We start from the raw sequence: 71,301 nt of genomic DNA on the forward strand, positions 1-71,301 counted from the left end.
TCCAAAAGGCTGTAACTAGAAAAATACTAACTTAACTCCACAGTATAAACCCAAACTCTCCATAAACAGAACGCAGGATGGTGACTCTGAAAATGAATCATTCTTTTTGTTGCCTGAAGGTGGCAATAATGATACTGTACTCACAAAGCATTTCATGACAGTTTTACTTTTAGAACCTTTGTGAATTTTCAAAGCATTAAAAAAATTTTATAGAATTGCATTTGTACTGTTAACTTTTTATGGCACTATTCATTTTCCATTAACCCCAGAGAGGACAGAATGAGAGTCTCCTGCATCCTACAGCTGCCTCTCTACAGTTTTCTATGAGAAATTTTATGAAGCAAAGCAAAACTAAGACTGTACTGTTTCTGTGATTTTTTTAAAAACTACACTCTCCTACCTCATAATCAAAGCTACATGTAATACACAGAATGTAGAAGGCTATCAGTGCAAAAACCCAAAAAACCCAAACAAAATAAACAAACCCTAAACCAGAAAACCAAAACCAACCCAACCATCCTTTGAAAGCCAACCATGAACCATATGGGGCCAGGGTGTGTTCTGCATCCACAGAAAACTAAACAGAAATGCTTCCCTACATCGCACAGGAAGAAGGATACTGAAAAGAAGTACAGCTATAGTCTCAGCTCCACAATATTCCTGAGAGTACAGTGATATTACATTATGTGCAACCCAAGCAAACTACAACCAATAATAAAGAGAAGTAGAGCTGTACAAAGCTGAAATACTTGGAATACTACTGCTAGGTAAGATGATCTGCAGAGTAACAGTTTTAAGTCTTGCTGAATACACTACAGTATTTAGATTAAGTCTAGTGTTATACCATTTTTCATGTAAGTTATTTGGACTTTTCAGGACTGCAGGGTACAAGTGAAATTTTTAACACTAGCTACTGATGTTAGAAATTAAAATTCAAGTTACTTTACTATTAGTGTTTCTGATGGCAGGAATTCAAATAAGCATATGGTTAATAAAGGCTTGCAATGAGTCAACAGACAAAGAGGGATTAGGAAGAAGTCAGCAGTACAGTTAAGCATGAAGTGTAAGCATCTCAGGGTTTTGTACCTTAAATAAAAAAGCATTCTCTCTCCATCTTCACATACTCAACTTCTTGCAAAACACAAACTATCACAAACATACCTTAAAGCTTTTGCTTGCAAAACAATTCTTTAGATCTAGGTGACAATCTAACTCAGTAGGACATAAATATCAGTTAAAAAAAAGGCAATCATTTGAAGAATCACAAACAACAACAAAAGTTACTAATCCTGGCAGCATAAAACAATACAGGTTTTAGTAGCTATACAAAAAACTTTTTTTTAATCTGTAAAAATACACCTTTGAGTACAGCTTTAACATGAAGCAGTAAAGACCATCCACTCTTACAGCTCTGTTTTGCTATGTTCCACATTACATTATTAAAAGAAAAAGAGCTAACTTTGCAAGAAAAGTATACTTGTGATGTTACCCAATGTACATTTAATATGGCCTACTTCAGCCTTCCTTACCAGCAAGACAGAAACTCCTAACTCCACAGCATATCAAGTTTGAGATACTCAACTAACTAAATGGTCTCTGGAACTACTACAACATTAAACTACCTAACATAACAGCTAATATACCTATTAACTCCCTTTTTAACACTTTCTAAAGCAAATTTAGAAAACAAAAAACCACCCCAGCATTTTACTAAACTTCCTTACTATCTCTTCAAAATAGACATAACCATGTCAGGGCCTTAAATGGATTAATAAATTTCAACGGCCCTGACCAGCGCCACCTGGTGCATCCTGCCACACCCCTGCCTAGAGCCCAGGAGCTCCATTTGAGCTCAGCCCAGGACTCACTGTCCTTACCTGAATTATACTGTAAAAGTGTTAAGTTTTTAGCTTAGTCATAGCTAGGTCCCTGTCTAGGTGTAAATACTCCCTTGATCTGGACCTTTGCCTGAGGACTGATTTCCACCTTGACCTTGGCTCATCAGAAAGGACCTACCTGGTAATCTACTAGGCTGTGTCAGACCCTGCCTCACCAACTGGCACTTTTATCTTGATCTCAGATCTGGCTCATGACTGTGAACTTGCCTAATGTCTGCCCTACTCAGGTACTCTGGAGTGGGTTTCACTGGCAAAGCTCCTGCCCTGCTGCCTGTACATGCTCAGCTCCTGGGTTCCCTCTCTGAGGCAATAGCAGCCCTTGCTGCTCTCTGATCCACAAAGCTGAGCTCTTCAAACTGCTAATGTTGCACCTCCTTCCCCCCCCCCCCGCCCCAGCTTGGAATGGTAAAATCAATAAGTGACTTGGAGTGATGGTTCAAACTGTTAAAATGGAATTAAATTGCACTCTGAAGATTTCTAAACCATAACTATTTTTACTAAAAAAAAAACCAAACCTTGAAGAAAAGTTAATTATTTGAATAATCAAAAGTAAAGAAACTTTGCTAAAATACCCTTCACTGACCATCCAATTGTTCTAAATGGAGGCCTATTTATTTAATCATACACACCTCAAACACAAATGGTTATTTGCTTGCAAAGAGTAGTAGTCAGGTAGGTAGAGGCCTTTTTATTATGTTATTAAAGTAGCTTAGTTAGGCTCACTTTTCATACCTGAAAAGGCTTAAATTATATGTGGTAATAAAGTTCTAAAAATATTTTTCACTGTCTACGTAACACATCACAAGTGGAAGTTCAATTTGCTACAGGTTATATTTATATCTGTTTTTTTGACATTGATAACAATCCAAGTTTAAAGCAGTAATTTAATTTTTTATAATAAAAAATTTCAATGAAATAAAAAAAAGGCAGCAGCAGGAAAAAGTCTCTTTTCTTTAAATGTTCCTAAGCACTTAAAGTAAAAAAAACCCAAAAGCTCTTTTCACTAGAACAATATTTTATACATTAAAGAAGTTCTACATACCTGATAGTGACTTATTGTTATCAGTGTATATTGAAAAAAGGAGTCTTCATGCTTCAAACAATATAGAAGTCAACCGTTTGCATAGTTTCATTTTTGGTACAAATTGTTTCAACATTAATGAAAGTATCTAAAAGCAGTTTCTTTGGGAAAAATCAGCCTATAAATCAGAAAAGTGGGCTTAGAAACTCTATTAATTAGCATCTTTCTCTGCATAATGTTGGTTTTGGCATGTTTTTAATGAACAAAGCACTCCTTCATTACTATTAATTTTAATGTTACCTTGCTTTGCTGCCACATAAAGACCTATATAAGTTAGAGAAATGCTAGTTACACTTCATTGGACCAGGTAACCCAGTTCAAAATAATTAGTGCATAAATAAAAATAAAAAGTTGAGGTTCAAGATGTTAAGTAATTAAAAGTATCACATGCTTTGGCTTCAGAGAACAGGTGACACTACAAGTAAGCTAGTCATTACTGCTATAATATATACTGTTACAGTAATTCACAATTTTTAAAATAAAATTTAGTAATTTAATGCTTTATATTTGTGACTATCAGTTCAGTCAAAATTCTGTATTCTGTCAATGATTATCTATAGGACAAAATCAAGTTGCTTTAGGGTTTAATAGGCTGTGTAAGCAATAGGTCACAGATTTGTTGTTTTAGTATTCTTAGTAGAAGTGTGCCAGAGGATCTCTTAGTCTTACTACCCTTTCATTTTCCTTGGTACAGCTGCAAAAATAACTAAGATTGGTCATATGTTATTATGCATGCAGTGTTTTATCTGAATACATTAGTGCATCTGCCATCAAAATTGGGAGAAAAACAATTTAGGAACAGAGTTTTGTAATTTCTTCTTTACTCATGCACCTCCATGTGGCTGAGTGCCTCAAAAACCAAGTTCCAGGATCAGGGCCTAGGTTCAGATTCAGTATTTGTAATTGAAAACACTTTTGTGTTTGGTTGGAAATCTTTAGTGATTTAAAAAATGACATGAGGTGAGACACAGCCAGAGAGAGTCTTGGTCTCGACACCAGAGATTAACCAGGTGCAAACCTATTCAATTTATCAGTGGGTGTGTGTACGCAGCATTATTTCTTGGTATTCTATATATGTATTTCCACAGGTAAGTATGTGGCATGTGTGTATAAACTAGCGGGACTAACACCTGTCTGCAAGTCCACGGCGAGCCGTCACTCTGTCCTGAGGAGACTGCTCATCTTTTAAAAGGCTACCGCAAGGAAGGCCGCTGTGAGCAAGCCGCGGGGGGGGGGGCGGCGCGTCACACAACAGGACGGAGATGGCGGCTCAGTGCCCGCCACTCGCTGAGGGGCGCCCGCGAGGCCGCCGTTGCCGCAGCAACGGGACCACGCGCGCCCGACCTCGAACCCCTCCCTCTCCCTCACGCAGCGGCGCGAGGCGGCCCTCGAGGCTCGTACCTCGCTGCGATTGGATCGTTGAGCATCGGGGGCGGGGCCTGACCGCCCCCCGCCCCCCCGCCCCTTGCCCGAGCACGTCCGGGTCAGTCGGTGTTTGCGAGGGGAAGTACGCGTGAGGCGGCCGTTGCGTGCTGGCGGCTCGGCGGACAGCGGCGTCGCCATCATGTCGCGGGGGTCTATTGAGATCCCTCTGCGGGACACCGATGAGGCGAGTCGGGGGCTGGGAGGCGGCGGCGGCGCCTGGTCCCGTGGAGGGCAAGGGAGAGGCGCGCTGTACGATGCGCTCCGGGGCGCGGGCGTTTGTTGCTTCCTCTCGTAGTTTTGTCCCGGACTGGAGGGGGAGTGTCGCCCCCTTCCTTGCGCGGAATGAGTTGCCGGCGTTACAGGTGTATCGTTTTGCGGAAAGACACCCGAACCTGCCCTCGCCGGTGCCCCTCGGTGAACGGTGCCTGCCCGCTGCTAGCTGTCACCTCCCTGCCCTTGCCCAGAGTCTTGCTGGGGACGAGAGCCGCTGGGGACAGCCCCGCACTCTGCCCGGGTTCCTTTGGCTGCTTAGAGCTCCGCAGGGCTCTGAGGAGGGGGCAGCCTCTTCTCCCACAACATGCGCTTCGCGCGTACGCAGCCCTCGGCAGCGAAGACCCTGTTGGGAACAGCAACCAGTTCTTACTTTGTACTTGTGTACGGTGGCCTCGTCCAGCTAAATTCTCTCCTTAGCTCATTAGACATGGTTTTTCTGACTGCACTGATTTGTAGACAGCATGTAAGTTCCTAAATCAGCATATAGACACAGGTAGGGCAATTAGTCTATTCTGTAAAGTTATTTCAGTGGGGGTTTAGGAATTTATTTAACTTTTCCTTTATTTAAGGTAGGCAGTGACAAGCCAAGGTTAGAAAGATTTAAGACAAGTATTTGGAAATGTATAGGGTATTATAAAATTTTAAATTGAATCATTCTATGGCAGATACTAAATTAACACCTTAGCTTAGTAAGGTATTGAAGCATACTGCTAATAGTTTGCAAAAAGCTTTTTGTGAACCATGTGTCCGTACTCTAACAAATTTCCATACAACTGCCATTGTGTTTTTAAGTCTCACAAAGGTACTTTGCTCCCTGTAGGTTACACATAAGAGGGCTTTTTTTCTCTGTGACAGAAATTTCTGTTGGAGGTGTTGCTGTTGAAGTTACGGCTAAGACTACTTGGATCCTGAAGTTTTGGATTAATCACTAAGGATTGCTATAAAATACATTTTATTTTAGTGCCATTTTTTGCTTCTGTATTTATTTGCTCTGTTGGTAATATTTATTTCTCATTAATAACTATTTTAGTTTGTAGATGAGGGTTGCCCAAATTTAAAAACATTATTATCTGTCAAATAGGAGGTACTGTGCAAGACAAACTCAAACAAAGATAACACCAGTAGCAGAAATACTTCCATTGGTGCTCTCATAAGTTTTGCATAATCAAAACTCTAAAGTCCTTATAAACTGGATTGCTCCAATCCAGTCTTTGGAGAAAAAGTCCCTGCATTAGTAATCGGGACACATCCCTGGGTACAACAACTGCAGCTCTTTTTCGCTGTAAAACTAAATTGTAAGGTAGATGACCACTATTAAAGGCAGCATGACTAAGTAGCAAGTGAACTAACAGGCAGTTAAATTCTGTTTGCAAACATCCCCACTTTGGGAATATCTGTTCCTTTTTCTTCATTTTCCATATCAGAAGAGTAGATCAATATGGCAAAAATAGTACTTGCAAATTAATGCATGCATGGTGAAAAGTTGTTGGTGTGTTTTGCTCATTGTGACTGGTTGTCAATATTCAGAATTTTAGTCTATTCTTTATAATGTTTGCCACTTCAATAATTTCTTAATTTCCTTGGACATAAAGATGACTTTGCAAAATTTCAGGGCTCTGAGATAAGTCTGAGGTATTGGTTCTCTAACACCTGATAACTTGGAAGATTTTGTCTGTATCCTAGATCTTTGTATTACCTGTAGGAGAAGTTTTAGAAATACAGCAGTGTGCAGTCAAGTTGGCTGTTAGCTGAACTGTAAAAATTCTGAGCTCGAAGGCTATGGTGAAAGAAGTTGAATTAACTTCTCTCATTATTCTCCCTGACTAGTATCCCAAATATTGGGCTGTATTTTCTCTGATATTTGTGAGAGAGCATCACTCTTGTGCTGTACAGAATAAAATACATGTTTGCTTCTTTGTCCATGACCTTGTTTAAACACAATTATTTATATTTTGTGCTCTGAAATGTCCAGCTTGCTTTTTGAGCTCAGTTATGGATAACATTGTTAATGCTTTGTGAAAAGAACATCTGTATTGTCTGTCTCTAGGTTATTGAGCTTGACTTCGATCAGTTACCTGAGGGTGATGAAGTTATAAGTATACTGAAACAGGAGCACACTCAGCTGCACATATGGATTGCTTTAGCGGTTCGTATATATACAAGTTGTATATTTAAATATTATATTCAAATAATTGTATAACAATTTCCACTTCCTTACTTTTATGACTAGGGATAACTGAATTCCAAACAGGAACTTAATTGGGTTATTTGGTCACTGATTCTAGGCCAGATGTTTCTGATTTGACATGCATATTAAGAACTTAACTTCACCTTTTTTCATGAAACAGTGCTGCTTGAGGCCTGCTTTCTATTTTTTTTTTCTCTCATCCATAGTTTTTCTGTTTCGTGCCTTTGATTATGCAGGTCATAAAAAAGGAGGGGGTAGTATCCATACTATGGAAAGTATGGGGAAATGTGCAAAATGTCAAAGAATTTCAGAGGAAACCCAGTTGATTCTTCAATTATAAATAGCTATAAAACTTATGTTTTAGTGTAAAAATACTAAGCTGGGATGATGGTAGAAAAATATTTGGCAGTATTGGAATGCCGTTGTCTGATTATCCCTACGCTTATCTCTGTGTTCTGGAGAAAGAATCTTTGTGACACCTAAAGTATCAACTTGAAATGTTACTTGCTCACTGGGGTAGTATGGTCTGTTAAAACTGTATGTTTTATAGCTGGAATACTACAAACAAGGAAAAACAGAAGACTTTGTGAAGCTCTTGGAAGCTGCGCGCATAGATGGTAACTTGGACTACAGGGACCATGAAAAAGATCAGATGACATGTCTGGATACTCTGGCAGCATACTATGTACAGCAGGCTCGAAAGGAGAAGAACAAAGATAACAAGAAGGAGCTCATTACACAAGCTACCTTGTTGTATACTATGGCTGACAAAATTATCATGTATGATCAGGTAAAAACAAAATCTGTTTAAAAATCCGTATTTGTAAATTATTTAATTATTCTTAATTTGTAGCTTACTTTCAACATAGGTTTTCTGTGTCAATTCAAAAAGTGATTCTAAAGAAAACAAGTATTGATTCACTAAAGGGAAGATAGAAGGTGCTCAGGCTTTAAAGTCTGTTAGTGTAGTACGTGTAACTAAAACTTGTGTCTGAAATGTGTGCGGTGTCACCAGGAATAATTACTGGGACACCTGGTGGTTCTATGTCAGTCAACTTTTGGGGGTTGGGAAGGAAGGATTGGTTGTTACTCTCTTGCTTGATAATACGTGAAATTTAGACATGGATGGTAAAGACCCTTTGACTTTTTTCGTCCTGATGTCAGTGAAGTAGATTAATCATAGAAAGCATTATAACATAGCCAGTTAATCTTTCATGTAGTCTTATCTTCATATCTTACAAAGATAAATGTAGTGGAAATTTTTTTCCTTATCTAGAATCACTTGTTGGGAAGAGCCTGCTTTTGTCTGCTTGAAGGTGATAAGATGGACCAAGCTGATGCACAATTCCATTTTGTACTCAACCAGTCTCCAAATAATATTCCTGCCCTTCTCGGTATGAGTTTATGGGTATTTGTATAAAAAAACCTGGCTTCTCCAGTTGAGTTTTGTAATTAATTATGTCCTTAAGAAGAGGGTGGGTATGTGACTAGAGAGAAAGAATGAGATAAAGAAGTGTGCACTTGTGACCAGAAACCCATGACAGAGATCACTTTAAGCTTGGGAAGTATAAGTAGGTGAAAAAGCTAGGAAAAAGTATAATGCTAGCTAAAGTCTTCTGAGACCTGTGGGCACACATCACATCCAGCTACTTACATTTTCTTGATGAAGCCGTGTACTCTGTCAAAGATGAAGATACCAGTAGTGAGGGGTCAGCAGGCTGTAACACTTGTATTTTAATTTGTTCACTAATTAATCTGGCCTTAGCAAGTGTCTTTCTTCTGGACCAGGAAAGAATTAAGTTTCTGCAGAAAACCATGAAAATATAAACATAATATGTTCCCGTGTTTGATTGATTTCTTTCATACACTTGATGTCATCAAAGATGATAAGAGTTGTAGTTGTCTGAATTTTCTGTTAGTTTTTAATTGCAACTTTTGAAGATTGGCACAGCATGAGTTTACCAAATAATACCTAGGAGCTGCTGATTTGTAACTGCTTTGTTTGTATTTCTGATTTGTTCATAATTGGTATGTTATAACAGGCAAAGCGTGCATTTCTTTCAACAAGAAAGATTACAGAGGAGCCCTTGCCTACTACAAGAAAGCATTGCGTACCAATCCAGGTTGCCCAGGTAAGACAGAAAGTATTTGCTAGTGGAAGTATTTGCTGTGCTTGCAAACTAACCCAAGTCTTCCTAATTCAAATAACTAAGGATTTCTTTGTGATTTATATCTGTCAAAAAAACTCCACCCCTCATTATAGAGGAGTTCAAGTATTTGTTGACTTGGTGTTCCTTAATTGTTAGAGAAGGAAATAATGTTTAGGAAAATACTTTTCATTTTTTCTAATTATTACCTTTTGAAGAACTATTAGAAAATAAGAAGTTTCATGTAAGAGAAGTTAAAATTGTGAGGGGAGGGGGAGATTGTTAAAGACTGTTGCAGAACCTATCTGTTGTGAGCCATAACCTGTCTGAAAAAGAGTTTATTACAAAGTTGATGTGTATTCTGTAGTCTGGTTTAGCAAAGGAATTGTTGTTGTGAAAGTGAATTTAGAAATGCAAGCCTTACATCTAAGCAAACGTCTTTGTTTCACTCCCCTTTTTCACACACACACATAGATTTGAAATTACTGTATATAAATGCCTCTGTATTCTGAGTTCACAGGCAGTCTGAAAGGGCAATATGATGTGAATTCTCTGTATTAGCTTATTTGTACATGATCATGGAAGTGAGAGGATGATAAACAGCATTTTATTAGCAGTGAATCACTTCATCATTTGAGGAGAAATGTCTAGCTAACTGTTGTATTTGTCTGTGTTTTCTGAAGGCCTACTAGTCTCAGGTGAACTTACTCTGCGTAAGAAATTTCCAGCACTTTCATCTGGCAATTTTTAAATACCTTTTTCTGTTATTTTTTAAATACATCTCCATAAAAATAATTTTTTTATTTGTTCAATATCAGTGTCTTTTGGAGATGTTGACGAATGTCCTGGGGTGTGTGAAGAAATAAAGTCTTACTAATATGTTAAAGTTAGTTTTTCTGCCAAGTGTGGGAGGCCACTTTTAAAAACAGCAAATCATTAGATGGCTTAGGGGTTTTAAAGAAATATTAAAGGTACTGCTTTCACAGTAATTGCTGTCCAGAATGTAAAAAAGTCATAAAGTTGAAATTTTGGAATTCTGAATGATGTTATCTTGTCCTGTAGCTGAGGTTCGATTAGGTATGGGCCACTGCTTCGTGAAACTGAACAAGTTGGAGAAAGCTCGCTTAGCGTTCAGCAGGGCTCTGGAGCTAAATTCAAAATGCGTAGGGGCTTTGGTTGGACTGGCTGTTTTGGAGCTCAATAATAAAGAGGTGAGTCTGACTTAACAAGAGTCCATATGCAGTTTACTTTCTTCTTTTCTGAAAAAGCAAACTTTTTATCTTTTGAAATGTAGTCCAGTTTTTAAACGGGGTGATAACTTCTGTGGTTAAATCATTTTAAGTCTGTGTCACTAATGAATGATGCTATAGATATGTACTTGTGATGTGAGCAGCACATTCTGAATAACTATCGCTAAAAACCTTCAACTCTTGCTTGTAGAGGTGTTAAGTACAGATAAACAATGCTAGGTTAACTACTTTAATTAAAATAATAAAAATCCCTGGTGAGATGTGTGAGTGCATGTCCAATCACTTAAAAAAACCCAACAAACCCCATAAGTGCTGATTTCAAGATCTTACTTTAATGAGCAATGCTTATGATATGTATAATAGCCAGCCTTACTTAGTAATTTGCGACTCTATGAAGGTTAGCTAAATCAGTACTCAGGATGCTCTGAAAGTCCTCAAATACCTGGAGATACTGCTTGCAATGGCAGCTCTGTTCCAGATCATAAGGTATTTTTTTTGCAAGAGCATCATGCTGACAGGAAGGTCAAGGTAAAAGACACAGTCCCAGGAGATTAGTCCTGGGCTTTAAAGCACATAAGCTTTCAAACAAGCGTTGAAGTTGTATTCTGGCTACCTTGGCATGCATGCCACATGGTAAACCAAAGAGTGGGCAAGAAAAAATTTTAACTAGGCTGATGAAATTACAATAAAGTCATGATCCTACCTCTCTAGATGCTGTATCACTAGAAAAATATATATGCTCCTGCAGCTTAATTGGGATCACGAGATCCGAGATGGTTAATCCATGCTAAGGAAGTTACCAGTGGAGGATAGAGCCTTTCAGTGTTTTTAAAAAAAAGAAAAAAATTACGTTGTATGTTGTGAATATTTAGCGTTATGTGATCTGTAGAACATGTGGCCTCCTAGAAAGATCTTTTGTTGGCACAGAATTTCTGAAAATGACCTAGTTGTACTATGTCATGGGGAAGAGAAACTGGTAAGACTTCCGTGAAGACTTCTGAAAAGTGTTGGCACATGAGTTTTCTTTCCTAAAACTACAGAGACTACCAAAAATATTTTAAAGTCAAATTTTAGTACATAAATCCATGGGCGAGAAACTAATGAAACCTGCTGTCTTTCCTTTTTCTTCCTGAAGGTCTTTTGACTAAGGTAAAGGGATGAGCCCACTCACACTAAGCTTCAAAAAGCTGTGATTAAAAGCTGACCCACTCAAATACGTGTTGTGTTTTTATTAAGAAATGTATCATCTGTGCCTTACTTCATACTGTTTCCACAATTCATGCTGCAAAGTTAGTATAACATCAAAGAGTTATTGTGGGGGAGGGAGAACACTTTCTCTGGGGAAAAGATTCTCTCTGAGCTGCAGACTACTAATTGATGTCTTTTCTGTGCTTAGATATTTCTAACGTTTCTCCCCCATTGAAGATGTTACGGTGTCAAACCAGGGTTGAGATAGTTATGCTGTGTTCTCATTGAGGTCTATCTTATCTCTGGCTTTCTTTAATGAAAGTGCTTAGGAGCTTTGAGACCTCTAATGATCTACTGGTTTTGACTGAAATTGGACTTGAGACTTAAATTATTGGAGAACTCAGACGTACATAGTGTGATTATAAAACCTCTTTGTCTTTGAAAATTAAACCAAGAATGATTCAGTATCTCCTAATCAAGGTATATTGTTATACTATATTTGGAAAGGTAGTGCCTTTTCAAACGGAAATTATGTTTTTAGCTGCCTGTTGGACTTCATCTTGTGTCTCAACCTCATAAAACCTAATCTGTTCAATAAGATAGCTTTCTGCTGATAATAATTGTAAAGTAAAGCACAGTTGTTAAATTTTTGGTGTTTCTGTCCAGAAATAAATACAGGTTTAAGTTGACATGCTTGTGATATAAATCTTACGGGTGTCCCAAATAAATAGCAATTATTTTATCAGTTATGGATTTAAACTTGTAGATAAGTCAAATTTGTACCCATGGAAAGCTTTCTTTAAACTGTAGAAAAGAGTAAGTTGATAAAATAGTATCACTATGTAAACATGGCAAACTTCTCACATTTTTGTAATTTGAACTTAAGTTCTAGTAGTTCTTAATTCAACATCTGAAGTTCTTGTTTAGAATTTGAACATGAAGATATTTTCATTTTGCTATTGGACAAATTGTGTAAAAGGTTGAAATCTAACCGAAACAGGAACTGGGTACATTCAACAGCAGAAGGAAGGCTATCAGGGTGTGAATGTGAAATGTCAGACACACCAACTCTATGTATTTTTTTTTTTTTTTTTTCCTCTAACAAGTCATGTTCTGCTTTTTTTCCATCCCTGTGGTGGCTGCATTTACCCTTTTCCATCTGTATGCTGCACGGAGAAAAGCTAGTAGCTGAATTTACCTTCTTCTGTGAGCCTAGCAAGGATTTTGTCAGAGTTCCTTCAGCAGCCTAGACTGAAGAATAGTTTTGAAGGTGTTAATAAGATACAGCTGTTGAAATGCTGCTGATACCTGTCAATGTTTCATTTAGGCTGATTCCATCAAGAATGGTGTTCAACTCCTCTCTAGGGCTTACACAATTGATCCCAGTAATCCAATGGTGTTGAATCACTTGGCTAATCATTTCTTCTTCAAGAAGGTAAGAAGTCTATGGAATTTTACAGTTAAATACTTGATAACCTCTGAACAGCAAGGATTCTGGTGTTAGAATGATTCTCATTTAATTGGGCTAAGTGGTGCCTAATATGGAACCGTTAATCTAGATGGGCAGGTATAAAGTTTTTGATTCAAATTTTGTATAAACTTTTCTCAACAAAGCCAAGAAAAGGGACGCTTATTTCTTAGGTCAAGGTCACCTTTGTGTCCCGAAGGGTTGGGGTTTTTTATCCCCTTCTCCCTCCTCCATTCCAAGCTTTAAAATATGAAATAGCAGAAAGAACAGTAACCACTAAAACTGAATCTGTTGTTATTAATTTTGTCAGTGCTATGGCTTAAGCTTTCTTGTATTTGCCAGCTATCCTTGTTTAGATAATAAATCACTCGATCATTAATAAAGCGAAGGCTTTCAAATTTCATTTCAATTCCCTTTTTTCAGGACTATGGTAAAGTACAACACTTGGCTCTTCATGCTTTCCATAATACAGAAGTTGAAGCAATGCAGGCAGAGAGTTGTTATCAGCTGGCTAGGTCTTTTCATGTACAGGTAGGACAGTTTTTAAAAGCTCCCTTTGGGATTACGCTTAAAAATCTGTGTTATAAAAGTTTGTACAAAGCTTACCTGTGAAAACACTACGTGCTCTTTATTTACTTCTATTTAATTAGGAAGATTATGATCAAGCTTTCCAGTATTATTACCAGGCCACACAGTTTGCCTCATCTTCATTTGTACTTCCATTTTTTGGATTGGGTCAAATGTACATTTATCGAGGGGACAAAGAGAATGCATCACAATGCTTTGAAAAAGTTTTGAAAGCCTATCCTAACAATTATGAGACTATGAAAATTCTTGGATCTCTTTACGCGGCTTCAGAAGACCAAGAGAAACGGGATATTGCAAAGGTGAGTGTTTTGCCTCTGCCAGCATCAATTTTTTACATACAAGACTAGAACTTGAAAACCAGACTTGAAATCAGACTGTACCTTAAGGTGCATAAAACTCAGGGTTACTTGGCTGAATAATTACTTGGTGTAGAATATTTAATATTGGCTGTCATGAGAGATCCTCTTAACCCTGAAGAGTTGCAGCTCTTGGACAGAACCGAGACTCCTACTTGGTCTCTGGCTAGAGCAAGTCCAGGAATTTTGAGGAGCCCCGGCCTCACGTTTGTATTTGATAATACTAGAAGGGCAGAATTCTTCCCATATGTGTTCAAATTCTCTGAGGATGGCAAGTTAGCAAGTGATTTCCTGAAGACAGCACGTTAGCTAGTGATTTCCAGGAAACGCTTGTCTTAACATTGTCCTTCCAGATAAGCTATGTGTGGTTTTGTTTGGGGTTTTTTGTTTTGTTTTGTTTTTTAATGAAAGGCTTTTTTAATCTAATGTTGGGTAAATGCAAAAAATGTTAGACATCACTTTTCTAGCTTCTCATGTTGGTGTGATAGTTTCTGCTTCTCTAAGACTCTAAGCTGGTGTTGCGTCCTACAGAAAAATAAAAAAATGAAGGAAGGAAACTAATGCAGCTTTTTGTAATAGAGTTGTGCAGATGTTTAGGATGTTTTGTTTTGTGTTATCATGTATCTTCCTAATGTGAAGGTTAATACCATAATTTTTTTTTTTTAACAATTCGTATGTCCACTAAGAGGTATCACTATTTTCTGCTGTCTTTCAGGGACATCTAAAGAAAGTCACAGAACAATATCCTGATGATGTAGAGGCATGGATTGAGCTAGCCCAAATTCTAGAACAGACTGATATACAGGTATTATTAATATACACTTGGTGAATTAAGTGTGTGCTTTTCATAAGAGCATGTAAAGCTCATTCTCTTATTTCTTTCGTCCAATTTTTCTTTCTTTGTAAAGGGTGCACTGTCAGCCTATGGTACAGCCACACGTATTCTGCAAGAGAAAGTACAGGCTGATGTCCCACCAGAGATTTTGAATAATGTGGGTGCTCTGCACTTCAGGCTGGGAAACCTAGGAGAAGCGAAGGTATGTAATTACCCAAAGTTTGAACTGAGTTTCTTGATCACCCAGAAATTTTCCTGTAAGAATATTCTGGAGTGCTTTATTCCTTTTTTCTTTTTATACTTCAGAAATATTTTCTGGCATCACTGGATCGTGCAAAAGCAGAAGCTGAACATGATGAGCATTATTACAATGCTATCTCTGTAACAACATCCTATAATCTTGCCAGACTATATGAGGCGATGTGTGAATTTCATGAAGCGGAAAAGCTGTATAAAAACATTTTAAGAGAACATCCTAATTACGTTGATTGTAAGAAACATTTGGTATTTAAGTTCCATGGTCCTCCTTATAATACCAGAATCTTCCTATTACAGTGTCTTCTGGTCTTCTTATATCTGTCTTCACTTCTTTTTGTAGTAGGTTTGGGGCCTGTTTACCTACCTGCTATTTTCCCTAACTTTTTGGGTTTGGGTTTTGGTTTGTTTTTTTTTTGGAAGTCCTGCTTCATCCTTATAGTCCAATCTCCAGCTTTAAGCCTTCTAATTATTGGTAAATCATACCGTACTCCAAAAATATAGCAAAATTAGCTTACCTAGACTTGCATGGCTTTGCTCACTTGCTGCCCACTCCTACCAAAGCCTTAGCATCTCAGTACTCGGGTGCAGTCAGGGCTATCTACTGGATATGGCCATGCTCTTCAACTCTACCTATGTGGGTGGATATAGAAAACCTTTGGGTTTTTTCTCCTCACTCTGCTCTGCCTCTTGCCTCTAAGTAGCAGACCTGTGATATTTGCTGCAAAGGCGAGGTGGTAGCACTTGCTCAGCAAGCTGCAGCACACAGCATGCTACAGCCTAATCTATAGACATTTCCCTGCTTGTTTTCCATTGTCACCTGCTAACTGGTACTCTTCCCAACGCTTACAGAGACAGGAGAGCTGTTTAAAGTGGAGGGAGGAGAATTACGTACCTGATAACATCCTTCTTTCTCTGAGGTCTCTCAATCATCTTTAATTTATGAAACCAATTTAAAAAATTTAGATTAACTGTTAGAAATGTGCAATTTCTGTATCACCATTGTGGATGTGAACATTCGTCTTCACATGGTGTGTCTCATTCTGAATAAAATATGAAAGAAGTCTTAATGTTTGCTGTCCTTAGCAGATCAAGAAAAAGATTGCTTTTGAAATTCATGCATGGCCAGTATTTTCTTCGTTTGAGATTACTTTAGCCTGTTTCCTCATATTTTTTTTTTAATTTTCATTTCCTATTTTTGTTTTTAGGCTACTTGCGCTTGGGAGCTATGGCTAGGGATAAAGGAAATTTTTATGAGGCTTCTGATTGGTTTAAGGAAGCACTTCAGATAAATCAGGTTTGTAACTCTTTAAATGTTTAAAATTAAAACACTTGAGATACTAACTTAAAATTTTATTTTCCTTTTGTTGCATTTTCGTTTGCTGATATAAACTAGAGGAAGAAGAGAGAACTACTGTAATCAGCTTTCTGTGTGTTTTGTTGTTTTTTTTTTTTATATGGAGTTCTAGTTAAGAAAAATAGTATTTTATACTTGGAAAAAGTAATCTTGCAAGGTTAAAAAATGCTTTTGCAACTTACAGTGAGTTTTTATTTAGGACCATCCAGATGCTTGGTCGCTGATTGGCAATCTTCATTTGGCTAAACAAGAGTGGGGTCCAGGGCAGAAGAAATTTGAAAGAATATTGAAACAGCCCTCCACACAAAATGATACTTATTCCATGCTGGCTCTTGGCAATGTCTGGCTGCAGACTCTGCATCAACCCACGAGAGACAGAGAAAAGGTAATGGGCGACTGTCTGCCCTGGGTCTGGCTTATATAATTTTTGTATGCTCTTAGCTACTCAGAGCCTTTTCTTGATGCCTATTTGGTATGTTATAGACCATAAAACTTCTGGGTAGATTTACTAATCACTTATTTCTCTAATGGGGTATCAATTGGGATACTTCTTTCTGCAGGAGAAGCGTCATCAAGACCGTGCATTGGCGATCTACAAGCAAGTACTCAGAAACGATCCAAAGAATTTGTATGCTGCTAATGGCATAGGTGAATATTAGACTCTAATTTTCCTTCAGAGGTGATGATATTCTTAGTTTCATGCTCTAACATAGAATTGTTTTTTGCAGGGCCTGAACACTGTAGTGGAGCACAGGAAAGAATAGCTTTCATATGGCAGCTATGTCACTTAGTTTTTAATGGGGAACTTTATTCAGGCAATATTTTGTTTTCTTTGCTAGGAGCACATAGTACATGAACCTGGAAGCTTACGCTGTACATATTACTTTCCCCTTAGGAGCTGTCTTGGCACATAAAGGATATTTCCGTGAAGCTCGTGATGTTTTTGCCCAAGTGAGAGAGGCAACAGCAGATATCAGTGATGTGTGGCTGAATTTGGCACATATCTACGTAGAACAGAAACAATACATCAGTGCTGTGCAGATGGTAACATCTCTAAATTGAACTACATAATATGTTGGGTTAGATGACTTCTGGATGTTTCTCTGCTGTCATAGCAGCTGCGCAAGTGTCTGAATAATATTTTAACAAGTTATAGGTCTATTTCTAGCATGCTGTTGGCTGTCTAGTCTAGATTTAAAAACAAACTGCCAAATACGGGCTAGGGTAACAAAGCACCTACCAACTTGCATGCTTTTTTTTTTTTCTCTTTCTCTGTAGCAGAGTTATAATTGGGTTAGAGTTTTGATCTCAGAATTAATTTTTATTCGGAGAGGTTTCAGTCAGTGTAGTTACTGTACGTGATCTACATTCAGATGTTACTGAAGTAAGTGAATGCAATTTTATGCTAGGATTTTTTTTAATAGCAACACCTCCTATTTTTGTTCCTGCAAATGATTGCATAAATGACAATCAGAGCTATCTGAAGAGCTGGCTGTGCCATGATTTCTTTGACCGAGTTTCACAGAGTTAACATCACAAGGTAATTCATACTGGAAGAAATCTGTTGAGGTCATCTAGTTGAACCTGCTCAAGCAAGCTAACTTCCAAGTATCAACCTAATCTAACTACACTGACTCCATTAGTTGATCAAAAGCATACAAGTAAGCTTAAAAAAAAGCATATGTTGAACAGGACAGAAGCTTAGAACAAACTTGTTTTATTAAGACTGAGTCCACATTGGGGCTTAATTCAGAGCTATCCTGAAGCTTTTTGTGATGGTTAGAAGGAAGAGATATTGGGCCTCTCTTACCTGATTAAGACTTTAGTTGCTGTCTTCCAGTGACCTGCTGTTAAAAAGGCTTCGGTAATGCGGTCAGATTCATTCAGTTGTGTTTGAATGGGGTCTGTTGTCTTTTTAACGCCTCATCTGGTTTTATTGACCAAAAGCCTAAAGAAAATCTAATTTTAGTAATTGTTTAAGCAGTGAATTACAGTGGGAAACTGGATTTTCACCTTTTGGTCAGAAAAATATCGTACTGATTTGCTAATATATTTAAGTAAAGCTATAGGTAAAATGTGTTTATTTACTGAGGTGTTTTATTGTTCCCTGGGTTCTACTATGCAGTCAGTACAAGCCACAGTCTGAAATACACAATACTGAACTCAAAGGGAGACAAATTGAATTTTAATAGCCTAGCTTACTGCAACCACAACAATTATTCCAGTGAGTTCTTTACCGTAAAACATACAAATCTGAGGCAGACTTAAGCTAAATACAAAATCTTTTACTCTAAAGGTGAGTGAAAATTGGGTGCTTACAACAGAGTGTGATCCAAGAGTAGTGACTTCAGGCATTACAGTTCAGGGCAGTTTTTGTATTTGAGCTGGAAATAAAAATGACTTACTATTTTGGAGGTTTAGAAAGGGTGAATGATTCTTTGAGAAAAGAGTATGTCAAATAAAAGGTGCTCATTACTGAAAAGGATAAGCTTCGTAACTGTTTGAAGCTTTAATTTGAGACCCACAAGACCTGTAGCAACAAGTCGTCTTTGACAGCTTAGAACAACTGGTTATCCCTTGGTATGCCAAGTTATTCAGCTAGGTGGAGGGAACAAATTTGACATTGAGTTATCTGAAAGGTGTGGATTTTTTAAACTAATTGCATCAGATACATGTGATTACTACATTAATATAAAATATATTTCCCCCCAACCCATACTATGGAGAATAATGGAGTGCTCTTAAAATGAGTAATTTTTGCTGGACTTCATGACAATAGGTGGTACTTGCAAAGTATTGTATTTTAAGACCTACAGAGCCTCTTGAACTGCTGCCAGTTTCCAGAAGAATGAGGTACTTGCTATGGAATAACAGAATTTTCTGATCAGTTAAAAGGGGGTATCCATGTGGCATGACACTCTTTAAAAAAACAAAAGACATATTAGCAGTAATGCTTTTAGGAATAGAAGCATTTGCTGGAGTTAGCTAACCAAAATAACTAACAATTGTCACCTCTTAATTTGATTGTTTTTCTATTTTAGTATGAGAACTGCCTCAGAAAGTTCTATAAGCATCAGAATACTGAAGTATTGTTATATTTGGCCCGGGCACTCTTCAAATGTGGCAAATTACAGGAATGCAAACAAACTTTGTTAAAGGTAGGAATATAAAACATGATACATCACAGAACAAAATTACTGTAAATTGATGCTTGTTTGTGTGTATTTAAATTCAGTACTCTGGGATTGAAATAATGGTGCTTATTCTCTGTACGTTGCTTCAGTATACCTCAGTATCATGTTGTAGTGTATCTTAAAAACATACTTTTTATTTACAGGCCAGGCATGTAGCGCCAAGTGATACAGTCCTTATGTTCAATGTGGCATTAGTGCTACAAAGACTAGCTACCTCTGTCCTGAAAGATGAAAAAAGCAATCTAAAGGAGGTGCTTAATGCTGTGAAGGAACTGGAGCTAGCCCACAGGTAAAGATGATTTATTTCTAATCATTATAATCTATTTTGTGGTTCCCTTAGCGTAAATTTGCGGTATAGGTCACAAATCTGGTTAGAAGAGCAATCATCTCCTTTGAAACAGTGTATGTAATCTAGAGTTTCTAGCAGGAGAACAAAGATTGGGTCTGATAAAACTATTTTAGACTTTGCTCCAGAACCAGTTGTGTTTGGCCAGGTGGCCAATATGTATTTCTCAGAGGGTTCTGTATTATGACGACCAAGATGCACTTCTTCCTGGAATAGCATAGTGGGAAAAAATGTTGAAATTATTCTATTAATTTAATACTTTTTTTGACAATTTCTTTCAAAACAACCTATAAGGCTCAATATCAAATCTATTGATGTTATATAAGCCTAGTTAATAAGCCTTTGAGAACTAATTTTGCCCTCCTGTTGCCAAGGAAAGCCTAAGCACTCGCATGGCTTAAGAACAGGAGGAGTTTCTTAAGTGCATTTGAGATCTTTTCGTTCTTTTTTTTTTTTCTTTCTTTCTTCTTATTTTTCTTTGTTTTTTAAAAAAAATCCTGGGCAGAAAACAGTGTGATTAATCTGATCCAGTCATCACCATCTTTGAACAGAAAGCTTTCAACCATTTTTTCTGCTCCTAGGTATTGCTGGTGTAGCTGGTGCTTGCTTTATGCATTTCTAGCTCTGCTGTTACGTCAAGAATGAATGTTGCATTTCAGTATTTTGTCAACTAAAGCCAGCCTTTAATACAAGCAAGCATTTCACAATTCTAGTGCTTTACATAATGCAAAATAAACGAACACAAATTCTGACTTAGAGTCAGTTAGCAGCTTGTTATTTATTGTCTTGAGAAAGTTGCATAAAAGCCTTTATTTTGTACCCATTAACTAAAAATTCAAATGTTTATCACATTTTGGAGAATATGTTCCATAATCTGAGACTTGAACAAGGTATTACTTTTTTCATCTGCACAAGAATTTGAGTTCAGTCTAGCACAAAAACACTTGTTTTAAAATGTCTCTCATGGAATACGGTAAGAAGCTGTGGCAACCTTGAGACTTGTTTTCCTTTAAATTGGAGAAACTGTTTTAAAAACACTGATTATATTAGCTTACCCATTTACCTGAAGGTATGTTGTGTTCACAAGGACCTGTCAGCTAAGTTCAAGGAAGCTGTTCTGGAAGGATTTTTAAAAAAGCAGCTTTCCTTCCTTTTCTTATGCTGGTTTCAAGCACTTAAGCTGTGACAGATAAGGAATAAATCTACTGGAGTCAGTAATGTCCTTATTGCAAGGAGCCAGTGAATGATACCTTAGAACTCTCTAGCATTCTTCTGGGGTTTTGTTCCACTCTAGATTGATTTTAGAATGTTTTAATTTCGGAGGACTCTGAAGGTAGTACTTTTATACTGTTGTATTAAAAGGGGCTGCACACAGAGAAAATTCGTGACATTTCCTCATCTGTTGAGTTCTATAGGATTGTAATTCAGGAGTAAATGCTTTTTTTTAAGTAATTCCATATTTGCTTAGTTTTTGTTTGTTTTTTCCTTCAGGTACTTCAGTTACTTGAGTAAAGTAGGTGATAAGATGAGATTTGACTTGGCACTTGCTGCTACGGAAGCGAGGTAAAAAAAAATAATGACACTCAGATGCCAAATGGAATATTTTTGTCTTATTTTTTTCACACTAAAACTGGATTCCAAAATTTTAACTGACAGTTTCTTAGAACAGTAGAAATGCAAGTGCAGGGTTATTCCCTGTTACTGTTTCATTCTTTTCCTGTCTTTGCTTTCTATCATTTTTGTGTAGTCTAAAACGGAAACTTTCAACATGTGGTGTCTGCCATTAGCTGGAGCCTGTGAAACTTTAGCTGTTTTAATGGCAAATTTTCCATCGATGACAGTGCAGTGATATTTAAACATCTCTAGCTCTCCCTCTTGACTTGAAACATAATAATCTAACAAGTTTGCTTTCATGGAGACTTTGAGGTAGTTCATGGGTGAAATAGCATGGGTCAGCTATTGGAATATGTTGGCAGAGACTACTCTGCTTTAAATTTTGCTCAGGGTAAGACTATTCAAATCAGGTTTTGTAAGCTTAGTTCTTAGGTTTTCACTCAGTGTGCCCTGTGTTTCATTTATTGCACATTCCTCTAAGATTTTCACAGCCATATACAAATAACATCTGTTGGCCATCATGCACTGCACATCTTAAGTGGGTATCATTAAAGCAGTTTGTACATTTTAATATTAAATGTCACTGTAACGTTAGCTAAGGGGGTATTGAAAGTGCCTTGCTTTAATGTTCCATGAGACTTGAATACTTTATGCAACCTTAACTCTTACACAATTGGGTTTTTTTAAACAGAATTTTTACCTATCTTTCTGATTAGGTTTGCCAGTGTGTTGTGATAAATACAAGTTCTCATTAACTGTACTTCTGAAGCTGTCCAGATTAGTTGGGATGATTCCTTTTATGTTAATGTGGGTTTTTTTGTATAGAAATCGCTAAATTTTAAGGGTGAAGCAGTATATTCTGAAACTGTATATTGCAATTTAAAGATAAATTAGCTTACTAGAAAGTGCTTTAGTTTACTCAAAAATCCACTACTCTTCTATTGTGCTATTTTAAGTAGCTTTTTTTTTTTCTTTCGTAGTGATATGAACATAGTGTTGTGATGCATGCCCTTTATAAAACTGTTTCTTGTAGTATGTGCCTGCCACCTTCCTTTATTTGAAAACATTGCATGTTACAGGCAATGCTCTGACTTACTGAGTCAAGCCCAGTATCATGTGGCTCGGGCACGCAAGCAGGATGAAGAAGAGAGAGAGCTGCGTGCAAAGCAAGAGCAAGAAAAGGAGCTGCTTCGCCAAAAACTACTTAAAGAACAGGTCTTGTTCTGTTTACGTTCTGTATACTATATTTTTTTAAACAGTATACTTCATTTTTAAAAAGTATACCTATCACCAATATATATGCTCCTATTGCCCTGAGGTGGTGTCTGGTGTTACTGATAAAATGTCTAGTAGCTATTTTTCTTAGTTATAATAAATGCTAGCACAAAATGTTATAGCAAGCAGGTTATACTCACTCTTTCTTCCCCATAGCCTCAGAAATAGATTTTTTTTTTTTTTTAAATTTTTATAATAAAATTGGTGTCCCAGAAGGTCTGCCATCAGATTTCTGTCCTGACAGGCTGGATGAGGAAGCACTTGGTGCAACAGTTCTTCTGGACTTTTGCCTACTCTAGCATAGGCTTATAGAAAACTTTTTTTTGCACCATGTGGACCTTCTGCTATGACAAAAACTGTCAAAAGTCAATTTTCCAGTTTCTTGTCAGCAAATAACTTATATGCCTGTGATTATAATCACTGCGATGCTGCAAATACAATAGTAATGGTTAATTTTCTGTTTCAGGAAGAGAAGCGCCTAAGAGAGAAAGAAGAACAGAAGAAACTTCTGGAACAAAGAGCTCAATACGTGGAGAAAACCAAGAATATTCTGATGTTCACTGGTGAAGTAGAGGGATCAAAGGAGAAAAAACGTGGTGGCGGAGGAGGCAGGGTAGAAGAGAATTTTATTTATTTATTTACTTTAATCTCCTTCATTTTCCCCGTTTGATATAGGGTCTCTTGCAGTAGCACAGGTTTTCAGTTTTGACCTTCTAGGTTCCACTGAGTGAAGTTGCACAGGTTAAATACTCAAATGTAAAAATTGGAACTAATACTTAAAAATTCCAAGCACGGTGGCATCACCAAAATCTGTTCTAAATTGTTAAAATAACAGAAGATGATTGTTTCATTATGTGCAAATTTGGAATCAGTTTCTTAATGACATCAGTCTAGAGATTATGGGAAAGTTGGCACAAGGAGATCTTTATTATCTTCGAAAATGTGTTCAGATAAAGTTTCTATCTTGAATTGTTTTCAGGTAGCTTTTCAGCTGGAAAGTGAGTAATAGGCTATATTGTGTGGGTTTTATTTGTTATAGCGCTCAAAAAAAGGAGCAGGGGAATTTGATGAGTTCGTCAACGATGACAGTGATGAAGATCTGCCCATGTCTAGAAAGAAAAAGAAGAGGAAGGGCAGTGGTAGTGAACAAGATGGGGAAGAAGAGGAGGGTGAGAGAAAGAAGAAGAAGAGGAGGAGGTAACTGTAATGTTAGACTTCCCTGGGCAATAGTATGGCTTTTAAGTATATTCTTATGCAGTCTTTCATAATTACTTAAAAAATTAACTGTTGGTAAGAGGTCACATGATTTAATTTTTATTTACACATGCACATGAGAAGACTTAAACAGCCACTCTGCAAAAGAAGTATGAGTAACACTTGATCAACTAACTAGATATTTCTAGAGACTGGTATTTTTGAACGTGTTAGGTTTTTTTAGTGATGCTATGCTTTAGATTATATAAAATATCTTTCTGTTTAAGACCCCAGAAGGCAGATGAGGGGAGTGATGATGAAGAACATGAAAATGGTCCAAGACCTAAAAAACGACGTCCACTCAAAGCAGAGAAAAAGAAGGCTGTAAGTTAAACCCCGAATAACTGCATCACTTTATAAATATGCATTCGGACTTTAGCATTACCCTAGTCCAGAGAGATTTATTAATGTTGAAAATCACAACAAAACTTCTTGTAGCAAAATGCCTTTGAGCTTATTTTTGTCCCCCTCCCCTGTTGCTATAGCTGCTTCAAGGATGAAAGGCTATTTCCAAAGCTGTCTAGAATTAAGTGATAGTAAATGGAAAATTTTGATCTAATGACTTCAGAACAACTGTTAAAGCATGTCTGGTTTTCTGAATACGTTTCTACGTTTGGGCACTATGCTTTAACCAGCCACGTAAATAAGCAACCCTTTGGTTTTTGCCCTGTACAGCCCAAACCAGAACGTCTGCCTCCTTCAATGAAAGGAAAGATCAAATCAAAAGCCATCATTTCATCAAGTGATGATTCTTCTGATGAGGATAAACTCAAAATTGCTGATGATGGGTAAGAACCTTAATGAACTTTGTGTGTGCTAAAGTTTCAACACATGCTTTCAAGAGAAACTGCAGTGTTAATAATGAGGCAATGCAAAGATAATGTGAAGCTTTTCATTGTACTCACAATATCCCTTTCCATTGCAAATTAATTCCACTCATTCTTCTTATTCTGATAATGATAGCATTACTCAAACCCTGGTGTCTTATGTTACTTTTAAGCTAAGGATAGCATCTTTTAATACTGGATCTTTTTTTTCTTTTCCATACAGACATGCTAGAAATAGCAACAGTGATTCAGATGATGGGGAACAGCAGCACAGTAAACGCATTGTTTCTGATAGTGATTCTGATAACAGAAACAAATCTGGTAGCGAGGCAGGTAGTCCGAGGAGGTCCAGTGTCCACCCATCTGAGGAAGATTCTGACAGTGACAGGTCGGCTAGAAAAAGGAGGCGATCAGACTCGGAGCAGTCTGACAATGAGTCTGTACAGTCGGGGAGAAGTCGTTCTGGTGGCTCAGAAAATGAATCTCGCCCAGCTTCTCGCAGTGCTGACTCAGACAGAGATTCTGAGAGAGTATCTGACAACGAAGGTTCTGGCAGAGGATCTGGTAACGAATCTGAACCAGAAGGATCCAATGATGAGGGATCTGAAGGTGGTTCAGATGACAGTGATTAGATTAAATTACAGGCCATCTTTTTAAAATGTTATTGTAAATATATTTCAGTTACAGGGAAAATCCAATTTTTATATTTGAAAACTGTGATTTAAAAAAAAAACTTAATGTTTTAGTAAACTGTTGTGAGACCTTCCTGTGATTCTTTCTATTAGCAACTACTGGATGTTTCTCAAAGTTGGCTTATGGTGTATTCTTATACTGAAACTGCTGTAGATGAAGAACAGAATCCCTGTACTATAATCAGCACACCAAGGATGGAATGCATGTTAAAACTATGGAACATAAAATCTCTGTTTAGGTGGTTCCAGTGTGGCTAAAACTGTGTGTTCTGTGCTTATACATGCATAGATGGATCTTAAAATCCTACAAAATGGAACAAAAAGCTGTGGATATTTATCTTTTTCCTCATTCTGAATAAAGGTCAGTAGGGAGGTTTTTCTTACTTTCTATTAAAGAATACATTTGCCATGATCAACTCCTTGTGTTCCAAGAGTTTGTTCTTTTGCTTCTGTTTTTGTGTGAAATTGGGTGAAAAGATGTAGGCATTAAAGAAATTTTATAAAGTAATGATGTAGATGAAATATTTAAATAGACAGGTAAAAAACTAATTAACTCCATATTACTTGACAAAGGTAAAGCTGCCACTGTCACAATAAACTGTTCCTGCTTATTTGCTTGGAGTGATTTATTTTGCCCTTAGAAGGTATAAGCAGAAAACCTGAAAATGTTACATTTAACTAAGAAGTCTTACCTTTATTTTTGCTCAAGTACACAGCTTCTGGAATTAAGTTCTTTCATGTAATGTATTCAGGAACAACAACGAAAAATTGTCGCATTGTAGGCTAAAGTGAATCTGATTTTTCCCTGCAGTTCTGAAAAAATCGGTCTTCTGCAGCAGTCCAAAGATTATTTTCTTCTAACTTTTTTCATTGGTCATGAAGTCTTATTTTAAGCATTTGCTAAGAGAAGATTATGTAGACCTGGATAGTGTATTACTACTGTTTTTAATAGACCATATAGCCTAAACTCTGTTGCTTAATTTTTAGACCTGGATTGTCACTACTGATAGTTCACTTCAAGTACTAAATGAAAGTTAGGTTTCCCATGCTGCTATTTCTGGTTTGCTGTGAGTAGTAGCTGTTCTTATTGTGTATGGTTTTATCATGTGTTTACAGGCTGTTGGTAACCACAGCAGACGAAGCAGAATGTAGAACAGTTGAGACGTTCCTTTCCATGGCTCAGTTTGGTATCAAGTTTCTGTATGTGGTCTTACCTAAAGCTTACATGCTTGGTAACATTCAGAATAGAAGAACAGCTATCATGCATGTTGGATTAGAGCAAAACTGAATCTTAACTCGGCCTTCTTGTTGATACAGTCACTTAGGAGGAAGATTTGCGACAGTCCAGGACTGGGAGCTAGATAGCTTTGAAAGCATGCACTTGAGGAAAATTTGTTGCCCTTGTAGGAAATGATTCTCCTGTCAAGAGAATCATGACTCAGGTGCTCACCCCTTTCAGAATCATAAGGGAGCAGTGGATGGATGAGGTATGTATGCTTGATGTCACACTGCTTCACTATGCTGTGAAGCGAGCTGTGAGGAAACTAACGCAACTAAGGAAAAGTAATACATGCAAGGTAAAACAAATAGAGCACTGGCAGCAATGGCAAGGATGAGAGTAACCAGCTTTTAACAATAGGAAGGGAAATGTATGGCACTTATGGCAACTTAGAAACATTTTTCTGCCTTGCATACATCTCCACTATCATAGCCTTCTCTATCAAGTTATTAATTGTATCTTTCTTATGAAAGGTCTGAAGGTCTTGGTTTGGTGCTCTATGTAGCAAAATATATTTTCTGTAGGTAAAAGTTAGCTCTTTATCTCAAGTGCTGAGTGGGTCTTCAGAACTAACACCCACATGGAGGGAAAGTGTAAAATGAAAGGCGTTTCCATACATCTATTGTCTGAAGAGTACATGCATTTTTTGAGCTTTCCACAGTCGGAAAGGCTTCTAAGAAGAGGTTATGAGTTGAAAGGGCTTGAAATGTGTGATACACAAGAGGCCAATCGGCAGAGAAAGAAAGGGGACGGGATGCTTTTGCTTCTCTTTTTCACTGCATTTATTGAGCAAAAAGGGAAAGCAAGCCAGGAGTCAACTTATCTTTTTTCTTCCCTTTGATTAGGAGTGTTAATGGGAGGATTAAGGTTATGTAAGAAGTCACATGTTGCTGTAATTGAAGAGAAAGCTGTGTTTTATCTTAATTCATATTTTCTAATGCTTGCTTTTTGGAAGTGCAATGGTGGAATAATGTTGCCGTCATTCTCTTGGCAGCATTCCTTTCCTTCTGAAGTAGGTGGTTGGCTTGCAGCTATTAAATTCCTTTATTTATAGCAGTAATCTATTCCAGAATAAAATACATGGAGTTAGAAGTGTAATAGTGCATTGCTATAGAAGTGTTTTATTCCTAGTCTCTGGTATGCACCCACTAACAAGTTGCATGACTGTATGAAAAGAGTGTTTCCTAGTGAGCTCTGTTGCAGCTTAGCATTCTGCGCTCCTCACATGTGAGCACGTCTTCTTTAGAATATGGTAGAAAAGGATCACATAAGAGTTTGCTGTTAGCAAGCAGTCGATTTAAAAAAAAAATAATCTCATTCCTCAAATTTATGGACTAGGCCCTTCACATAACAAGCCCTTCAAGTGTGAAAAAAAGAAAAAGCAAAGTGGCTGCAGTGTTTTGGTTTGGTTTTGTTGTGTTAATCCGCCTACTCAAGTTTTTTCTCTTTCAGAAACTTTTACAGGTGGGAAGGAGTAGCTGTCACTGCTGAATAAAAAGGCATCTGTGTATAAATTGATGCTCCTTAAAAAGGTCCACTTTTGCTAATTCAATGCTAAAAACAACAGTAATCTATCTATATAGAAGCAAGGTGCAGGAATATATTGGGGAATGTGCTTCCAAGGAATGTTTTGGACGAGATGAGAGCTGTGGTAGGAGCACTACAACTAAAATTATATCAGCTCTTTTTGTAAGGAAGGCCCTCTTTCCGGGAATAAGTTGTTTTCCATGTTAAATATTTCACTGTTTAAAGCAGTGTTGTAGCAAGGCCTCTTCCTCCTGCACAGATTTAAACTGTTACATGAGGGGTTGATTAATACTGTGGACATCTTATATTAAAACTTGCAGACTTGTTTCAGAAAATTTTAATATAAGTGGCCTCCCTACTTTATTTTGTGCAGCTTCTTTACTCTTACGATGTAGTGCTCTGATGATCTGCTTGGTGGATAGCGGTAGCTAACTTACAGTAAATGAATCTTGAATTGAGAAGTTACCTGGAAAAATTTCTGCAGCTGGAGCTGCAGTCAGCAAAGACGAATTCAGGATCATCAGGGTAACAAAACAAGTTGACAAAATGGATGTGAAAAAGGGTATGTAACCAAATATTATTCTTCTCAGCTGGTAGTACCTACTGCTCTTCTAATAATAGTCTTTTATTATTTAGCTAAACACTGTAGTTGCCCTAAGGAAGAGGATTTGAATTGGAGACAGAATCTGAGGGAATGCTTAGGAGAGAAATTCAAAGTAAGTATACTGAAAAAGGATAGAAATACTACACAATCTGTGAATTTCAGTCTACACATCCGCTCAAACTTTCTGTGGTTTATACTAGAAATACTTGAAAACTTAGGATTTTTTCTAGTCTTAGCAGAACCTAGAGAAGGTACAGTTGTATAGTCATGCAGCTCATAATGTGGTTTTTTTTTTTCCTTTGGTCCTTACCCTAGAGAAGTTAAGAATGCTCATCATAGTTGTGTTCTTCAAATTAAGTTTATTTTATTGTCAGGGATAGATCTGTCTCTCTGGGTTGTTCTCTTCTTCCCTTTTTTATATTTTTCTTTACCGTTAGGCAAAAATTCCTCCTTTCTCTGCAACCTCCAGAGCTTGGGACTGGCTAAGTATTTGGCCTGCAAACTATGTCACACTGGCACACTTGATTGAGTTTACCTTTTTCTAATAGCTCCATTTGAAGTGATACATGCCAAAGAGTTCATATTACTGCTTCTAAATATTTATCATCCTTATCTTATGCATGTCCCTGTATTTGACTGTTCGGAGATGCCCTCAACATTGTTGTGGTGTTGCTTGAATTCTAGATGGGCTGTGTAGGGCTCACACAAGCATACAAGAGTCTCGTACCTTCCTGCCTTTTGATTAAAATTAAAAATACTCAGCCAAAGAAACAGTTCCTGCTTAGCACCTTAGAGTGAGCATCACGTGGCAGTGACTTCAGTGGTGTCTTCTGTTGCCTTAAAAAGGTCCAAGCAATGCTCTGGCTCTTTAAAGGTTTTTGAACCCTTCAGAGTTCTTAGCACATGAATCTGCTCGCTTGCCTTTCTTTAAGGCTCTGCAAATACCGTATGCTAACTGCAACAGCCAAAGTAGTGTTGGACATGTTGAGGAGTAGCATGAGTCCACTCTGGTTTTTAGGGCTCAGATCAGTGGCCTCGCTGGTCACACTGTACCTTCAGTGACAGATACAGTCTGGAACATTCTGTCCTAGGCCTATTGGCTAATGTGTAAGTGACTTTCTAATTTAGGTCACAGAGCTAGTAGTAGGGAACTTAATCTTTACCAGCTGCTCATTCTGTAACAATAGGACAGAGGAGGCTGTAGTTTAAGAAGAATCTCTTGCAATGTGATATTCCCTCTGGCTGTTTCCACAAATCTGTTCAGAGAAAATTGTCTTCAGTGTCTTCTCACCTTTGCATCTGAAGGTTCTGGCTATACAGGCACTGCTAAATCAGCAGACTGCTTTAAGCAGGACTTTTTCAGGCAGAGGCAAGATACTAATAAGTACCAGTCTTGACTTTCCTTGCAGTGGTGACAGTCTACTACCAATTTTGAAGATGCATTAGAGAATATGAAACATCTCTTCATCCATCTCCACTCTCTCAAGACAGAAAACACTGTTCTGTTCCAACTTTCAATAGAGTTTGAACAGCTTTAAACTGGCTCTGCTGTCTGTATCTGCCATGCTGTACTAAATTATGTCTAGTGCATGTCCTGTTCTCACGGGAGTCTTTCTAAGCAAAAGGTAACATTCTTTTTTCTTGTGGGAAGCTGTCCTGGGCCAGCTGGGGAGGAAGAATTATTGTCAGCAGCTACATTCTAGCACTAAAAAGGAAAGAGGAATTATGTCTTATTCAGGTTTGCAGGACCTAAGCATATTCAAGCACAAATTGAAGTTGGTGGTTTTAGTCAGAATGATCTTGACTTTCCAGACACATGTTTTTGACTCCCAGCATATCTGTTTCTAAATTTCGGCAAGGACATACTTGTTAAGAATACTTGCACTCAATGGTGGGTACAGACTCCTTCTGGGGCAGATTTGTCTGCTTTTGATGATGTTCTAATGGAGGTATTTGACTCGTTCACTCTCCTGATGAGCTACAAAAAGTTGGAATTTGTCTCTCAATATCAGAGTTTACTTCTGGTCAGGTCTTATCTCTTTCAGATTATTAGCACTTTGCTGAATTTCTATTAAATGCTCCTTGTAGATAATACCAATGTGCGGAGGAACAGTCTTTTACCCCTTTCACAGTTTGTGTGACTTGAAAAGAATTTAAGCTGCTTTGGGCCAGGATTTTTTCTTCCCGAGTTGTACAGTACCTAAAATTCTGAAACCCAAACTTGTTCAGATTTCCAGCTGTATTTTAAAATAATATTTACTATTACTTTAATTTTTACGGTGGTTGTTTTTAATAATAATGCAGTAACATAATTTTCTGAACTATTGTACTGTTTGTAACCATTTTATTTTCTTATATTTAATTAGATTATTGAAAGCACCTGTAGTCATTACTGTGGCAAAATCACTTTTTCTACAGAAACAGAATAATTATAGCTTGGGTCAATGTTTTTCCCTTAAATTCTAGACGACTTACCCTTTTTTTTAGCTACAAACTCAGCTAAACAGGAGAATACAGTCTCCTGTAATTCATGTCAGACACTTTTTGTCTGATCTGCAAGGCTCTTGGAGCGTTAATTGTATCTTAATTGATTATAAAATGGCAAGCATTGTTGCTTGATTAATAATAGGATACTGTCTCCAATATGTACAACAACCTCTTTCTCCTCCTTCATAGTAGAAAGGCTAGTGAAAATGATCAGGTTTTGGTTTTGAATGGTTTAATTTAAAAACAGAAGAATATAAACACATAATTTTACTATTAGAAAGGTCGAAGTCTTGGCCAAGAGTATGACTTGGAAACAGATTAGGGCCAGAATTGTCTTACAGAATTAAACCTTTGTTGCTAAAAGCTAATCTGCATTGTTGATCTCCACGTTGAAGAGCTAGGTTCGGGGCCAGGCATGCCTTGATTCAATTCCTGTCTTAAGTAAACCGCTACAAAGCTGCTTTGCTTTTACAGAGTACTTGTTGTAGGCAATTAATCAATATCTTCTGGAAAGCTTCAGCATAGGCTGTGGTTAGAGTTGCACAATCATTGGGGTTGCAAAATAATCACATGCGTTTATTTTGTTCATGGAAATTTCCCATGATGATTTATTTTTAAAAAAAAACAACGCACAAAAAACACAAAAAAACCCAACAACAAAAACAAACCCCAAAACAAAAAACCCAAACAAAAAACAAACCACACAACCAAACAAAACCCACCAAACAAAAAGGGCCCCCAAAACCCCAAACCACAACCCAGTCACTGGGGAGAGGGGATGAGATGCAGAACCAAACCCCACCCGCCAAAAAAAAACCCTCCCAAAATCTACATGAGGACACATTGAGTAGTTTGTAAATCACTGGAAGACCGACAGCTAACTTAGTCTAACAGAGTTATCATGCTGCAGTTAGCTTTTGCAGCATATAGGGAAAAGAGAAGATACTTTCCTGGATAATTTCCTGAAGCATCCTATGACTTACCTGTGCCTGAGGTAACCTTTGGTACTGGCACCTGCAGTGCTTTGAATCGCTTCAGAGGTAGCTGGTACAGAGGGTTCCAGTCCTACCTGAGTAACCCTCCTGACAGCAGGGGACATTGCAGACATATTTCAGCTCAGATGTTTCTTGTAGAATTCCTTGAAGAAGCTACCCAACTAAATAACTGTCTAGGAAATTTCAGTATTTCAGTTGCGCTTGAGGCTGGATTATGGAAGCATTCAGCTCATCTTGTGGACCTCTGGCAGCTATACACTTCCCAGCAGAAAGCAGATCTGTGCTTCAGGCTTAGTGGAGGTGTCTCTGGCTCTAGCAGAGGCAGAGCAACCATGGGCAGAAGCTTACGACCAGGAGCAGAAATGTTGAGAGATAAAGGAGGCAGCTGTGCTTGAGACAGTTTAAAAGAAGAAAACAGCTGAACAGACAGGCGCAAGCTTCATATCAAGAATACTTTACTTTCAAACAACTGGTAGATCCTGACATAATTTTGGTCATGTGGATCTGGACAAGCTTCATTAGGCAAACCTACAAGCTGACAGACAATATACCATTATCAGTGAATCAGAACTGCATTAGATGCAGGCTAGTGAATCTCTCTCACTAGACTTATGGGCTTATCCTAATATTTAGTATCCTTCCCCCTGCCTTCCAGTTTGATTTAGTTTAATGCCCAGTTGTAATCTCTGCTGTGAACACGCTGGTCAACTCTTTTATGATGCTGTTAGTTGCTACAAATGCAGACATCACTTTTAGCAATAGTTAAGAGGATGCATTTTTATGATCTCTTATGAAGAATTAGTAAATCTGATATGACTAAAGTGAGCTGATGAACTTTTGGGGTATAGGAGAAAAGATATGGCCAGGCTGGTTATTCCACAGCCAATAGATTTCTTTTTCTGAAAGTATAAATCCTTCAGATTTGCATCTGTCTGATGAGGATGACAATTTTGATCAACATGTGGAATACACTTTCTTGTATATGCTCTAAGTAGCTCATGGGATGTATATTTAAACAAAAAACAAAAGCAACAAAACAATCAACACCATGAGCAGGATTTAACTGCAGTTTTTCTTTTGAGGGGGCCAGGGGAGGAGGAGGTAAGAGGAAGATGTGCACTGGTTAAGTGCCTTCCCATTCATGTGAACTGGTATGCACGCTGCCTTGAGGGGCTGGGCCTGCTGTAGGCCCTGGCAGGAAAGATGGTAAATCCACACTTCGTCTTGGGAATAACATTTAGAAACTTGTTGCTTGATGACTTTATTTTTCTTTTAACAAAAGCAGTCAGTAACAGTAATTTGACAACTAAATTGCTACTATATAACTTCCTTACTAAGGAATGAAGTTTAGAGATACTAACCTGTGAAGTTTAGAGATGTAAAACGGAACGGTCTTGTCACGTAGTTAAAGGAATTACAGCCACGATCCATGTCAACTGGAAAAGAATTATTTGAATGCAAGTTGGAGTTGCACAGAATAACCATAAAAAAGGGTTATCTTAGAGTCACGTAGAGCATGAAAAGAATGAGCTAAAAATCCATCTGAGAGAATCAAGGGCAGAAAAATCTAAATGTACATGAACGTAAGCTTCTCAATTAAAAGATATCAATATCTATCTAGTGATTTTTGTCAGATTATGAGACTTCTTTGTCTACTTCACAGGAGGTACTTTTGATTAAAGCAGATGTACCTGAGAAAGAGCATCAAGCTTCTCTATTCAGTATTGCCAGCTCATTTGATCCTGATTCTTTTTTTACATGGTGCTTTCTCTAAACCCCACCTGCAAGAATAATAAAAACTACTAACATTCTTTGGTGTTTGGTTTGGTTGGGGTTTTGTTGCAGTGTTTGGGGTTTTTTTTCTTTGTTGGTTTGTTTTTGGTGGTTTTTTTGGGGGTGGTTTTTTTTAACGTTTAACCCTTGTGGTTGCAGTGCAAAGTCTGAAGTGAAGTCCCCCAGAGATGCAAAACTGGAAAAACAAACAGAACCAAACCAGTCTTTACTCTGTGTCAAGATTCCTAATTCAAACCTTCCAGATGAAGGTTTTGAGGGACCCGTCACAATATGTGTACAGTGCAATTATGTATTAATAGGGAGTTATGGTGAATGTTATTTCAGCGTTAAATGGTTAGGTGATCTAGATAAATTTCATTTATCTTCAGACATCTAAAAATTAGCAGTCTAGACACCTTGCCCAGGCCCCTGGACTGGCATCCCCAGAGGGTAAATCCTCCTATCCTAAGATAATTATCTAAGGTAGGTAGCATGAAATCACTTTCTGGGGAACCTGTTTCTGTCTGTTGCCTAAGGAGTGTAGAGATGTCTAGACGCTCAACATTTGGATAGTTAAATTTAAGCAAGAGGAATCCCACCCAGCAAAACAGTAGCTCATGCATTATCTTTATTATTCATTTGAATTAGTTTATAATTTTAGGTTTAATTTACCCCTCTCCTTCCACCCAAGAACAACCGGGTAGGATCAAGTTTACGCGAGACTTGATCACACCCTGAAGCTTAAAGGGAGATTTCCAAGAACAGGCTTGCATACAATTGCTAGCCACCTACCAGTTCCCTTTGTATTTTGGCTTTTATGGTAATTTTTGTTACATTTACAGTTTTTTCCAAATTGTATTTCAGGTCTGCTATTTAAGCAGATGTCAACACCAAGTCTTCTTTCATAGCGTCAGCTAAACTTAAGAATTACCTCTCATGCATCTGTCAAAGTATCTAGCAAATTAGCCTCTGAGAAATGAAGACGGAACTCTCAGAAGCTTTGTGATAAGCGTGCAAAGACAGAACCGCGCATAACCATAACTCTTACCCAAACTTACAACATGGTAGTGAGTGGGGGACTCCTTCCCGCTGGCTGTATGTACCGGTATCGCAGAGGTCGCAGGCTGACAAATGTGCAAGATGGAGCCGTGGTAATGCCTGCGCTAGGTTCTGTAGAAAAGCCTGTGCTTCCAGGAAGTGTTCCCAGGGAGTAGTGTCCAACTTCTCAGCTGCTGGTTATGTGTTTTACTGCACCAATAATAGGTGGATTACCAGGATTCAACTCAAATCTTTTTTATTACCTTAAATGTTTCCTATTTAAAGATAAAATCCAAAGCTCATATGATGTCAGAAATAACAGTATTACCTGAATTTATATTGTTTGACTGAGGAACAGTTTGTTTATAAAAGCAAGAGGGAAAGGAAGAGTTTGAATCAATGAAATTTCCTCTTATAAACCAAATCAAGTGTGCAGAGCCTTCTAGAATATGTCAAATATTAAGTTACTTGCATGTTGGCCCACTTCCTGAACTGAGTTCTTTTTCAGTCCTTTATGGTTACTATGGAATTTGCACTGGCAGGAATTCAGTTCAGATAGCCCACAGAAAAACATACATGTTAATATGGCTCACATATTTTGATTTGAGTTGTATCTGATCCTACTGATGTATTTTATCTGAGATACTCCAGCCACCGGACTGCTACGATCAGTATACTCGGACCGATTTTGATGGGGCCCGACAAGTTTAACCTACTGAAGGTGTGTGCCAAAACACAGAGATAGGGCTAGGGTTGTTTTGGCTTTTATTACATTACGACCCCTACCAGTGTTGTAAATGTATCAAGCTATTTATCTAACTGAACTTATTAATGGCCTTTGATTGTATCTACATACTTTATAGTCTTGAAAGTTGATCAAGTTGTTACTGCAGTTCCATCAATTCTACAGATGGAAAACTACGGGAAATTGCAGGTCACTGGGGAAATGTTCGCTGGAGCACAAAATGAAACTGAGGTATTGATCTAGTGAACAATCAGTTATCTCTGTCCTCCTGAAAGCAGACACACCTCTGATCAAGCTTTTACAAAGCTGGAAGTGAAAAATCAAAGCGCAGGGCCTCTCGTTACTTCATCACACTTGGCACTGCCTCCAGCCGTCTGGCCAGGGCTCTACCTGCCGACAGGTCTCTTTGAACAAAATCAAGATGGTCCGATACTTCTCAAAGGGGCTCATGGTGCTATGTGTTCTGAGAATATTTAAGGTTAAAACGTCAGCTGTACCCTGGTGCAGTTCCTGGTGCTTTGTTGTATCGATAGTGGGAAGAGGGAATGGTATTAATGCTTCTACTATTAATCAGAATCTTGAGTATTAACTCAGCGAGCAAGCTAAGCTTCAGATAACTGGGTAACTGAATGGCATTTGTCTTAAGAGGAACAAAAGGAATACAAATAAATGGGGATCTAGATAATACATACATAATGTACCTATCCATATATACAAAATACATATGTGCGTGTGTGTGTATACATATAGAAAAAACTAAGGCCGTTTTATGCATCTGGCTCCGAGGCATGCAGAGATGGCATAACACGCGTGCTTGGCCCCTTGCTTGTTACTTTCCTGTGGAGATCAACTGTTTTCTTAAGGAGCAGCTGTGAACTGATTCTCTGGATGTGTATTTGCATGTCACCTTACCGCTGAATCATAACGGCCGTGCAGTATCACAGGGATCGGCAAAGTTCATTTCCTCAGAATATAAATTCCCAACAGAAAAGTGTATTAAACTTCGGATTTATACTTTGAAAATGTTAAGAGATCAATTCCAATTAAATATATTTTCAAGGATCACCCTGCAGATGACGACACTAGCCCTGGCTAGTGGCAGAAATAAAGCAAGCCTCTGCTACAGTAAACTTTGGTGCAATTTAGTAATATTTTGAATATTTAATTCAAATCTGCAGGATTCCTCTCCAAGAAAGGCCAGTCACCCAGTATTCTACACTCTGAAGAGATTAAATCTTCAACTGTCTCTGAAGTCTGGCAGAATATGCAATCATTCCTTAAAGGGTTAAACCACAGAAATGCAAATCAAACCTTCACCTGTATTTAAATTTTAACTCTAACGTCCTTTCTAGCTTACCCTTCATTTCTCTTCATCCTACCAAAACCATCTATTTTGTAACAGAACAAATCCTGTGAACTCTTCACCCTCCACATACTTTGTCAAACCCAGTTAAAGATCCCTTTTTCCTTTCACAAATTCCAGTGTTTCGCGTAGCTTCTTAGATAACATTCTGGGAATACTTCACACATCAGATCCTTCAGACAGTTTCACTGCTAACATAAACAAAAACTAAATGTAAGATTCGCATTGTTACAAACTTCAAAATATACGAAGATAAAAATCCCCCTCAGATAGTTGCTTTCCTCACTCCAGCTGTGCATTTATGCCAAGTGTAACTCTGTTGTCATGGCTACTTAGTCAACTCATTAAAAATAACATTTCTCTGGTCTCCAACTACCAGCTGTACGGAATCCCTTGGAGGAGATGGATGCGGGCTCTATCAAATGAATCCAGACAAGTCTGTTACCACTTTAACATCATCACAATTAAAAGCCACCCCATTCAAGGAACTCTGTCTACCCACAGAATCTTACCCAGTCCGTGACCCTCAGAGGTGAAGTCCTGATTTTGTCCCAGAGAGTTCCTGGGTCATTTAGAAGCGAGGCTTATTCTGGGATACCTGGATGGGAGTGGATCCAGGGAGACACTGTAGTTGCTTTATATCTTGATAGCACAGGTTTTCCATGCAGCTACTGTTGAAGCAATGGCAGGCTTTCTCTGGAGGACCTGTCTTGGTTGTTCTGGAAGCAGATACAGGAGAATGCTCCTGGAATCTCGAGGCCACATTGATATAGTCTCCTTTAAATTACTACTACTAGTTCTACTAAACCCAAATATCTGCAATTATAGATCTGCTGTAGAATTCTTCTTTCCTTTTCCTGCTACAGCGAGCAGCTGAAGTCTCAGCTGCATATGGTTATTTCTATTTTGAAGCTACATATAAGTAACTGTACCAGTTCATAGATGTGCCTGTGAGCAGGCTTTTCCCCCCCTGAACTGAGATCCCATCTGCCTGGACAGGCGAGGCAGCTGCAGAATACTGCTGGTCTCTGGCCACCATTGTTCAAGATAAAATGCAGCACCAATAACATTACAAGAAGGTATGGCAATTCATGTGAGGTGAGGGGAAAAGTAGCTTTACATAGCGTATTTGATAATTGGATATCTTTTATAACATCATGACACATTCTGCCACTAGACTCACATTCTTACTTCTGTTTTCCGTATTCGTTCAAATTCTAAATGCATTAAGTCACCGGCTTCAAAACTGGTTTGTGTTTAATGCAAAGAATGACTTAAGCAACTCTTCAAAATTAACATAAGGGTCTCACACGGTGGGAACACTCAAAAAATACTTGAGCCAAGGCCCTGTATCAACCACAGCGTACTTACGCCTCAGCAATTGTGTTACTTCAACACAGGGCGGCGTACACCACCACCCTCCTGTTCTTCTAGAGCCCGCCCCCTCCTTCCTGGAGGACGCCAAGCGTTTCCTGCTCCTTTATTCTATACCAGCACCCCCGTTACCACCCTCGCTCCCCTGCTGCAGCGTGGGGCCGGGCCCCTCCCAGCCTGACAAGCGTTACCCTTGGCCAGCCAGGGCCCGGCTGCAGGGAACCCCTGCGCCAGCCCCACAGCCCTTCCCCGCGCTGGAGGGGGTGAGGTGGGACAGGGTAAGAACACGGGAACGGCCGAGTTGCACTGTTGCTGTTCATCAGCTTCTTCCCCTCCTGGTTTGTTCTAGGTTAGGGGAGTCCTTGTGGCATCAGTGATGCCACAGACTCCAAAGCCCCTGCACACCAGGACAAGGTCACACCAACATACTTCTGTTTGCCAGAGTTAAGGCCTTAGCTGGGCATTATTTGACTTAAGCACTGCAGCAACAATCAGTAAATGTAGGTTTCTGCAGATACGTGGAAACGTAAGCTCTCCGCTCCAGTTTGCTACACCAGCTCTCTTGGTAACTGGGCTTACATAAGCATGAACTGGGACAGAACTCATTTATCTGTCACTGCAGCTGCCACCCTGGATTGCAACATAAACTATGCTAATCCATGCTTCAGCTGCATTCTAGATCTTCACAGCAACAGGCTGCAGTTACCTAATCATTCAGATTTATTCACAGCTCTAGGAGCATCCAAATCTACAGCGTGCAGGTGGAAGCTTCTCTCTGCTAAAAGCAGGTCAGCTACATCACACTCCCAAAAGTTTTGCTCTGACAACCTCCTCCCCCCCGCAACCCCACAGGCTTCTTCCTGCAATTTTATCCAAGAAAAATGATGCCTGGGCAGTTACAAAGACATTTTGCCTCTTGGAACTTTGATCTCAACACTTTCCTGAAGCATGTTATGTTTAACATAACTAAGCACCAGGGACAAGTACAGCTTGAAAAAAAGAGATCTAGTATTCTACCACTCTGAAAACTGACAATGAACAGCAATCCCACCGTGCTGCTGCTTGTCTTGGAAAAGGTGAAAATTCCCGACTGCTCATTTTCAATAACCAACCCCTAACTTCTCTTGCAGGAACCTTTAAATCCACTACGGACTGACTCATGTAAACAGACATGCTTTCCAAGCCCTTGCTGCCAAGTACACCAGGCAACTCTGACACCTGGATGTGGTTTCCTGAATGGTAACTGCAACCTAGTTCAACATTTCAGAAGGTAAAAACAGGTATGAAATGTGTTTACTACGCCATTTTTTCCCAGTCTTTCTGGGGGTGTTATACCAAACACTGTACAAAACCAATACTAATAAGAGCCGTTATCATCCATCAGTTACACTGGTTTGATTTTGACTGACTTTACTACTTGAAATGGCGTACGCTTTATTTACATTGAAGTACAATGCAACTCGTAGTTAAGAGCTACACACCAGTTAGACCAACTGAACCCCCCTCCCATTTCCCAGATTTAGTCACGCTCACTGCAGACAAGCACTAAAAACTTAATAAGTAGCTCAAGATCAAGTTAAGAGGCTCCCATTCCTTATCTATGGAAATACTATTTTGACACACACACTGCAGTTACCAGAGCTATTTTGATACCAGTTTCAAGAAACAAGATCTGTTTGTAGTGACTGCATGTACATTTTTCAAATGTTTCATGACGGAGAGTAATTCTGTGGTTTAGTGGCACGTTCTACTGCATTTGTTCTATTCCACATTTTTGGTCCTGGTTCTTACAGGAGTTTCTCTAACAGAGCTAACTCAGTGACTAGTTACAAACAAACCAAGCAGCAAAGCCTCCGTGCACAAGTACAAAAGATCAGAGTTTAGATGGAGCAAGAATACAAGGCTTAGTTATGCTATTCCAACAGCCTACAGCTGCCAGCCTAACCTCCCCCGAAACTCTGGCAAAAAAAAAAAAGCTAGTTGCAGGTTCTGGTTCTTTTCTCTGAAAACTTGACTATCTTGCACCTCCTTCTAGCACTGCCTTTTATTCTCACCTTTACAGTAAATTTAGTTACAAACTACCACTTAGGACTGTTCTTTCATGATTTGTGGTGCCTTCCTGTCTTCCACTTTGCAGCACATGGGAATAAAGGGCATTGCATATCTAGTAACCTGTAAGTACACAAAAAAGTAGTATTCTAGTGGCATGCACAGCTGAACACACCTGCTGTAACAGTAAAGGTCAAATGCAAAGGAAAATAACAGCAGACTTAATGAAACAGCATTGTTTCAGTAGCAGGGTTGCTCCTCTACACTGTACTTTAATTCCAAACTCTTGGAGTTTTACTTCGAGCATAGTAATTAGGAGCAAGCGAACCTTGCAACTGTACTTATGGTTCCTCTATCCCAATACAGGGTGTTTAACTGCAGAATCTTAATTAGTATATACCGGACATCCCCTTGAGAAGCATCTTTATCTACCCAAGAACGGACCTGAAGTGAGGGGTAAAGCTTGTAGCCTCTGTAGATCTACCATCAACTGTATTACTCTAGAGAGGAAATATAAACTGAAGGTTACTCTGCATCATGACTGGGAGGAACACTATACCATAAAATACTTTTTTGAGGTCCCGTGTCAGTGCTCACACCACTGTTACACAGGAGATGTAGCTACATCAAAAGCAGCCAGCTCCCAGCTCAAGCTGCTCAAGTGTACTTCATGCTACTTTCCTCTTCCCCTTAATGAGCTAGAAGTGCTGGCTACATCCTGCTCTCCTGTTTACTGCTAGATACACCGCATTTCTGAAATGCGGAGACAGTGGTTAAGTGTAATGGAATTTTTCTTAGCAATTTAAGATGGTACATACCCCTCACAAATGCTATTTGGTTTACAGAAGCATGCTACCCTCATTTACTAGGCTGCACATTGTACAGCAAGTTACTGAGGCACCTGAAGAAACTCACTGAAGGCATCTAAGTTGTAAGATACCACTTATGCCTGCAGGCAAGGAAGCCTGCCTTCCACAGCCAAAGGAGAACACCAGACCCACTCCCCCTCAAAGCAAGCCCCTTTTATCATCTCTAGTAGTTTATTCCTGCTCCGCTTTTTCCACCTCCCATGATGCAGAAAACAGTACATAGTCTAAAGCACTTCCAGCACTGGCCAAACAAAGCGTCAGTTGAGGAGACACTACTGCCATACCATTACAAAACCATCACCTTTCAACAGTGAAAGTTCAAGTATCAACGAGGAAAAAAAATTTCAGTAGGGACAAAGTTCTAGGAAGCAAGGTATTTTGAGTGTTTAATAGATGACATATCAAGCCTGTACAATGCAACACCATTAACTCATTTTTGAGTTTGCCTTTTTTGCCAATTTGAGAAGCAGGCAGCTAATAGTAAGTGTCACTTGATTAAAAAACACATGCATGTGACCTGGGGAAAGTTCAAAGCATTAGGAAGTTAAAAAGCACATACTCACTGATAAAGTATACATTGGACCACAAGGCAAACTCCTACCATCTCTTCAGCACAACTTACTTTTCCTCCTGTCACAGCAAATCTGTAGTGTCTAATTTTGTCTGTGACCATATTTAGACTTCATTTGCACGTTAAGACAATTACAGAAAACATCTTAAGATGGTCCCAGTCTAAGCCAACTCCTACTGATGTTTCCTTCCCTAAGTAAACCAGTTGTCAGTCAAAGCTTTTCTAGTGGGAGACATTCAAAAACAAGTCAAGTATCACAATGTTTATTGATAGATACAAGTATATAAAATCAGGGCATGAACATGTCTTGATAAATTAAGTAGACTTAATTTCAGTACTATAGAGGGACCAATTCAAATTTCTCACCATGTCATGTTTCACACCCACAAAAACCTCTTCCAAAGGGCATTAAACCATCTCTTCAGCCGATCAGTTTTTGTGCAAGTAAACTGTTTCTTTTTGAAAGACTTGTGCACTTGCCCAGGCTCAAGGATATTAAAACCTAGCACATAAAGCCCATTACTAGAGGTAGAAATACAGGCAATATACTATTACGGCAACAACCATCGATTACAGTTAAGGATTTTCTGTAACAACCAAATGGATAATCAAATATTGCAACAACTCAAGTATTACACTGAGCAAAGTGCATTTCTACAGTATTCAGTGTTGCTATTCAGTTTTCTAACTTAAAAACAGCCTATGATAACTGGCAGCAAAGAAGACCCTTGCAACAGACTGCTTCTGCTCAAGAACTGATGATGTAATTATTGCATGCTGCTAATACACTGTTACCTAAACATTAAAGATACTCTAAAATATTTTTATTGTAGACTATTAAGACATACTACAAAAACCTGTTGCAGAAGATATCCTAATGACATACTTCTACTTTAAATATTGTGAAACATTACAGCGGAATGAATTTTCGCAGTGGTTAGGTCAAATGCAGTTACATCATAGCAACAGTATGTTTGCACAATTTAAGGCTTTGGCTGGTTCTTTAGTCAGCTTCTTCTTCAGATTCTTCTTCTTCAGCAGTTTCCAGCCAGGTTAGCCATTGGTTTACCTGCAGTTACATAAAACTGGTTTAAGGCAGCAGGAATTATTTCCCCACTATGCTTCTGCAGAACACTGCTTTTTTCCCCCCAACTTATTTTAGAAATCTTTCAGCCACACTTTGCACTAAAGGCAGGCCTCTAGTAAAGAAAAGATCTAGTTTATCTTGCTTCACTCCTTCCTAGTGAAATACTCCATGAAATTTCTAGATATTAACAATTCTTAAACACTGTTTGGAAGTGTTCTTCTCAAACACTCCAGTGCAGCACAGATCACAGAAGACAAATATCTATGTTAGCAATTTTACCTGGAATAAAGCTTTGCCTTTCCCTGGAAACTCTTGAGTAATATCTTCTTTCCATGCCAAGAAGGCTTCTTCTTCAATTATCTCCATGTCATAGAAATGAACAAAGAAGCGCAGTAACATGCCTGTGGAAAGAAATGTAAGCTTCCTTATCTTTACAGCCTTCTGAACAGTTTATCTGACTCTTAAGAAACCTAGGGGCAAGCCTGAAAGCCATACACAGACACATGTACCTTTTGGAAAGTTGTTGTTGTAGCAGTGCACCTGGAGTGCATATAAAGCACTCACTTGCAGATCAACATGGTCATGGAGGAACTTCTGCATTACCGGCTTGAAGGAAAGAAGCAGTTGTTTTTCCTGCTCTAGCTGCTCTTTAGATGGAACAGATGAAGAATCTGATTCGTCACTAGGTGGGTTTACTTCACTAGAAATATACTGCAAGAAACTGGACAAACCACGAAAAGTTAAGTTCTGTAAACTGTTAGACAGCTAGATTATTTCATGTTCTAAAACAGCAAGACAAGTGCTTTCAAGTTCACTGTCCTAGCCATGACTAAAATACCATCCTGCCTCTGTTAGCAGTTAGGTGCATGCAGCGGATTACTATTGTGGCACACTGTGCACGATAAAAATCCTAGTTTTGCTTCTGCTACAGGTCTGAAAAATTTTAGAAAAAGAATACACAGGTCTAGGGTTCTTCTTCCCAAGCAAAAGCAACACTTGACAATGACGGAAGCCAGAGACTTGCTTTTTTTTTCCTCAAATACAATGAGTGTTTAATACAGGGGAGGTCTGCCAAGACCAATTTATCTCCCTGTGTACTGTTATCTTTTTCTGCACAGAGCTACACGTCAGCCTTCTCGAAGTCAAAGACTTACTGGTAGCTTAACAAAACATGCAACTAAACAACATTAAGATAGCATCTCACCTGGTCATCAATATATTCACAAATCCCTTATCTACATGAAGTTTGGGTGAAATGTTATCTTTAATCCACTTGTAGATGGCTTGAGGGGATGGATCTGATTTTATTTGCTTTAGCAGTTCCTTCTCCAGTTTCAGAAGCGGGAATAAGAAGCTAAGCCCCTTCCCTTCTAAAATCTCCAGCATGCGGTCCTTGTTCTGGTCAATTTCTGACAAGTAATAAGACAGACACAGTTAAGTGCTGGTCCTAATCAGAACTTATCATCAGTAGTTCACAGTCTAACCACCTCTTAAAACACACCATTCTTAAGAATCATGACAGTGCTTTTGTCAACATAACTCGTATGTTATTTTACTCTGGTGTAAAAAACTAGAAGAAAAAAGCATCTTGCATACAGTAACATGAGATGTCACAAGAGCGATGTGACGATGTGATTAACTCTTACCTGGTAACATTTTCTGCATATTCACTTTGCTTTGTTGGAACAGTTCTGTTAGCCACTCACGATCTTGTAACTTAGCTAACTGCTGAAGGCAAAGCAGGAAGAGAGGGAAATGGGTGCCACTTTCCAGTGGTTGAGCCAGTTCGGAAATGCTCACCAGTTCTGAAATAATGGCACGGGCTGCAAACTGTGCTAAGTAGGATTTCACCAATGGGATGTCCACCTCCAGTTTGGGGCACTGGTCCAATACATTCAGGAACGCCTAAGAGACAGTGAACGCACAGAGCTGAAATTCTTGTGCACAGTAATACCCTTACTACATAGGAGCCTCATGTTTCTTCCCTGCATTGAATCGCTTGCCAAGAGGTTCCCCATTTCCAGTTCCTGAAGTCCTGCCCCTACATTTCTTCCTTTTATCACTTCTTATGCCCCTCAGATGTTTATGCATTATTTTTATGTCCTCACATCAACAGGACTTAGAAAAATTTGCACACTGCCTTAACGCTAGCTGAAAATCATGAACAGCCAAGCAACAAGGACTGTGAGCCTATTAGATTGCAGTACCTGCATGAAGTTGTCACTTGTGGCTATTCCCTCCTGCTTGAGCAAGCTGATCAAAGTACTTGCTTTCTCTTTGTCTTCATCTGATCTATCTAGGGATTGAATGATTACTTTGCTTAGCATCTCAGGAATGAAGTGTTTTGGAGCTCTCATTTCCCTCACAGTATTGACAGCATCATTAGCATTTCCATTGTTCAGATACTCAGTCACAACAGCTTCCTAGAGGAAGAAAAAGTATAGTTAAACATTTTCTTTTTAAAGAGCATAATACGAGGCTTCAAGCAGCTCTATTACATACTTAACTTACAGTTTGTTTAAGTAGCTCTTCCTTAGAAGGAGGTGGTTTCTTGGTGGTCTTTGCAGGCTTTTCTTGTATAAGTGGTGGATTTGTTTTAAGACCAAGCTGAGGAGGCTGAAAAACACAGCACCAGAATTTGTTTCTTTGCAGTACACATCTACCTACATTTATATCAAGTTGAAGAACACTAGGTATGTACAGAGGCAGGTGAAAGTCAAATTAGGTTTTCAGACATTCTTTCTGTCTATCCTGCTCTGTGCAATGGAATACTTCTCTCCCTCCCCATATTAGAAACTGGTGTAAGTTGTACATGCATGAAGAAATTGAGTACAGCCAACAATATACAGTAAATTTTACGTTTACCTGTCCCAAAGGCGGTGTCTGAGTGCGTGGTGGTTGAGCACTGGGAGGAATCATAGTTATCTGGGGCTGAAGCTTTGGCACTTGGTTTTTGTTCATTAGAAAAGACTGAGCAGGTCTCAGGCTAATCTGTAAACAGATTAAGTCAGAAAAAATAAATCATACTGTTTCAAGTATTCTGACCAACAATACACAGCCATGGACTCACACCAACCGATCCCACTGAAGCATGACTTCCATTTCTACAGCATTAACACTCAAATACAGGTTAAGCCACATGTACTGAAATTCCCCCAAAAGCACGACTCGATGAATCACAAGGTGCTGCAAGTTACTGGTATTTAATTCCATTGGTATCAAGATCTGGAATTGCTCCTTTTAGATGCAGTATGTTAGAGACCCAAGAAGATACTTAGCGTGTTTGCTGATGTATTTTACAGCCAAGATAAAACTCTACCAATTGCTCAGAAATCAGGATACAAGTCTAGTTAACACTCAGTTTTTCACAACGGGGTTTACTTCGCAGGTGACATTTTGCCTATTAGCCTGTTCTTAAAAAAAATTTAGCCTGGTCCAGCACTTCAGGGTTTCTTAAGTTTCTGAAGTTCACGAGTTTCTGAAATTTCAATTAGAAGTATTATCAATCTGATGCATGGGAACTGATGTCAGAGTAGTGTCCTTGGGGAGGTGTGGGGGAAGGAAGGACACCCCAAGGAATTGCCCTCATATCTCAGTCTTGCTCATAGGACGCTGGATACCCTAAAGAAAGTGAGGGGTAAGGTAAAAGAGGAAGGGGCAAAGAAGGAGGAGGAGGAGCAGAAGAAAGAGTTCCAGCATTAGTCCTCGTAATAACGCGTCTTGCTATAATCATTGGGCAATATTTAGAATAGGCTTTAAGTAATGTAGGCATGTAATGTACCTCATCTGCATTAAGCTGTCCTTTCTTAGAAAACCGAGGTGGCATATCCTTCGACTGTCCTTGTTGCTGGGATAAGAGTCCCTGATTCTGGTTATGGTAGAGCTGGCTTTGCCCCTATTTCAGAAAGGGAGATATAGAGAAAGAAGTGCAGATGATGGAGTGGCGTACATCATATGGTAAGTAGTACCAGAGGGACCAGAGGAACAAAGATTCTATTCGCCAGGAAGGGAGAAAGAAGGAGCAGGGGTGGTGGGAGAGTAGCATCTATCCCTAAAAACAGGGCTGTCGTTAAATAAAACACACCATTCTGACCCACCAAAGCCACATGCACCTTTTCTTGCAGTAAAAAAGTGTATTCCTTGCATCTCTTGCACAATTTAAGAAGTGGTTTAGAATTTTTGTATCAGCTGAGCATCAGTTCTTATCAGAATCAAATTGAGAAAATCTTTCAACATAAGCAGGCTACAATCCATAACATACGCATCTGTAGAAGAGCTTCTAAACATGCTTGAAGTCACTCTGTGAACATCATCTTCCTTACCTGACTTTTCAGAAAAGATTTGCCTAGTTCTCCAAACTGGGATTGAGCAGAAGGCATGAGGTGACCCCCATGGCCATTGAAAAGTTGGTTTGAACGATGGCGTCCCATGGTGGGTGAAAATCTATCCTGAATAACCCCTGGACCAGTACCAATTCCGCTACCTGTATTATTAAGGAAACAAGACAGTCTTAGTTCTTGTTCAATACAGTACAGCCACAGTCATCACATCAGCCTCACTCTTTCAGTGTACCTGGCATTTGTCCAAACATATCAGCAAGCCCGCCGAGTGGGTCCCTGTCAAGTTTCATTCTGGGTGGCATAAAGGGTCCCTCCAGAAAGAAGTCGCTTCTCATCCCTTGAGACATAGGAGCAGGAATAAAAACTCCCAGATCCTTTAAAACAGGAATAATTTTTGTCAATTTGGAGTAGTAGTAGTCCCTGAGAAAGTCCAGTTTTTAGCCCTGAACTATGAAAGTCCATCTGGTTTTAACCCTTAACTCCTTACTATCATCACATTACTGTAAGACCTACTCATAAGTGCACAGCCTAAGTTTTGTGACATGGAGTAAAGAGCATAAGGATCTACTTTAACACTTAAGCAAAAGCAATGCACGAGGCTTCACATGCAGCACTTACTTTTACTGCATCTTGACGGATTTGATTGATAGTCTTTGGTCCATTGTCAAGAAAAGCTTTGCGAGGAACCCAGTTGTGTTCTCTCAACTCCACAGTATCCTTGGAATAGAATGAATTATTAGGAAAGTATTTGGGACAACTTTGAGAGAAAAAGGAAGCAGTAAGCCATTTCATCACCATACCTGCAGCAGGAAACGAATCCTTGCTGGCAATTCCTTACTTGACATCAAGGAGCGCATACGGGCAAAGTACTGATCCATTAAGGACTGGGGGAACAAAAGTGATGTGGCAAGTGAGGGCTAATTCTAACAAGGTCTTGAATATTTTCAGGAAAGGTGACCACATTCAAGACCTCTAAATCAAACAGAGCAGACTGCCCTTTCCTGCAATCTCAATCTCCTTGACAGCCATAGAGCTTACACAAAGCTAGTGCAAGATATCTCATCTGAGTCAAAGAAGAAAACCTGCCAAAATTCTCAGTATTATACCACCACTTCAAGTTTACACTCAGAACTCACAAGTAAAGGTCCAAAATGGATGTCAGATCACCTAGTTTTGTTGAGAACAGAGTTCCTTACTACATCTTTTCAAGTAGAATTTAGAGAAACAACATTCTTGCTTTTATGAATTCCTAATGACCCTAACTGCATTCTGGGAAGACACTGAAAACCATTTCAAAGATTGGCTCCTCTAGCAATCAAGAGATTTGATGCAGGAGAGGTAGCTGGCACTCTTGCTTTCCTGAAAGTCAGACCTCAATTCTGTACTTATAAATAGAACACTGAATACAGAAGGTTCACGCAATTGAAGTCTTAGCCATAAAATTTAGCTAGTTTAATAACTGCAGTGGATCTGCACATACCTTGGCTTTTGCATGGTCTAATCTAGGTCCCACTGTCCTCATTATCTGACAGAGGCACTCCAAATCCTCCCCCATATCTTTGAGTTGGACTCTCTTCTTCTTTTCCAAAAGCTGGAATATTAAAGGAGAATTAGGTATTTCAACATATTATAAATTACTACTTCCATTATAAGTGACAGCTTTGTACACAGAGGCAAGCACAACATGACATATGGGCCTAAAAATTAATTTAAGAATTGCTAATTGAAGTACTTATTACTTAGTGTATGTACTTAGAAATACCTCTAGTACTTCTGTCCAGGCAAAAATACATCTTCACTTGGACACAATCCCCATAGTCTTTTGGTGTTACTAAAAAAGTAAAATTGACTTTGTTCAAAGCTAGCTGGGACTGTGTGTGTGTGTGTGTAGATAACTGCGGGGTAGACAGTTGACAGGAAACATTTTTGTGGTAATTTATGCTCCCAGATTCCTAAAGCAGCATAAATATGTACAATTTTTAGTTTGGCACTCCTATTTTGCTCTTAGCCCCCACCCAATCTGAATACTCACTGTTTTGATGCACTTATGAAGGATAGATTCATGAATAAGGTCAAGCTTGCCAAGTTCTCCAATGAATTTGATGTTCCCCAGCATCTTGATCTTGGCAATGGCTCTCTGTTCCTCCTCCTCAGGGAGGAGGGGACCATCATGCTTATCATAGACTGGAAAACAAAGAAGTCTGTTTAACAAGGCTGTGAAAAGAGAAGATAAATAAATTCTGTATTAAACTGGTTTTAAAGCTTACTATCAACATTTCTGGTTCGGTTTTCAAATTCATCTTGAAGTTTAGATATTAGGAGGCGTCTGAATGTCTAACAAAAGAGAGCAAAGAGAACAATTAAGCTAATCAGTGCAACTATACATGCTAGCAAAATTTATCATTCCAGTTTGAGAAAGATACTCACTGTACTTTGCTTCTGTCCTGGATGACTCTCTGCTGATGGGCCATCAAAGTTGGGTGCATCTTCTGCCAGCCGCAGACATAGTTGAGCATACAGTGAGCTATACTTGGGCTCTTCAAGGGCTTTGTCTACGATCTAAATAAATTTATTTTGAATGAAGTCACATGTAGTAGGATGCAAACGTTGTTAGGAAAGTGAGTTGCAAGACACACAATGGAATATTACTGCTCTATGTGACCTAGGACATCTAACTACTTTTTGCTATTTCATCAAACACACAGAAGTACGGGTTCTAACACTAGTCTTAACACAGTGAAGCAAAAGAAAAAAGCTACTCTATGCCACCAGAGATCTACTATAATCCTCAGCCAACAAATGGGACAAATTTGAGGCTTATCATCCCAACACTGTAGTTAGCATCTCCCACCTGATCTCAGATTAAACAAAGTGACATGACAGTTAAATTGGTGTACCACTAAGAGGTCACCTGAGGTAGCTTTTCCAAGACCATTAGGCTTGTTCATGAGGAGAACAAGGAAAGGAAGAGGGGGGCCAGGGAAATAAGATTGTTAATCATTATCTTAAATTATTAAGGAAAAAACCCACAAAACCAAACAAAACACCCTCAACAAACCAAACAAACAAAAAAAACCCCAACCACGTTCACTGATTTTGAGACTTCTAAAACAGGAAGTTAGAGCATTAAGTCTACTTCCTCCCTATATTGTTTTTTACAAAGATCAGGAACATTACTTCTGTATGGTTGGATTATCAAACACCACATCAGCTGTGTTACTTCTATATCCCATGAAAAACAGCCAACCTCTTATTTCTAACATGCAAGAGAACTGTAGTTAGAAGAAGTGCAGCCAGCTTACCAGCAGTATGACCCCTTTTAGGATGAGCTTAGATTCTACACCCACATTGAGGAGCTCAAGGCATAGCTTGTCAAACTTTTCAGGAGTAAGCTTATTTAGTATGCTGAAGGAGAGAAAACAAAAACAAAAATCCAGATTACAAACCTTATAAGCATGCTACAAGTAATTTTAGACCCAAGTTTGCCTTTACTTCTTAAGACTATTACAAGAATCACTTCTCAAGTGTTGGCAGCTGCCGCCCTATCAGTTCCTACCTCATTCCCTCCAAAGGACACTCTCCCCAGAACTCAAGACCCACACCTTCCTTTCCTCCAGCCCATTTACTGGCGATATATATTGGTGAAGAAAACAGTAAGGACAGAAAAAGATCTCACAAGAACTTACCCTCTTACTTTCCTGAAGATTGCATCATGTCGTTCTTTGTCATTTGAGGAGTCGTCATCTCGTCTAGTGCTTCGTGAAGGAATCCATTTCTGAGCGTTTTGCCCTGGGGTTTTCCCCAGGAACTCGCTGTAAAATATTTTAAGACTATGACCGCTAACCGAAACAATTTCAAGAACTGGCCTTATAACCTTTCAATATTGCCTTACTTAGGCTAATTCTGTTACTAGCTTCGCTTAGAGGATGCACTTACCCCTACTAACACTGCAACATCTGTTGCATAGTATTCACTCATCTGTAATTAAGACACCCAAGAAAACCCTTCCTCTAAACTTTTCAAGTTAAATGCATGGGAAAGTCCCTGTACCTCACATCACTGTGTCATGACGCAGACCTTCAACAGGCTATATGTTATCCTGACACAGACTCAAGGACATTAATATATAATGAACTCAGTAAGTATTCCTTGTACAAGTGTAAAGATGCTCTACTTTTAACTCAGTATTCACAATTAAGTGTTCTCGGTCTTCAAAATGTCAGATCAAAGAGCAAGATGACATACCTGTTGCTGGCAGTCTTGGGATAGTGCTGAGGTGCACCCCTACCACCTCCTCCGCCTGAAGAAGCACTGTTAAAAACAACCATGCAATATTGGCTAAGTTCAAAATCCCAATGCTTTCAATTACTTGTCAGTTTTGGTATAAACATAAGACAAATTTAAACTCTCTAAGGAGAGTTTCCACTGACAAGCGTTCATCAAACAAACAAAACACTAGTACCTGAAACGAGAAGCACCCCCTTCTGCAATCGCACTCTCCACTTTGGCGGCTTGACAACGAAGAATCTTCAAAAGAATAAAATTAAATTGACGGGGTGGGGAAAAACAAAACCTAGAAAGACAAATCAAGTGTTCATATTATAGTAGTTTTACTAGCAGCCATAAATATCTAACTTACAAAAAAGTACAAACGTTAGAGAAAGGGGAACCCCAAACACTATACTTCGTAAGAGGCAAGAACTCTTTTTATGCAACACTCGGGATACTCACAGAAAGACTATTTCGTCATCATAGCCATGTTTTCCAACGGGGGAGGAAAGATAAGGGAATCACAGACTAAGAACGCAAAAGCCTCAAATTTACCCTATTAACCCCCCAAAAGCACTTGCAAAACAAAACCAACGTAAATGTTTTTTTCTGCTAGTACAGCATAATTAAATGAATCTTTTATTGGTATGTTTTACAAACTATGATTAATTATGGCAAGACAAAGTAGTCAAGTTTCAGAGTGAGAAGTACCAGGTCACAAAATGCACGCTTAATACAGTAAAAGTGATTTATTCTACACTCAAGCCCAAACGGCCAATTAAACTACTGGATTATGAAGAAAATATCGCCCCTCTCCATCTCAAATTTTAGCTTACAAGACAGCAGCAGGAAGAAAAATTTCATTGCACTGCTCACGTAGCAGAAAGCTAGTCACGGGGACAGAAACGCCTGCGGAGCCTACAGAAAGACCCAGAGGCATTTCGACGCACCATCACAGATCTACTCCAATACACAACAGTAGCGAGCAGAGAGTCAGCTCTTCGGGAAGTCGGCCAGAGAAACGCCCCACAGAGAACCGAAACCACCTCCCCGTGAAGGCGGAGGTGGTGCCGTTACCGCCGCGTCCCCGCAGCGCCCGGCTCGCCGCGGCGGAGGCGGCCGCACGGGCACGAGGAGCGGATCCCAACATGGCCGCCGCCGAACAAAAGGGCTGCGGCAGGGGCGCCCCCCGCAGGACGCAGGCGCTGCCCTGCCGCATGGAGCTGGCGCCGCCGGGCGCTCCCAGCCTCCTCCCCTTCCCCCACCGGGCGCCGCCCGTTTCCAGGCTCCGGCGCCGCCAGCAGCCCAGCCGCCTCTTTGTTCTCTGCCGGGGATGTGAGCGGGCTCCGCTCCTCCGCCGCCGGCGGAAAACGGCGCCCGTCCCGCTCCGCCCGGAAAGGGGGGGAGGGGGGGAAGAGCCGGTACCCCCCACCCACCGCACCACAATCCCCGCTTAAGCAGCGCCTTCGCTTTACTCGCCGCCCAAGCCTAAACAGGAAACATGGGCGAGGCGAGGCTGCTGCCAGCAGACGCTGCTTCTCGGTAGTCCGCTCTCCTTTCCACGAAGGACAGAGACAGGAGTAAATGACCAAAAGAAAAAAAAAAAATCCTCTCGCCACCGACACTTGAGAACAAACAACTGCCCCACCCCCCCAATGCGGATCCTAAAAGATACCAAGACAGCAGCCCGTTACATGTACCGAGGCTACACCCCACCAAGGGCAAACCTCTCGGGCCCCATAGACCGCAACGAGAGCTGAGGATCCTGGAGCCCATCTGACCCCCGAAAGGAAGAACTACGAACCGGCACTACCCGGCCCTATGTCCCTCGCTGCAGATATACGGCTCTAACCTCAAACGTTTCCGTCCAGCTTCCCTTCCGCGCCTAGCGGGGGCTGCCGATCTCCTCTACCCCTTCGCTTAGCGCCCACAGTAATCCGAAAGCAGACAGCAGGAGTGGCCATCGACCCGAGCCGCCATTTTGTGCGGAAGAAAGCAAAAAGCAGACGAGAAAATGGCGGCCACTTCGGGCAGCCGCCATTTTAAGTGGCAGCTGCAGCAGTACCCGTTCCCCCCCGGCCCCAGATCACCCTCCCGCCACTCCCGCGTTTCTCACCTTCCCTAAGGCCTTGTCAGCTTCCCCGGGTCCCGGCGGCTACCAAGGGCAAGGGAAAAGGCAAGAGAAGGGGGGGGAGGGGAAGGGAGCCGGGGACCGGGGCTGGGGAGGGGAAGGGGGGACCGCGCGGGACAGGGCGAGTCTCCGGATCACCACAGCAGGAGCAGCACCGACCCAGCACTTCCCTCGGCCACCCCCATAGAGAGCCGCCTCGCTGCCGCGTCTAAAGCGGATCGAGCCAGCCCCACTAACTTTATTACCCTTCACGCAACCTACCCCACCTTCCTCCAGCAGCCGCCAATCACCGCGAAGGGCTCCGCCCGTCTTGCCAATCACAACCGAGAAAGGGGGTGGCCTTAACGTCGAAGTGGGAGGTGGAGGGAGGAAGTTTGGTTGAACTGTGCCATCGCCGCAGTGCAGCATCCGTATTCGCGAAAGCCGTTACGCCACATGGTTAGCGGTACGGCTTAGGAGCCAAAGGAAATTTGCGCAAGTGGCGTACCTCGTTAATGGTGGCAGCTTGGCTGCCTCTCTCTTTCGCTGTTTGCTCCTGTGCTTCAACCATCACAGAGCACCAGTTCTAGAGGCCTAGAGTGTGAGTTACAGTTGATTCTGTCACGTTTATGGAAGGATAGTTTAATATATATGTATTCTCATATGGTTTTTTGTTTTTATTAAATACATTTATTTAAGACTAGGTTCCCCTTCAGTCAGACCACATTTCAAATTTGGTTGAGGTAAAAAATTAGCTGATCATAGACTCTGGTCCTGAGCTTGCAATCAGATCCTTTGGAGGAGACTTGCCATTTGAGCTCCAAGAGCCTGTGTATGGATCCGATTTCAGGTTTGCTTTCTGGGTTTGGAAACTATTTCTATCTCTGCATGTGCCTTTAGCAATTAACTGGCCTGTCAGTGGCAAGGCGTCCTGCAGGCAGCCCATAGACAGCGAGGATTCTTGAAAGACATTTTTCTCTATTTATCGTGCTAAGCACACAGCTGGTGGGTTTTTTTTTTTTTGCTCCTGCTCAGTTAAACAAAACAAAGATGGCCAAGCTGTAGGTGGAAGTTTGAGTCATTGGAGACTTCCAGAGACTTAGCAGTGTGAGGTTTTATCCTTTAACGGTCAGGTCTCAGTCCCAGATTGTCACTGAGGTAGCAGCTAGCTGGACTTGCCAAAGGATTGAACTTACTTGCCCTAGATGGGGCAGGACAGAAAACAACATCTAAGTAAACCTGACAACAAACTCCAGAAACATCCACATCTGCTTTGTTCACACATACGCCTTCCGCTTTTGGTTTGCGTGACTCATAATTCAAATGACTGGGAGAAAGTGATACATGTAATAACTCCTGAACTGTATAGACAGCAAGTCCAAACATGGTATTACAGAACTTCCAGTTTCCCAGAGCCAACCTCATTCCTAATGCTTTCAACACAGTGTGCCACAGTGTCCCAAGGGTTATAAAAGGCCTAAAGGGCGCCATCATACTGGAGTTCCTATGTCGCATCGTATCTGGATTGAAGTATGTTCAGGATAGGTTTCCCCATCTCATACCCATAAGCATTAAGGGCAGTTTACCTATCAGACTGTATAACAGAACATCGTGTATAAACTACTTGAAAGTAAGTTTTGAGCACATACGTGTTGCATAAGGGTGAACATAACTATGACAGGTACTTGTCAAACCAGAATTTTTATATAACAAAACCTTCCTGCATTTAACAATATTCATATTACTGCAAGAGCTTGGACTTCACATGTGAGTCTGCAAGAACAGAACTGTGCAGAACTCCACTGAAATCAATGGAATCCAATTTGAAAGAAGGGGTCAATGGGCACAGAGGCAACAGCACAGCCAACAAGATTTAAACCAGTGTTTAAACCAGTTAATATTATTGAAATAAACGTTCTCAGAGTAAAAAGGGCAATAAAAGTACTTAAAAATCTTAAAAACTGGAGAGAAAGCAAGGATTTTGTTTTGCATTGAATGACAGAATAAGCATTCCAACACTTTAGATCGGAGACCCCAGAAGTGAAAATTAAGGAGGGGGGTGTGTGTGTTTGTTTGTTTGTTTGTTTTTTGAGGTTGGTAAGGAATGGGAGGAGAGAATGGAAAAGCTGCAAAAAATGGTAGGTACATGATGTTGCCAGACTAAAGTATCCCCTTTTTTAGTTATTGTAAAGCATACTACAAAATACTTATTACCGTAACAACAGAAGAAAACCCAACTTTTGGTCAGTAAGAGAATACCAGCAAATGATCACTGTTTTCTTAAAACCGTGATTGTTTTTTTCCTGTTTTTAATCCTCCTTTATATGAAGACCAGCAGGATATGTGCTGCTCACACTGACTTTGGCAAGTGGGAACCTAAGAAGTTTCTGTGCTTGGCTGCTCGTAGCTTTCCTTCACATCTGTGCCACACTTTGTCAGCCTCATAGACCAGCTGCACTAGTACAAGTGGTGAAGGCAATGAACTACAGTACAAGAGGACAAAGAAGATTGTGATATGCCTTCTATTTTGTAGATCTCACCTACTTAATTTCCATAAACTATTGTGGAAGACACCATTATTCATGTCTGAGAATGTAGCAGCCCAATTGTTTATGTGATTACTCAGTAACAAACTTACCTAAAGAATTTTTTTCAGTTTGTCCCCTTGACTCCACCAAAAAAATATTAAGTCAGCAAACAGAGTCTAATATCTATCAGTTTCAGTATCACCTTGCACCCGTCAGTCACCTTAGTGCATCGTCCAAATTTCCCCCCCGCTTTGTATTTTCCCCCTTTCTCTCTTCCGCTTGTTCTGAACACCAGTGATGCTTTAATTCAAATAAGCTGTTTTACAACTGACATAGTTGTGCTTCTGGATTTGTTTCTGCAAGTCTGAACTTGAAGAATCTATGCATAATTCCAACTTGAGTGCACTGCCACTGGTTATTTGGAGGAGAAGGGTTGTCTGTAAAGTGTCACGAGGAACCTACTGTGTTGCAAACTGTGGCACAAAAACAGAGTTGCTGCCACAGATGCAGCATCTGACTGAGAGGAAGAGGAATGCCTCTTGCTGCACATATGGCATAGCTCAGAACCTGGACTAGCTGCTGTTGTCTACCAAAACAATCTACAAAATGTGGGAAAGGAGCTTTACAGAACTGGGAGTTTTTCCTTACTGTTGCCAAGCTGGAATCACCATGACTTATCCTGTGTAGTAGGTTGCATTTCAGTGATTACAAAGCTGAGCCCTGCTGGGTGGAGATTCCAGACAGAGTCCTGATGACAGAGTAGCTGTAGCGGTGTGGTGTTGTACCATCTCCTGTAAATACTGCATCTCATCACTGTACTGGTTGTGGATCTGGCTAGGGTGGATTTTATGCAGAGCGTGCCATTAACATAATATAGACATGCATATAATATGAACCAAAGCACTCATGTAAAGAATTACTGCAGAGTAAGTAATTCACTGAAAGTTCACACTCTGGTTTACTCCATACTAATTTCTCCAACATAATCGCCTCCTGCACCTTCTTACTTTCCAGACATTTTTTCTGCCTGCCTTTTCAAGTGAGCCTCATTTTTCTCCAAAGCCACGTATACATAGTTCCTGACCCACCCCATGAAGGAAACAGCTGGCATGAACATTTAACCAAATGTGCTCATATAGTTTTTCCTGTGATAGAAGTCTGTCTCAAGGAGAGATATAGTGTAGGAAAAGGCACGGGGGAAAAAAACAACAAAACCCAAACCCAAACTGAAAAATACACCTATATTTTTAATTTAAATAATTGGCACTTCTCCTGAAGTGCCAAAATGCTCTTAATGGCAAACCCATTTATACAGTGCAGACGCACTATTATAAGAATTGTTTGTATTGTCTTTTGGAAAAAATGCACTAATATATTGCTTTTGTGCTTAATTCATACAATATAGCATGGAGGGTGTGAAGGTGTTGTAGAAGGTTTTGTGGTTGTTCTCTACAGGATTTTAATTTGCAGAGTATTTGTTGGTATAAAATTTCTGAATATCTGTACAGATGACCTTTAGTGAAGCTGATTTAACAATATTCATATTTAACAATATTTAACAATACTCTCTGAGGCAAGAGCATTCCAACCCTTCTAGACAGGACTTCTAAGTACCTGGAAGGTCACTTCTCTTTTTTCCTTTCTTTGGAAAATCCTTTGCAGTAGATTTCAGTGAGTCTTCTATCTAATAAAACCAATAATTTTGCTTTCATCCAGTTGTCTCTGAAATGCTGTTCCCTATATTCAGCACCTGGATTTCCTGCTGCTCAGAACTAGTCCTTTATACTTTATCAGATATATTTTTTAAAAATTTTAACATCTCCTTATTCGCTGTTTAAGACCTGGAAGACGTGCTAGATTTCTTAAGTATAACAATTAGTCTAGCAGTTACAATTGCACAGGACTCTTATGGTGGTTCTTTGTCAGAAATTTGGAAAGATTTGGGGTGTGACTTTAGAGCTAGCCAGTGAAAACCGCCTAGAATACTCAAGTGTCAAAGATATAGATATTTCATATGTGAATGTTTGTACAGGCAACTAAGGAAAGTGAGGCAATAGGCGTAACAGTACAGCTTGCTTTGCTTTCAGCATCCTATTTAGAACAGTGAATATTTTTAGCCAATATAATTGTACTAATGCATAATCTTCATAACTTTTGAAGTGGGAGATTGCATATGGATTCCCAGAATGGTTTGGGGAAAAAAAAGAACAAACCCCAAACCCAACAGTGACTGTCTTCTCAGCAGGTCTAGTTCAATGAAACATGTAAGCTGCAAAATTTCTACGTTCTCTAGACTTCTAAAATGAAAAATTTGTTAATATTCTTTAGCATCAGCAGCGTGAGTGTGCTGTACTGCAGTGTTTCATTTCTGATGTTGGTTAGCACCAGCTTTACAATGAGGTAGGAAAGCTTTAAAATTTATCATTTCCATTATTTGCCAAGAGAAGAGCTTTTCTTTCTCCTAACCACTGCCAATTCATGTTGCAATTAACATAAAGCATGTCTATAATATGTAATTTTTATAGTTATTAGTATTTCATTTTTTATATGTTAATGTCTAATTTTGACAGTTTTTGGGCCCCTCTGGTATCACGTCTTAGTGAGTTCCATGGTTTAATTGTATTGTGTTGAAGAAGTAATAATACCTGTATCAGTTTTAAAACGTATTGGCTTGATTCCATTGTAATCTGCCTGCTTAAGTGGTTTTGTGGCAGTCATCTTCTATATGAAATATTTATGATATTCATAAACACCTACTGGAGCTGTACACAAATTACAGTTGATTGAGTTGGAAGAGCATCAGAGTGTTCTATAGCTGCATTGCATTACTCTTATCTTTTAAAAAATACATTATTGATGAACTCAGAAGCACGGATAGGAAATTACTATTATTAAAATGCTGCACTTGGTATTGTTAAAATAATTTTGTATTACATTCTTCATTGCAGCAAATGCTGTGTCACTTTTTGTGTGTGTAGTAAACACTAAGAATACAACACAGAACATGTATATACTTTTAGTTGGTTGTAGAAAAGGGCTTTTGTCGGGTGTAGTGAGCTACTTCTTGCTGTTTCCCTTACTTTTCCATGGGCAGAAATGTAGCATGTCTTCTTAAAATTTAAGGTAATATTCACATATAATAGTTATCAATTATTTCCATTAATATAATTTCTATTAATGACAAAGGATGGCATTAATACTCTGTTAGGTTTCCATAAGGGACAGATTTTCTGTTATTTAGGGATCAAAGATCCACTTGAGCTAGAAAAAGGGTGAGGAAAAGCTACTTAGTATTTTCAGTCCTCAAGAGGAAGCAAAAATACAGGGAAATCAGGCAAATAGTTATAAATCCAGGTTAACCTTTTGGAAGTCAGTGACGTCCTTCTGTTTTCCCTTGTTAACTGTCTGAAAAGTTCAAAACCTTTCCTCAGTAAAAAAGATGATTAGTTCTACAAATGAGCATGTTTTTACAAACCTGTATTTTTAAATAGGTTCAAGAACATTACACCATTAGATTATAGTAAACAGCATTTCCATTGTTTGACCTATGGTTCCCCTTACTAAACCCAGTCTACTTGTAGTGTGTTAAAATTGTTTTGCATTTCTGTAGAGTATTTTTATATTGGCATTCTTTAGTCCTTAATCCTTTTACAGCAATTGCAGCCACTGATGGAAATTATGTAGTTTTTTCCTATTTTGGTGAAATCTGTTTGGTTTCTAAACTGCATAAAGGAGGCTTTTTCTCATTTGTACCCAAATTGTTGCTTATACATACTCTGGAAAGAGAGATGGGGAAGAGAACTAAAACCACTATCAGAACGTGACCTAAATCAGGCCAAGCATCTGAAGACCCTCAGATGTTAAAAAAAAAAAAAGCTAGATCTGACTTTTATTAATGAGTAGGCATTTCTGGCTTCATGCTGCATGATTTTATGTCATACAGTAAAACTCAAGCAGGTCTGGAGGATGGCCAGAAGAATGATCAGAGGGCCGGAACACCTCTGCAGTAGGACAGGCTGAAAGAGTTGGGGTTATTCAGCCTGGAGAAGAGAAGGCTCCAGGGAGACCTTATTGCTGCCTTTCAGTACTTGAAAGGGGCTTGTGAGAAAGACAGGGACAGACTTTTCAGTAGGGCCTGTAGCAATAGGACAGGGGGTAATGGTTTTAAACTGAAAGAGGGTAGATTCAGACTAGATATGAGGAAGAAATTTTGTATGATGAGGGTGGTGAAACGCGGGAACAGGTTACTCAGAGAGGTGGTAGATGCCCCATCCCTGGAAACATTAAAGGTCAGGTTGGGCAGAGCTCTCAGAAACCTGCTCTAGTTGAAGATGTCCCTACTCAGGGCAGGGGGGTTGGCCTAGATGGTCTTTAAAGGTCCCTTCCAACCCAAACCATTCCATGAAAATGTTAAATGTGTTCTGCAGATTGAAAGTATTTAATTCTCTGGGGCAATACAAGCCATTTCAGCACCACAGAATTATTTCCCATTAGCCAGCTTCATAAGTTTAGTGACCTTAGGAAATGAATAATCTTTAGCAAAAGGTAAAAAGGACTTAAGAGGTCTATTTGAATAACAAGATCCCATTTGTCTGGAATCTCTGTTGTGCAATTTTGAGTAAAAATGGAAGGTCTGAAAAGAAAAGATTATGAAAACTTAGTTCATTTGCAAGTTCTGAGCTAGGAGGGCCTTGCCACCTGGCAGCAGCCTCACATGCAGCTGCAGGAATAGCAGGGATTGCTATATTATGGTTGGGGAGCAATCTTATGAAGGGTTGCAAGATGAAGGGAGGGGCAGGAGGGAGGTAAGCTGTATGTATGTTTATTGTAAAATACCCATAATGAGAAGAATCTCCAACTGTGGCATTTCTTCCTGGATTTCCTTGGTAAAAAGGATGTGGGTTTGGTTTTATATTTGTTTTGGTTTTTATTTGGGTTTTTTTGCCTTTTTTTTAAAAGAAAAAATACAAATAAGCATAATTTCATACTAGGTAGTTATTCTGGTTAATATAAATGGTTTACTGAAATTATTTTAATTTTGCAAGGCTTTCAGGCTTAGTATTTACATGCTGCGTGTCTGAAACAGAAGTCTCACATACAGTGAACCCAAGTTAACGTATCTGCCCACAGGCACCTGTTTGTTTCAGATGTAAATAGCTGGATCCCTGGATTGAGAAGATGTTGGGCTGAGTTACAAAATTTTCTAGAGATTAAGTTTCTAGATAATTTCTGGTTTCAGCATTGTTCGGATACTGTGAAAGCTAAGCCTGCTGAGATTGAAGTGTTTAAGACAGTGACAAAAAAAACCATTCTTGAGCTAATCAAAAGCCTTTATTCCTTCTATAGACTCTTAGTATTTTTAACCAGTGGAACTCTGTTTAGGCCCTGAACAAACACAAAAAGGACATTGCCACGTAACTACCAACAATGCTAGTTTTATCAGGTGTGAATTTAACTCCACATTTTATCCATATTGTATACTTTATTGATTCATTTACTGAATGCAGCAGCTGTCAGTGAATTATCTGAGAACAGAGGTATAGAGTGCTTCCTTCAAATATACTAACTCTGATTTTCATCTAGCTCCATTAGAAAATAACAGGTTTATTACTGCTGTTTCCTAAATAACACTGGTGGAAAAGCATAAGAAAAATAGGAGTCAGTAATTTAAGTTTAAAGCCTGTTCTCGTTAAAGGAGACAGTTTGGTTTGTCCACCTTTGCAGATTGGAAGCTACACTAGAAAATTTCAGTAAGAGCTGGGCTTCTTACTCATTTAATGGGCTAAAGTACCTAGAAAAGCCAAAACATATATAAATTATGTCAAAACTATTCCTGCCAATGGGTATTCCCATCCTCAGTTAGCTTGGTAAAAGCTTTCTGGTGTTCCTTACACTTGTCCTTCTCCTTGGTCATGATTTTCTTGAGTAATAAATACATTCTTAGCCAGCTCCACATTCATCTTGCTTCCAGCAAGCACAGTGTAAATATACTCACATGTCTTTTAGCCAAACAGATATAGAATCATGGTAGTGCTGTGACAAATTGAAAAAGTGCAAGGCTAAGGGTGTGTCAGCAGAACACTGTGGAAGATGAGTCCAAATGCACAGAGTATATTGAAATTAGAACTTGGACACTGTCAGCCAGGTGTCTTAAATTACTAAAGCACTTTCTAAGTAAATTAAAAAACCCAGTTAAACCAAATTATAATTGTAAGCAATAAGAATGTCTGTTTAGAAATATAGCACAGTTTAACTGGTAATTCAAAAAGATAACTAAGATTACTTTCCTGTATATACCTACATAGAAGCCACAGAGAAAAGTCCAAGGACTTAAGCAAAGCAGTTCACCTCTTATGTGTAAATAAGGGCTAAAGCTCTCTGCCTTAAAAGTGGAGTGAAACAATAACTGTATTCTGTGAGTCCCTGTAAAACTTTTTTCCTCTTTCAGTACTCTAAGCTATGTTTCCTGGTTTCACTTTTCATGGCAATCAGAACCCATAAGGGACTGGTTTCAAATAGAATATTTACAGAAAAAATATGCTTATTTTAGTAACACTAACATTTGCAAAAGGGAAAACAAATGGTACATTGCTCCTGCACTAATATTAGTGATTTAGGCTATGGTGTTTGGGTGTACTAAAAATGGAAAAGAGATAATTTGTGCTTTATTTAGCATAAACTTCATTTTTGTTCAGCCTTTTTTGTTTTTCCTGACTTATATTTTCCTCATAAACATAAGATACAGCTTCCTTATTTTGTATTTGTGCCCTTCAATTAATTGTAAAAATATAATGCACATTTGTTTCTTTAACAACAGATTTGGGTGGCATCCTTAACTTCTGTATTTTCCTAGCAAGGACCGTGGATACCATTAATTAATTCAGTGTAAGCATTATTTTCCAGGAAATAGATAATGAAGTTTGATAGGCCACAGGTGTAATCACATCAATTGACTAAGATGAGGAAGAACTAGTACAAAGCTAGGTTATATTATGAATAGGCAATTATCTATCCTCCCACCTGTAATCAAACAACATTATGCTCTTCCTGTTTAACACACAACTGTATCGACAGATAATGCATTGCAAAGAGGGTCACTCGCAGAAAAGATAGTTAAAGGGAATGATGGTTGCTTTGCACTCCGTGGCTGTTAGCAGCAGCACAACATGAAGAGGCAAAGCAAAGAAAGAGGCCAAGAACAGTTATACTCCATTTGAATTGACTGGAGGTGAACCATGGGTGCAGAGTGCTCCCCTCTAACTGTTTTTTCTTTATTGTGTTAGCAAAAGTTGCAAAGCTGTAGAAGCCAAGTTACTGAAGACAGAGTTTATCTGTAACAAGCTTCATCCTGCCCAAATTGTTTTAAAACTGCTACAGAAACATCAGATAGAATACAAGCAAAAAAAACCCCAACCCACCTGGGCATGTACTCTACCTTCTAGCAGCTATGCTTTGAATACTTCTTCTGAAAGCCTTTCTCTCCTCTTATCAAAGTTGCTTAGACCCTCTAAACATTTAAGTGTAATCTTATCTAGTTCAGTGCAGACTCTTTACCCTACCTTGAGCACCTGTGTGAAAGCTGAATGGGAAGTTTAACTCTATACTTGCTGGAGATTGTTGTCGCTTCATAACAGAAATAAGAACAAATAATCTTAAAAGAAATTGTAATTCATGTTCGGATCCAGTGACTGCCCAGATCTGCAGAAATTCTAAGATACAGCATTTCACAGAATCACAGAATCGTAGGGGTTGGAAGGGACCTCTGGAGATCATCTTGTCCAACCCCCCTCCTTGAGCAGGCACACCCAGAGCAGGGGGCACAGCAACGCATCCAGGCAGGTTTTGAATGTCTCCAGGGAAGGAGACTCCACAACCTCCCTGGTCAGCCTGTTCCGCTGCTCTGGCACCCGCACAGGAAAGAAGTTTTTTCTCATGTTTAGGTAGAACTTCCTGTGTTCCAACTTGTGACCATTGCCCTTTGTCCTGTCATTGGGCACTATTGAAAAGAGCCTAGTCCCATCATCCTGACACCCACCTTTTAGATATTTATAGGTATTTATGAAATCCCCATTCAGTCTTCTCTTGTTCAGGCTAAACAAACCCAAGTCTCTCAGGCTTTCCTCATATGGGAGATACTCCAGTCCCCTGGTCATCTTGGTAACTCTCTGCTGGACTTGCTCAAGCAGTTCCACATCCTTCTTAAACTGGGGGGCCCACAACTGGACACAGTACTCCAAATGTGGTCTCACCAGGGCAGAGTAGAGGGGGAGGAAAACCTCTCTTGATCTGCTGCCCACACTCCTTTTAATGCATCCCAGGATACCGTTGGCCTTCTTGGCCACAAGGGCACATCGTTGGCTCAGGGTCAGCTTGCTGTCCACCAGCACTCCAAGATCCTTCTCAGAAGAGCCGCTTTCTGGTAGTTCAGCCCCCAGCCTGTACTGGTGCATGGGGTTGTTCCTCCCCAGGTGCAGGACCTTGCACTTGCTCTTGTTGAATTTCATGAGGTTCCCCTCGGCCCAGCTCTCCAGCCTGTCCAGGTCTTGCTGGATGGCAGCACAGCCTTCTGGTGTATTGGCCACTCCTTCCAGCTTGGTATCATCAGTGAACTTGCTGAGGTTACACTCTGTCCATTCATCGAGGTCACTGATGAATATATTGAACAGGAGTGGACCCAGCACAGACCCCTGGGGAACACCACTAGTGACAGGCCTCCAACCAGACTCTGCTCCATTGATCACGACCCTCTGAGCTCTGTTGTTGAGCCAGTTCTCAATCCATCTCACCGTCCACTCATCCAGACCATACTTCCTTAGCTTGCCTGTGAGGAGGCTATGGGAGACAGTTTCAAATGCTTTACTGAAGTCAAGATAGACAACATCCACTGCTCTCCCTTTGTCGACCCAGCCAGTCACACCATCGTAGAAGGCTATCAGGTTGGTCAAGCATGATCTTCCCTTGGTGAATCCATGTTGACTATTTCTGATAACCTTATTGTCCTCTACATGCCTGGAGATGACCTCCAGTATGAACTGCTCCATCACCTTTCCAGGGATAGAGGTGAGGCTGACTGGCCTACAGTTCTCCAGGTCCTCTTTCTTGCCCTTTTTGAAGATTGGAGTAACATTTGCTCTCCTCCAGTCCTCAGGCACCTCTCCTGTCCTCCATGACCTTTCAAAGATGATGGAGACTGGCTCAGCAAGAACATCCACCAGGTCCCTCAGCACTCATGGGTGCATCCCATTGGGGCCCATGGGTTTGTGAGGATCCAGTCTGCATAGCTGATCTCTGACACAGTCTTTCTCAACCGATGGTAAGTCTTCCTTTGTCCCAATTTGTCCTCTCTTCTCTGGGGGCTGAGATGCCTGAGGGCCAGCCTTAGCAGTAAAGACTGAAGCAAAGAAGGCATTCAGTAACTCCGCCTTCTCTGCATCCTGTGTCACCAGGGCCCCTTCCTTGTTCAGCAGCGGGCCCACTGTATCCCCAGTCTTCCTTTTACTGCTGCTGTATTTAAAGATGCCCTTGTTATCTTTGACATGCCTTGCCAGATTTAATTCCAAGCGGGCCTTGGCCTTCCTTGTCTCATCTCTGCACATCGTGACAACATTCCTATATTCCTCCCAAGTGGCCAGTCCCTTTTTCCACATACTGTAAACCTCCTTCTTCCATTTGAGTTTCTCTAGGAGCTCGTTGGTCATCCATGCAGGTCTCCTGGCTCCTCTGCCTGACTTCTTCCTCTTGGAGATGCACCGATCTTGAGCTCGGAGGAAGTGGTCTGAGAAGATCTGATTGAAGATCTGATTTTTGCATTGCTGATATATTAAACTCATTAGTGACTTCTCTATTCTGATAGTGGTCTCTTTCCACATATCTTTGCAGGATAGGTTGGTTTCACAAGTTACAAGTCTTTATCAAGATCAACGATATTTCAATAGAAAACACATCCTAGTTGGCCTGGCAAAATTTGTTCAGTCAGTTATTGCTCCTTTATTCAAACTTCTATTTAATTGATTTACATGTTTTAAGCACAAAAAAAATCTAAAAGAAATCTTCATGCTTCTTCAAAAAATGCAGAACATCACCATGGTATTCATGTTTTCAGATGTGAAGTCATAACAAGAATATTAACTATTTATTATATCTGACTAAATTTGATACTTTTGGTTTTTTCTCAATCCCTGTAAATATTACTAAGAAGCATTCATTGTTTTCTTAGGGGTTTAGCCAGCTATCAAGAAAAGAAAAAAACAACCCTCCGGTATTTATACTCTAGACCACCAAGGTTTCAGAATCAGGAGAAAAGCTTCAAAATAAGCTTTTGCAGTTAGAAATTTTACTGGAAAGTAAACAAAGAAAACTGACATCAGAAATCTCAGTCTTGCTAGAGCTGATCTTAAAAGGGTTGGCACTGATGTTTCAGACCGTTCGTTCTTTTACAAGATGCAAAGTTGTCACTTCTGCTGTCCCCTCTCAGAATTGCTGTCACTCAGCACTTGAAGGGAACTCACTGCTAATGCGACTAGGGCTGCCTGGGAAAAAAAGACCTGAGAACACTGTTGGCCTCTTTTTGATGTCAGTTGATGATCTAGCCTCACATGATGCCATCTCCTCTCTATGGTGTTATCACCTGTTACAGATAACAACTGTAACGAACCCCTCCTAAAAAATGATGGTCAGACTACTATAATACTGATTCTTGCTTGCATGGACTAGTTTGTAAGAGAAAGTATTCAAAGGGATTCACGTAAAGGATAACATCTTGCCTCACAGGCGGGATATACCGGAGGTGTATCTGGCTAAGAGGACAACAAGTGCAGACAGTGGGATGGATATTTCCTACTTACAGTGAGAGAGTACAACACTTGCTTTACCTCAATTTTAAGTATGGTTACTTAAACGGCGAGTGTAAATCTCCAAACCAGTTTCTTGGCTATTTGCTGGTATATAATTTAGATAAAATTTAGATATAATTTAGATAAAAAGATAGAAAAGAGTAGTCACACTTCATACAGGGGATGTATAAATACTCACCAGAGCATCTCTTTTTCACATTCTCCACACTGGAGTAACCATAAGTAACCAGGATTACTGGATCTTGGTTGCGAACATGAAGTATTGGTTTCTTGTGCAGTGTGAAGTGCTGGAAAATGTCAAATGCAGAATAACCTGTTACTGTCACAACACACCAAGTAAAATATATTATCTTGTACATTGGCAACATAGATTTGTTTGCAAGCTGTGTGTATTGTAAGTAAATCTGTTAATAAATACCAGTTCCTTTCAATTCATCTTACAAATAGGCGTGATCTTTGCTATGTAGTTGGCAGCAGATATTTAAATATTGTTTAAACCAATAATGACGTGGAAATATGAAAGTAGGTTAGACAGTGTACTACTTTCACAATGAATTAAGAGTTCAAACTTAATATGTCACATTTCTCATGACGTGTCAAAAGAGATCAAAATAAAAAAATGGAGTGAAGGGCTGAGCTCAAATTACAGGTGCATGTGATTGAAATTAATAGCTTAAGCTATTATTTCTTATGACGTAGGAAGAAAAGTAAAAGTTAGATTCTGTACTTACAATATCAGAATAGATGCAAAGATTGCCGTGTCACCTCAAATGAGGAAACAAATTACTTCTGCCTTGGAGGTTTCTATCCAATTTGTTCTTTTCAGAAACCCTCTGAAATCACTGTTTATACCACAGAAGGTATATTAAACTTGTGAGAATAAACAAGAGATCAGAGCCAACTCTGTGTCCCTACTCCCTCTACAGTTTTTTTTCCAATGAGATTACGATTTTTATGTTGACCACATGGGTTTCCTTAGTACCAGATTGTTCTGAGGATCTGTGAGAGAGGTTGGTAGAGAGGGCTGACTGCACGTTTTTGTATGGTTTCAAAATTGCAGATTGTAGTATTGCAATTTGTTTGCAGTTACAAAGGTTGCAAGATTTGCAAGAATGCTTGTAAAATCTGCAAGAATTGCAATTGTAGAAAGACCTAGGAACAATGTTTTTTGTCCCAGACTATTCTTTATTGACAGACCTCTGTAAATAGCAAGTGTCTTCTAAGGGGTGTGTGCAAGTAAGTACTACCGTCCCTTAGCTTTTTTAGCAGATGGGTGGTAGGAGCGTAAGTGATTCAATTATTAGAAATCTGTAAATTGCTATCATACAGAAAGTACTGTAATGAAACAGTCAATTAATTTGCATCTCAGTAAATTAACACTGGTTGAATTACTTCCCATGATGCATACATGAGAATCTTCACTTCCATGTCCTTCATTTTTATCTACTTTTGCTCTTCCAGATATTTGTGTAGTTTCTATCACTATAGTGACTGAACAGCATAGAAAAATTAGACAAGTAAATTCCTGTTTTATTAAGACCTTTCACGTAGTAAATATAATTTTTGTCCCATTTAAGGGTGTTTCACACTGCTGTAACAAGGACAAAGGAGCCACAGTACAAAACCAAATCAAGATGTTGTTAATTAGTCTGTGTAGCTGTCTCTGCAACTGGGGAAGGAAGATTAAGAGATAAAGATACTGTCTTCATGGGAAAATTAGTGCTGTTTAAGTATGAAGTTATGAGTTATTCTGTACAAATGTATGTTATGGACCATGAAAGAGTATTTTCATGCTAAAATGCAACGCTGTGTACAGTATCTAAAACTACCCCTAAATTAAATTAGGGAATGTTTGAGAAGCAGGATGTATATGACTAGATGGAAGACATGCTGCGTCTGATACTGAAACTTTATTTTTGTAAAGCACTGCACTGTGGAATGTGATTATACCTTTGGATTTTACTAGGACTATCTTTGTTCAAAGTAGTTTAATCCATATTTAGAGTGGGAAAAGCTGCCTTTGCGTTCTGTGTGGTAAGAATGTTTATACTGGGAGTTAGTTCAGAGTTGGTACTGTGCTCTGAATTGAGGCTAGTTTTCCTTTGTGTTTACTTCCTTGTGTAGACAAACCCTGAGTAAGTGCGTCACACAGGAAGTCTGTGGAGTTACTCTAAGTGTATGCTGGTGTAACAGGACACAAGATAAATTTTATGACTGTTTCTGTCCCAAGCAGATGGAATACTGTTAAGTGAAAGCTCCAACAGGAGCAGATCTTGGGAAGTACTGTTTTAAAGGCTTTGATAAAGAAGAGTGTTTTAAAGAAAGGTTGGAAATAGCAGAAAGAGGAGCCTCATATCTTCAAGTTTAAATAATGCATGAATAATGCATTACAAGTCCACACTGCTTATAATACTGGAAAACTATGCAGTGGCCTCTGTTTTCCCAGTTTTAATGTGGACTAATCAATTTAAAGTTAGATTATAAGGGAAAAAGATCAATGTCAGTACTGCTCCAAGAAGTAAGTAATTCTGTGCTGGACTTGCAGTATGTTACCTATCCTTGGCTTGTGACCTTCCTGCTCTACTTCTGAAGTACTGAGGGAAAAACATTTGTAATATTGAAACTACTGAGAGAAGAGACCTTGTAAATGGGTTAGAAGGCATCAGTGCAATTTTAAAGCTCTTCATAACAAATACAACATGCATGGACTTTTGCCTCTCCACCAGTGCAGTAAGTGTCATCAAACTTTCCGTTAGTATCGTACTGTGTTTTCCAAGAAGAGAAATGCCATCATGTTCATCCAGTTCATTTTAATAAGCCTCTCTCTCTCTCTGGCTTCCAAACACTGTTGAGGGGGCTGGACTAAGTTAAACACAGCAATTCAAAAGCCAGATCCATTAGCCAAAATGGAATTAGACTTTCTGCTGAAAGAAGAACAATGATGAAAAATATTGACAGAGTGAACAGACCGAGCCTTTCTTTAATGTAGATATTGTAGTTTCTTCGTATCATGTATTTCCTGAATAGATTTCACTGGAGAGAATTGATTTTTTCTGGCCCAGCATTTCCCTTTCTTCAACAGCCTTATGTTCCTTTTTGTGTGATGCATTAGTTACATAAAATAATTCTATTCCATTCTCTAATCAGTATTTGTTAGCTTCCAGGAGTCAGGTCTTATTGCTAGGCAACTAAACAAGAAATCTCCATGTTTGTATTAAGCAGTTTGCTGTATCCATGCCTGACCCTATGCTTATCTATACATATATGTCTAAAATTACATAATTGCAGCTGTAAATGCTGAATGTAAACACGCTGCATATATTACACATATGGAATTAATCTGGAAACCGAGTTGTTAGTAGTCAAAACAGCTTGGAAAAAAACACAGATTGTTCCCTCCCCCTTTTTAGATGTATTTCCCTCACATGCAACTCGCTTTAAGAGCAGCCTTGATGCTGAAAATTACTTTTGTCTTTTGGGCTATTAAAAGAAGAATTTTTTATATATTTACTACTACAATCGATATCTTTTTGTATCAGGATACCTCTGTTATTTTTATTAATGTCTCTGTAAGATTTTGTTTACTATAATTCTCTGTTTGCAAGTTTTCCAAAGGAATTATGAGACAGATGAGTTAGCTTGAAAAACAAACAGCAGAGCTTCAGCAGATTGTACAGGCAGAAATCTTTCTGCAGTTTTAACAAAGCTTATACATTTAATATTTTAATGAGTTGGTATCTGCCATCTTGGTGCTTGATTGCATTTCCAGTACCATGCAGCTTATTTTATTGATCTTCTAATAATAAAATGTCCTCAATAACATCATAGTCTTATTACTAAGGATTTATTCTTCTGTTCTTCAGTGTCGTTTTTGTAGCTAGAATGTCACTGTTCTGCCATGAAGAAAAAGGCTTCTGAAGTCACACATT

At 39.4% G+C, this 71,301-nt stretch overlaps 2 protein-coding genes, 1 long non-coding RNA gene and 1 other non-coding gene across 7 annotated transcripts; 1 reads left to right on the forward strand and 3 right to left on the reverse strand.

Annotated features, from left to right (window-relative positions):
* The first annotated feature begins 4,443 nt into the window (after positions 1–4,443).
* Positions 4,444–25,927, forward strand: CTR9 (CTR9 component of Paf1/RNA polymerase II complex). The gene is made up of 25 exons (XM_075094822.1): positions 4,444–4,588; positions 6,725–6,823; positions 7,416–7,655; positions 8,142–8,259; positions 8,908–8,997; positions 10,075–10,223; positions 12,778–12,885; positions 13,342–13,449; positions 13,569–13,805; positions 14,578–14,667; positions 14,771–14,899; positions 15,004–15,187; positions 16,161–16,249; positions 16,509–16,694; positions 16,870–16,957; positions 17,205–17,353; positions 19,351–19,467; positions 19,647–19,792; positions 21,341–21,412; positions 22,543–22,678; positions 23,205–23,351; positions 23,778–23,935; positions 24,220–24,316; positions 24,668–24,780; positions 25,043–25,927. Exons 1-25 carry the CDS (start codon positions 4,544–4,546, stop codon positions 25,449–25,451), a joined length of 3,504 nt encoding a protein of 1,167 aa, XP_074950923.1. The 5' UTR covers positions 4,444–4,543; the 3' UTR covers positions 25,452–25,927.
* A 6,067-nt stretch (positions 25,928–31,994) lies between these two features.
* On the reverse strand, positions 31,995–34,235 carry LOC142057903 (uncharacterized). Its single transcript, XR_012660799.1, has 3 exons — positions 34,095–34,235; positions 33,765–33,839; positions 31,995–32,788 (listed from the first exon to the last, which is right to left on the reverse strand). It is a non-coding gene; the product is annotated as an uncharacterized LOC142057903 (long non-coding RNA).
* Positions 34,236–42,432: 8,197 nt separating this feature from the next.
* On the reverse strand, positions 42,433–54,285 carry EIF4G2 (eukaryotic translation initiation factor 4 gamma 2). Of its 4 annotated transcripts, none has more exons than XM_075094827.1 (22): positions 53,998–54,285; positions 52,075–52,139; positions 51,858–51,923; positions 51,299–51,424; positions 50,915–51,017; positions 50,040–50,171; positions 49,880–49,946; positions 49,645–49,796; positions 49,093–49,203; positions 48,413–48,496; positions 48,231–48,329; positions 47,845–47,986; positions 47,595–47,755; positions 47,054–47,167; positions 46,138–46,263; positions 45,784–45,888; positions 45,480–45,695; positions 44,919–45,177; positions 44,477–44,681; positions 43,782–43,993; positions 43,552–43,673; positions 42,433–43,254 (listed from the first exon to the last, which is right to left on the reverse strand). In XM_075094827.1, the coding sequence occupies exons 8-22, from the start codon at positions 49,726–49,728 to the stop codon at positions 43,189–43,191; spliced, it is 2,106 nt and encodes a 701-aa protein (XP_074950928.1). In that variant the 5' UTR covers positions 49,729–49,796; positions 49,880–49,946; positions 50,040–50,171; positions 50,915–51,017; positions 51,299–51,424; positions 51,858–51,923; positions 52,075–52,139; positions 53,998–54,285; the 3' UTR covers positions 42,433–43,188. The 4 variants fall into 4 exon arrangements, with proteins under 4 accessions (XP_074950928.1, XP_074950926.1, XP_074950925.1 ...); XM_075094825.1 differs by having other exon boundaries at positions 52,075–52,185; positions 53,998–54,271; XM_075094824.1 differs by lacking the exon at positions 53,998–54,285 and adding an exon at positions 52,832–52,950.
* Positions 46,852–47,012, reverse strand: LOC142058191 (small nucleolar RNA SNORD97). Its single transcript, XR_012660882.1, has one exon. It is a non-coding gene; the product is annotated as a small nucleolar RNA SNORD97 (small nucleolar RNA).
* Positions 54,286–71,301: the final 17,016 nt, after the last annotated feature.

The sequence above is a fragment of the Phalacrocorax aristotelis genome, chromosome 5 (assembly GCF_949628215.1).
Source record: "Phalacrocorax aristotelis chromosome 5, bGulAri2.1, whole genome shotgun sequence".
In the NCBI taxonomy this organism is placed as follows: domain Eukaryota; kingdom Metazoa; phylum Chordata; class Aves; order Suliformes; family Phalacrocoracidae; genus Phalacrocorax; species Phalacrocorax aristotelis.

Bases quoted from the DNA above. Each gene is read 5' to 3' on its own strand.
- CTR9 (XM_075094822.1), top strand. From the start codon at position 4,544: ATGTCGCGGGGGTCTATTGAGATCCCTCTGCGGGACACCGATGAG. The intron at 16,250-16,508 runs GTTTGTAACTCT...GTTTTTATTTAG, and splicing joins AAGCACTTCAGATAAATCAG to GACCATCCAGATGCTTGGTC. The intron at 19,793-21,340 runs GTAAAGATGATT...TTTTTCCTTCAG, and splicing joins GAACTGGAGCTAGCCCACAG to GTACTTCAGTTACTTGAGTA.
- EIF4G2 (XM_075094824.1), bottom strand. The intron at 49,204-49,644 runs GTGAGTATTCAG...TTAATATTCCAG, and splicing joins TTCATAAGTGCATCAAAACA to CTTTTGGAAAAGAAGAAGAG. The intron at 47,168-47,594 runs GTAAGGAAGATG...TTTCTGAAATAG, and splicing joins AATCTTTTCTGAAAAGTCAG to GGGCAAAGCCAGCTCTACCA.